This window comes from Paralichthys olivaceus, chromosome 2 (assembly GCF_024713975.1).
Source record: "Paralichthys olivaceus isolate ysfri-2021 chromosome 2, ASM2471397v2, whole genome shotgun sequence".
Taxonomy (NCBI): Eukaryota; Metazoa; Chordata; class Actinopteri; order Pleuronectiformes; family Paralichthyidae; genus Paralichthys; species Paralichthys olivaceus.
Window position 1 is genome coordinate 10289104 of NC_091094.1, and position 53341 is coordinate 10342444.

The 53341-nt window shown below is 39.1% G+C and overlaps 3 protein-coding genes across 4 annotated transcripts; all 3 read left to right on the top strand.

Moving 5' to 3' along the window:
- Positions 1-1426: 1426 nt before the first annotated feature.
- rpl29 (ribosomal protein L29) lies at positions 1427-4955 on the top strand. 2 transcript variants are annotated; one of them, XM_020096690.2, is made up of 4 exons: positions 1427-1527; positions 1960-2014; positions 2574-2638; positions 4803-4955. In XM_020096690.2, the coding sequence occupies exons 2-4, from the start codon at positions 1978-1980 to the stop codon at positions 4902-4904; spliced, it is 204 nt and encodes a 67-aa protein (XP_019952249.1). In that variant the 5' UTR covers positions 1427-1527; positions 1960-1977; the 3' UTR covers positions 4905-4955. The 2 variants fall into 2 exon arrangements, with proteins under 2 accessions (XP_019952249.1, XP_019952250.2); XM_020096691.2 differs by having other exon boundaries at positions 1519-1650.
- Positions 4956-6903: 1948 nt separating this feature from the next.
- On the top strand, positions 6904-51412 carry iars1 (isoleucyl-tRNA synthetase 1). Its single transcript, XM_069535157.1, has 34 exons — positions 6904-7034; positions 8428-8555; positions 9107-9263; positions 9362-9481; positions 9888-9970; positions 10443-10560; positions 10735-10882; positions 14242-14329; positions 14613-14673; positions 14879-14974; positions 16282-16404; positions 20722-20813; positions 21972-22070; positions 25075-25201; positions 27784-27857; positions 29016-29210; positions 29519-29605; positions 30510-30593; positions 32346-32490; positions 33128-33248; positions 33447-33538; positions 33962-34039; positions 34568-34689; positions 37766-37868; positions 38181-38264; positions 40448-40622; positions 42209-42321; positions 44274-44369; positions 46709-46885; positions 47063-47183; positions 47474-47599; positions 48014-48160; positions 48444-48596; positions 50315-51412. The coding sequence occupies exons 2-34, from the start codon at positions 8437-8439 to the stop codon at positions 50395-50397; spliced, it is 3807 nt and encodes a 1268-aa protein (XP_069391258.1). The 5' UTR covers positions 6904-7034; positions 8428-8436; the 3' UTR covers positions 50398-51412.
- On the top strand, positions 16455-19354 carry LOC109635498 (vimentin-like). Its single transcript, XM_020096689.2, has one exon. It carries the CDS (start codon positions 17228-17230, stop codon positions 18362-18364), a length of 1137 nt encoding a protein of 378 aa, XP_019952248.1. The 5' UTR covers positions 16455-17227; the 3' UTR covers positions 18365-19354.
- Positions 51413-53341: the final 1929 nt, after the last annotated feature.

The following is a 53341-nucleotide window of genomic DNA, read 5'->3' on the forward strand; positions in this document are numbered from 1 at the left end:
AAGAGCTCTTGGTGATAATTTTCTGGGCAATTTCTGAAATATTTTCCAGAGTTCGTGTCGGAAAACAGCTTAAGTTAGAATTTGGGGACAAAAAGTCTGAATCTTTTCTCACCACGTTATATAATATCAGACAGTAAGTACAGGAATTCAAAAGATTACTCTAATAATTTAAACATTTCACATTTTGAGTTATTATCTCACAGTTCTGACTTTTATAATTGTTACATCAAGAGTTTAAAAATCGGCTCTAACTAAATACCCACTGCTCCATTCAGGTGCCACCGTCTAATTAGACCCTTGTGTCTCATAATTTTCTGTTCATTTTGAGAATCTGTTGGAAACAGTTGGTCCCGCTGCTGCACGTTTTTTTCTTCTCAGCGTGTCCTGAAATCACCTCATTTGCAATCACCCTCACACCTCACTCAAATGTCAAGTATCCATCTCTGCTGGCTCAGAGAGACACTGTGGTGATGAAGATAGAGCTCTCAGTGGCTGAAACTGGATTTAAGTGGAAACGTTGAGATTTAGAGAAGAAAAAAAAAAAGAATTCACCAATCACCACATTTCATGCAATCAGCTGAAGTTGCTATGAGGAGTATTTCATAGAGGAACATGTGAAAGATTTGTATGATCACTGTGTGTAAAACCACCACCCTTTCATAAACACAAGAAGGAAATTGAAAGGTATAAAAAAATAATAAGAAATGTCCAATATGTGTACATGTGGTAATTTATAATAATCTATATAACACTTCTTTCTGATGATCTACATCATCGCAGACATTTTCATTTCATTTCATTTAGCTGACGCTTTTTGGTAGTTGAAGGTTAAGAACAGAGGATGTCGCACCTTGTTAAGCCCTATGAGACCAATTGTGATTTGTGAATACAGGCTATGTAAGTAAAATTTGATTTGATTGATTGATGAGGATCACAAACCAAAAAAAGGTTGGAATTCACAAGTCTAACCAAAACTTTAACCTTGACCATAGCCGCCGCCTTCTTCTTCTTCTTTGTTCCATTTATTATTGCATTGCCGCCATTCCACTGCATCTGCCTCTTCTTCCTCTTCTTCTTCTTCCTCTTCTGCCTCTTCTTCCTCTTCTTCTTCTTCCTCTTCTTCTGCCTCTTCTTCTTCCTCTTCTTCCCTGACCATGACCGATGCACACCTGACCTCAGTTATGCCTCCTTCAGACAGAGAAAACATCCAGTGGAGGAGAGAGAACATTTGACCCCTGTGCTTCCAGACAGAGGAAGTTCACATCAGTCACGTGATGCTGCTGAACTGTCTTGTGTTGCAGAAAGGTCCATGAGACATTTCTTTGAGGGTGGGGGGGGTCACATAGGCAGAGAGCGACACCCAGTGGTCAACTGTGGATCCTCACATGCCGTTCCAGAATCCACCGACAGGGGGCGGTGTCATTAAATCCCTCTCACAGACTCCATCGCCTTGACTCGTTTCTTCTTCTTCTCCTCCGGGATCTGCGCGTTTCTCTCTCTTCCGGTTGTCGTCTGTTCGTGTGGCAGGTATCTTCATGTCCTACTTCACTGAGTCTTAACATCTTCGTTCATCCTCGTGTGTTTTCCATGTCCGCACAGAAGCAGCTGCCGGTTTTGATAAAGCACTTCACAGGCTACGTGTTAACATCTGTATGGTTTACATGCGCCGCTCGATTAAAGAGGAAATAGCACTTAGTAGTAATGCTAACGCTTAGCAGAGCATTAGCTTCACGTTAGCTAGCAAACAGACTGTGGGTTTACTTATGGAGAAATAGTGTTTTTAGTTTGAAATACACTTTGATATCGTCAGTGTACAGCTGCTGGTTTATTTCGAGTAATATCTGTCAAACGTAGATGTGTGTATTGTTTTAAGAGAAGGAATATGAATCAATCCAAACAAGCGACAAGTAAATACCAGTGATGCTAACTGAGATGCTCTGTTTGTCTTCCTGTCTTCAGAAAAAAACTGTTGTCGAAATGGCCAAGTCAAAGAACCACACAACTCACAACCAGTGTAAGTAGAGCCACAGTGAAGCTCAAGCACATGGACGTTTATTTCTCATGTATCACTGAAAGAATCAAGATTTATCACATGTACAAGTTTTATTTTGTAATAAAGTCTTCACCCTGCAGTCGCCCTACATGCCACAACATGAGACAGTAGAAATGACTTAACGTTTTTGCAAAGTGAAATGAAGATAATACAAAGTTACATGCATGTTCATGTTCGTGGCAGCTCACCAGTAATACAAGTTCTGATCAGTGCAGTGTATTCAGGTATCTTTCTGAATGTTTTAGTGAACATGTCATGAGCTCTGAAAAATCCAAGCATCCCCAGAGTAATGGTCAAAGATCATAGTCAATGCTCTAACAGGAAGTCAGTTTCAGCCTTTATTTGCATGCACGTCACTATATCCAATCAAAGTATCTTATTTGGTGTGTAATGGTAAAAGAATGGGTTTATGGATACTTTACGAATCCCAAAGGAAATTTAGGGTTATATATATGTATATATATATGTGTATATTTAGGGATATACTTTGAGACTCTAATTTCTCCTTTGCTCTTCACAGCTCGCAAAGCCCACAGGAATGGCATCAAGAAGCCCACATCCCAGCGCTATGAGTCACTGAAGGGGGTATGTACTGTCAAAGATCTGTTTTTAACATGGAAAGAAGCCTTAAACATTTGTTTGCAGGTCTGTAGTCTTGCTGCTCACAGATCATAGGTGAGGAAGGTGAATAAAAAGAGTTGTGGCAGTAGTGGCTGTCTAACGTTGATGTTAAGACAGTGGTATGATTAGACTTGGTTCTTGTGTATTAGCAGTTTATCCCAGTATCAGTTAAACGTGCAGAGTAACATTGAACAGATGATGGCAGACATGAGGCAGCTGTGTCTGCCTTGTTTTCCAGCCAAGTACTTTAGGTAGACACTTGAAGTAAGATCTTGATTTGAACTTTAGTCATTCAAATTTGGAAGTTCACATAATGCTGTCATGAAGTCATAATTATAATACTTTTATTGTGATATAACTGGTATCGGAAGTCTTGTCTTCACCCACTTGTAATTATTCAAGGTCCTCCATGCTGGGGTTTTGTTGGAGCGTTGGGATGGATGCACATTGATAGAACAGGCTTGGTTGTGTGCACAAGCTTTAGAAGCTTAAAGTCTTTCAATTTCAGTCGAACAATTCTTCAAATAAAGGACTGTAAGCACCGCTGTATTGAATTCAACCTACTCATCGTGTCGTAATAAGTAAATGGACATTGCCTTAAAATTTTCAGACTCAGTTTTCAGAGTTTATGATTCATCATTTGGAAATTAATCCTTTTTTTTTTGATGAAGAGACCAAACCTAATCGCTTCATGTTTTCCGCTACATTCATTGTTTTAGCAATGTCCTGCCGCTGCATGATTATATCCACCCCTGCTTCAGGGTCAGGACAGACGCACAGTAAAGGTCAGGTTGTCTTTTACCATGTCAGTATCCTGTCTGAGTGTCCTCCCTCCACTCTTACAGTGACCTGCACTCACTTTTACAATAATCTAATCAGAAGTAAAGTTTTTAACTTTGCTGCAGAAGAATCGACGTCCTGTTTATCCTAGAACATAAATATTGATTCAGCAGGCTCTTATAAAGATCATCTCTAAGTGTGAGGGATTAGAGAAGAGCAGAGGAGCTCTGGTCAGACGGGGCCACGCTGATACAGTAAAGAATAAAGATGAAGCACAAGTCTGAACTGACTGAATGTCAAATCAGTGTGGAGAGCTCGAACCACTGTCATATAGTCAACAGACTATTTTGTAAATTACAACTCACTTGTAACAACAGTAGCAGTCTAAAATACTTTTTTAAAGCACAAATCATGAGGCTTGTGAAAATGCATTGTTTAGTCTCAAAGTGATAAAGAATGAATCAACTATAGAAATAAAATTCTTTGATGCATTGATAATCGTTTTACCATCAAGTTGTTGACATTGAAAATGAATCATGAAGTGCCCACAGATTCCTTCCCCCTGTTTTCTTAAGGCTAGAGAATGTCATGGTACTTCGGCAGTCTGAATTTTAAAATTCCGAATGTATCATTGGATCTGGTCCTGTTGTCAGTTGCTGTTTATGTTGAACCAGCAGATTTAGAAGGTGCAACTAGTCGTCAGAGCTTGGTGAAATGCAGATTTTCTTGTCAGTATCAAAGGATGAAGCTAAGTTTTGCTCAACACCCACTGTACTTTTACGCCACAGGACACTTTCTTTATCATGCAAACAATAGTTCACCCTGCCCTTCTCTCACAAGTACCCAGATAATAATTCTACTTTTATGGTCAGAGTTGTCAGTGTTGACGCCACTTTTTAGCTTTAGACAAACTTCTTTGAGGGTATATTGTGGTTTGGTGAATCCTACTGGCATACATTGCATCAGCTATTTTACACACATGATGAAATCACTAGATTTCACAGTTTTTTAATAAGCAATACTCTGTTTTTCCTCTTATGATTTTTGATTAGTTTTCATTGTCATTTCAGCCACTTCCGATTTGTATAAGTCAAGTAAACAAGTTCTGTTACAATCACATACTTTTTGAATGAAACCAGAACCGTATACATCTAATCTAAATACTACTGTAAATAAGTTTGATTTGCATTTTCATCTCCATCTCCTTGACCCTACATGTCTTTCTTTATTTCATTGGAAGTTTATGTCAGAATAAAAAAAAAGCCTTGTGACTGCACAGCTTTCAGATGTGTGACCCTCATGCTCACCAGGCCTGCTCACTCATTTCAATTTTTTTTATTTGTTGCAGGTGGACCCTAAGTTCCTGAAGAACATGCGCTTTGCCAAGAAACACAACAAGAAGGGCATGAAGGCGGCAAGGAAAGCAGCAGCAGCAGCCCAGCAGAAATAAGCCGCTATGTTTCCACCATCACAATAAAGCTATGCTTTGTTAACAAACCAACATCTAATGTTGTTTCTGTTGTGTCTCCTGCTTCTCTGAACACATTGAACAACATGATAATGTAGAGTTGTTGAGTGACCTACTTACACTGCAGCCGAAAAAAATGAAAACAGTGAAGTTGAACGCTGTTTTAAAATCTGCAAATTTTGCAATTTATGCCATACCAATCTACTGATAAAATATAGGCACTCCACCATTGAACTCCCAGTCTGTCTACATTGTTACTCTATGGGTTTCAATTCCTGCTTTTATTATCTTGGCTCTTTGGTCCTCGAGCAGGCCTTCTCTTCAGCTTTGTTAGCCACCTGAAGGGAAGGCAAAATGCCTTGAAAACAAAGTGGCTAAATTAATGTTTGTAATGTATTGGGAAGAGATTATTTCATTGGTAAACAATATGATTCACAAACTTTTATATTCAGTGAAATAGAAATTAAAATTATGAGCAAAAATACTGCCAGGTTCCTCATTTGAGGAGATTGTATTGAAGCTTTGTTTCCCGTATTCCTCTGGAGTTTCCATTTAATTAATCTTGCTGGGACATAATTAACATACCTAAAAAAATACTGTCAGTGAGATTTAATAAGTTTATATTTAATAAGTTAAAATTAAACAGCCATAACCCTAGACAGCTACAATGCAGCCACAATACTAACAAAGTAATGCAATCCATAAAAAAACCTCTTTATATTCATAATGTTAACTTTTAGATGACATTGATAAAGTGTATTTAATTATATCGTTTTTATTTAAAGCTAGTATAGTCGAATGGTCTACCTTATATTTAGAGGTATTGGCATTTTCCTTACATTTTCACACATAAGTGGTGCAGAATATTCAGAAGACTTTTTATATAATGCAATATCTTAATCACAATTGAACTCAAGGCTAAAATAATTAGATATAAATCTCCATAACAATAATTAAAAAATATATATATTTTATGCTATGGGCTGAGACAGGTGCACTACATAAGGATTCATTGAGTACTAACAGTATAATTACTATGCAGATGACATGACATTTATAAAGGAGTCATTTTCTAACAACTACTCTATTTTCTATGTCACATAATTTTGTATAGCATTTTAGTTTTTTATAGTAAGCTCTTTCTACTTTGCTTAATCTTAATTTAACTATCACACTGCTGAGCTAATCGATTTCTTCTTGCCCTACATCTTTCGTGGCACTGTTGTCCCTGTGATAACTTGCATATGACTAATAAAAAACTAAAAACTGAAATGTGACAGTCCCACCCCCTGCAGGACACCTTCACAGCACTGGGCATCTCCTTCAGCAACAGAATGATTCAGTCCAAGTGTCTGAAGGTGATCATTCTTTCCTGCAGCAGTAACACTGTAAAACCAGCTCTGCTCCTATCAAACATTACGTGCACCACCTTTATGGACTGCATCCACTACAACCAGTTGAGGCAGATGACTGTCCACACTGACTCTGGTTCTGCTAGAGGTTTCACATTGCCTTGGATTTTTTGTGTGAAGCACTTTGTAACCTTATTTAGATAAGTGCAAATAAAGTTATCATTATTTTAACATTTAACTTTTATATATTAACTGTGCTAGAATTACCTGTCTGTGGAATATCAACGGTTCATGTGCAATCCATTCAATGTACCTATTCTCACACTGTACATATATTTCCTGTCTTTACACTGTATTAGTTTAATGACATTCATATTTTTCTAAATCTCTCTATTTTAAAAGAAAACATTCCATACACTTAAGTTATTGCATGTAACTCATTACTTGCTGATGCCTATTTTGACTCTTCCTGCTGTAATTCTGCAAATTTCCCCATCATGAGAATAATAAATGAATAAAGGATCATCTTATCTTGATGTTGTTTTTTGCACAAGATAAATAGATTATTTTCAAATTGCCATAGTATGAGAAGTTGTGTGTAGAACATGCACACTTGGTTTAAATGTTACAAGAGAACAGGTGGCGGTTCGGTTTATTTTATTTTGACGGAGGACATCAGTGAGCGTATAGTCGTCACTTCCGCCCCGGCTCTGACTCCAGCTTGCATCATTTCCCGTGTCTCGGCGGTGGCAGACAACATGTGAGTGTTTCCATTCACTGTGAATTCTCTCGTTACTGCATGGATGTTTTTAAATAACAGCCTCACTTCACACTCCTCTGGTTTCTTATGTATCGTATATGTGTACAGGTGACGCCTTTAACTAACTTTTGCTCGTTTAGCAACAAGCTAACTCTAACTGAACCGCTGACCGGCTAGCTTAGCCTGCTAGCTAACAACAAGGAGGCGTCATCCCTGTGATCGAACCCGAAAAAAGTCACTTTCCTGGAGTTAAATAACCAGTTTGGGCAAAGTTTTAACATTTGGAAATTCGACGTGGAGATAATAAATCTGACAGGACTGACTTTAGTGCACAAAATGCTAATGGTGACTGTGTTTTACTGTCAAACTACTAAGCACTGACAAGTTGTGACAGTCTGGTTTGAATGAGATAAAAAAAAAAGAATCAGTGGAAGCCCTTATCAACAAAGACCAATACTTTCTATTCATGTCATCTGATTTTAGGTTTAATGTAACTAACGTGACTTAAACCTTATGTTCGTTTAAAACAATGTAAATATCTCATGCAATGCAAGTGAATTCCTGTTTCTCTGTCACATTGGCATAAAATAACACAAGGATTTGCTGAAATCTGCCAGTGGTGATGAGCTTAGGGGTGAACATTTCATATCATGATTGTAGTGACAAATATCACAGTTAGCAGTATTATTAAAGGATTGTTAAAATGTTCTGGAAGTACAGTTAAAGCAATTCAAGTAGTTTCACAGTGTATTATATTTAGATAATACATTTTTGATCAATATAAATAACAATATAGCCAACACCATATCAAATGAACAATATTAACATTAAGGAAAGAAGGCTTTTGTTTCTTAAGAAGCTTCCTTTTTTACAGTGAAAACATCCTGTAATGGATGTTTGAATTAAACCTATTTGATGGTTTTTAAATATAATTAAATGCATTTCAATACAAACCCCGGCCTTATTGTATTAAGTAGTCATAACATTTTAAGACTTTTCAAGACTTCAAGATTCCCTGTTTGTTGCATTGTGGGACAGTGAATGTGTGGTCAAAGTGCGATTTAATCATTTGTTTAAATCAGGCTTTTGTCCCAGTGTCAACATTAACGATGGCTCTATTCAGTTCAAGTGTCCCAGTATGACAGTGCAGCGGCGAGTCAGCATGTAAAGACCACGATCCTGAAGCTGAAGCACCTAAATGGAATTCAGCCATCATTCATTTTATAATATTATTATAATTTATAATGAACCTACTGTGACATAGCAACATATCTGATGCAAAATTGTCTATTGGGCTAATAATGAGTATTTTATTGGCTATTAACATTGTAGAAGATTCATCAAGTGTTCCTCCTTCACAAGCCTGTTAAGTTATGTCTGTTCTCCTTTTCAGACGGACACCATGGTGGAGCCAGTCCCTGTGTCCATCAGCTTTCCTGCAGAGGAGGAGAAGATCCTGAAGTTTTGGCAAGACAAAGACTGCTTCCAGGAATGCCTCAAGCAGTCCAAGAACAGGCCCAAGTAAATCCAACTGTTTTGATTTGTAATTATGAGCTTACTAAGCAGAAAATATTCCCATTGGAAGCTCTTAAAGCACTTTACTGTGAATACTTTGTGGTTTAGAATGGCAACATACTCATCTCATTGAATCTTGTTTACAGTGAATGCCATTTCAGCTGTTTCACTTCCATGTTGAGAAGTTGCATTTCCTGGTTAACCAGTTTTTCTTAGACTCCATTGCATCATTTCTGAATTCAATCATAGTGAATGTCAGTGTATAAAAAAGCAAAGCAAGAAATGCATGGCCTATTATAACCAGTTAAATTGATTAATAAGCATAGTTATGTTTTTAAAGTCACTATCAGAATCACAATCAGATTTATACATTGATCACCTTTTCAAAATGATTTTCATTTATAGCAAACAAAAGACTAAATTTCCTGATGACATACTGTGTAGCAAACAGAGCAGAAGTGAATTACCAAAGAGAAACTTTGGTCCCATATCGGCCATCACTAATACTAATAGACTTGTTATGGAATAGAACCAATACCTGCCTATCCCCCAAACAGATACACCTTCTATGACGGCCCTCCCTTTGCCACGGGTCTCCCCCACTATGGTCATATCCTAGCTGGCACCATCAAGGACATTGTTACTCGCTTTGCCCACCAGAGCGGCTTCCATGTGGACCGGCGCTTTGGCTGGGATTGCCATGGCCTGCCTGTGGTAAGAGTTTGTCTTTCCTAAATATCGGTTCATTTTGAAGAGAGTTGTGTAAAGATATGCAGATCTATTTATGTCCAATGTCCTGTGTGTTTTTGTAGGAGTATGAGATTGATAAGACTTTGGGGATCAAAGGGCCTGAAGATGTGGCCAAGATGGGCATCGCCGAGTACAACAAGCAATGCAGGAACATTGTCATGAGATACTCCAACGAGTGGGAGGTGAGCACACACACCGCACTTGTGAAACCAGTTTGGTTGTTACGTGCCAGTTAAATTACACGTCTTAAACTTAAAACAGGGCACTGAACTCGTTCTTAAACAGAATGCGGCTAAGTGTATCTCATCTCTGCAACATAAAGTCCCCTCGAAAACGAATCAAATAAAAAGCTAAACTCTCACTTATTCTACTGAAACCCAAATGTCTTCAGGTTACAAGAACAACAAATGAAGTGGCCTTGTGCTTCCAATAGTGTGAGGAGACCTTTGGTGTTTTATATATAAGTTAAGTTATATATAAATAAGTTAATATCTCATAAGGTCTGACCTACAAATAATAGTGTATAATGAGTTGTCCTACAGAATTGTGACATATGACCATTATACTGTTTTGATTTTATTATCCCAGACTTCAGTGAGGAGGATGGGCAGGTGGATTGACTTCAAAAATGACTACAAGACTCTCTACCCGTGGTTCATGGAGACTGTCTGGTAAGCATGTCAGAGAATGTGCCATTTTATATTTTTTGAATATGCATTATTTGTATTATATTTTATTACGTGTAATTTAATTTAGAGGCTATTTGATTTAAGTTATTATTAAAGTTGAGAATCCATCCAAAACTTTGGTTGCTGGTTGCTGCTCTGAAGAGGAGTCAATGCCGTCCCACTATTAAAGCAGCATTTAAATTGACACATCGTTGTTCTCTCTCAAATGTGTCCAGTGAATAAACCTCAGTTTTGGTAGTCAGATTCTCTTGGCACCACAGTTGAGTTCCTTCTTTACATTACTTCATGATTTTTTCAATCATTATCAAGGAAAAGTGTTTGTGGAGGGACTTTTACCTTTCGACAGTAGCTTTTGTTAGTTCTTCAGTACAATAAGCAGTCCAAAGGAATTTTGTTTTGCAGTCAGCAAACACTGTCAGTGCCTTCTTTTAATTGTTTCATTTCACTCATTCAGGTGGGTGTTTAAGCAGTTGTATGACAAGGGTCTGGTGTACCGAGGTGTCAAAGTCATGCCATTCTCCACTGCCTGCAACACCCCTCTCTCCAACTTCGAGTCCCACCAGAACTACAAGGTTGGCAGAAATGATATCCTCTCACAGCTGCAACATAGCAGCTTGTTTAATGTAGCACAGCAGAATCCACTGTCATTTTCCTCCAGAGAAGGTGACGAGATCAGAGAGAGTCGATAACCTGCCTGTAAAATATTGGAATTTACCAAATTTCTGTTCCTTCTTTTTTATCTGCAGGATGTTCAGGATCCATCTGTGATCGTCAACTTCCCGCTGGTTGAGTCTCCAGACGTTTCTATGATCGCCTGGACTACCACACCCTGGACACTGCCGAGCAACCTGGCTCTCTGTGTCAACCCAGAGTTCATATATGTTAAAGTCAAAGGTGAGAGACAGAACTTTACACAAGTGTTATGTCTTGTTCTCTTCATACAACAAACTTACTATATGCAGCATATTACATATAGTATCTTAATAATAATATATTTAATATATATATATATCTATATATAATATGATGTAGTAACTGGCTCCAACCCTGCTGCAACCCTTTAAGGATGAGAGGTATAGAATATGGATGGATGAATAATGTAATATTGGCTATTGCTTTCTCAGTTATTATATGAGACATCAGCTTACTCCTATACTAACTTGAGCTGACATACACTGATGCGTGTCTATCAAACTGAATTTCCGACTAATGCTACTGTTAATTATATTTAGAATTAAATGTTGGAAAAAGGCTTTTGCTGTCTCTTATTTGTTGTTTTCTGAGGTTTTCCTGGATCTTTTTCCCCTTCATCCACAATTATGTGTGAATTTCAATAGTTGATGCATTTCCTTTGTACATTGTAGTTCCCATCTGCTCTATCGTCAAGTCATCGGGAAAAAGAATAGAACTTGCTCACCCCTGCTGATAAACATGTTTGTGGTGAGGTTTACTTGAATTACCAGGATTGGTTGTTTTGTAGAACGATGTTGTTCAAATGCTTTAGCCTGAGGACAAAGTTTCCTGACTCGAAATCTTGTTTCCCTGCGGGCTCAGCGTTGTGGACCTCAGTATCAGCTGATTGGTGTTTTTATTCAGAAAGAACAAACAAGAACAAATTAGCAGAGGAGGAGTGCTGCCTTGGCAAATTGTGCCCAGAGGAAAGGATTTCTCTCCCATATGTTGGTGGACTTTCAAGCTTTTGGCTTTGTGGGCTGATGAAATAAGACTTGGGTTTGTTTTTTGCGTTGTTTTTAATCTGTAACCATGCAGACTCTCAACATACCTCATGACTAATCTGATGCTAAGATATAAATAACGTAAGCACAAGTTAATCAAAAACCTTATCTGTCCTCCAAATCGATTTAGACTCACTCACCTGAAATGACCTGGCAGATTTTAACAGAAGACCATAAAATAACCTGTGTATCAACCATGCTGATAGTCTCTATATGTAAGTTGCACTAAGAAGTGCTTTTTCAATTTGAAGAGACAAGTACATTGTCTATAATCTTTATTACCAAGATTGTCCGTACAACAACCAAATACAATTTTAAAGCAAATGTAAAATATTAAGCTGCAGCAAATGTAAATTATATATTTAAGAGAATTTATACATTTAAGGGTCAAGAACTAATTCTAACTCCCACCTGCATGAAGGTTGTAAAATTCAATTTGTGATAAAACTGTTTGAGATTTTTGTTGACTTCATTAATAGAAAATTGATGGAAACCAACTTTTTTTATAATCTATTAATCAGCAAGAGGGCCAATCATTTTCTCAAATCAATGATACATTATTTTACCCACACAAATAGTTATTCAAAATGAACCAGCTAATGAAATCGGTTCCATTACATTTATTACTGAAACCTATTTTTCTTACTGTGACACTTGTTATAACCTGATCTGATAATATGGTGCTCGTCATGTGCATTTGTGTGTATTTCAGAACTGGGAAATGTGGAAGAAGCTCAAATCAGGTCACTAAAAAAGTGTTGTCCATGTTTAAATATAAAAGAAACACTCTAGAGAGGTGGCTACTGTTTTTCCTGTCGCCCTCCTGTTGTAGCTTTTGGTTCCCTATGAGAAAAACTGGTGGGTTGACCTAGATTCATAAAAGTTCGTCCTATCCTCTCTGATCCTGAAGGGGGCACTGTTGAAGCATAGTCGTTAATTCTAAGAGCACCCTCCGCTCTGTGCTGCATGGGAGACCGCCTTAGAATACCAATGAATTTTTTTCTGTATCATCTCAGTCTCTTTTTATCTCCCGTCCCCTCTCACTCCATCTTCATCCTAATTTTTCGCTCATTTTCTTATCGCTCTCTTTGCCTCCACATTCACCTGTTTTTGTCCTTCGCTGCTCTTATTTTCCCTCTCTCTCTTTCTCTCTATCTGTGTCTTTTGTGTCTTTTCCTCGCTCGCTGCCTTTGTCGCTGTTTGAGTTTGGGGCTGTCAGCAGCGGCGGCTCTGAGCTGTGCAGTCATTTGTTACACCATGGAGGGGAAGAAACATCTTTCATTGAAGCTGCCTCCCTCGCTCTCTTTTTGTGTCTCACTGGCTCAGGCCATTTGTTTTTTTTCTTGCCCTCTTCACAACTGTCGTTCCTGCTCTTCTCAACCTCTCCTCTGTTTGTCCTAAAATCCCCATTCCTTAATTTTTCCCGGAAGGCTTAGTTTGACAGTTATTATCCTATATGAGGTGGCATCTTTTTAACAGCACTGCATTTATTTAGCCCAGCTTCAGTCGAGCGCTTGTAGCTGCATGATAGGCTGCTACTACCTGACCTTGACTGACTGTCTTATTATGAAGCAACACATTCAGGTCTGATGAGCTGCTGTTTATCATACATGAAATTCAGCTCAATAAACATAATTCACTCTGCAGGGGTTATTTGGGTAACCTACTTTAAAAAATGACCAGGGTGCAAAAATCAATTCACATCATATCGATCATCAGTATCTTTGCTCCCACTCCACTATGCACAGTGTGAGGTTTGGAAATTGCACCAAAAAGAAAAAGGGAGAAAAATAGAAACAGCTCCTGAGAGTTTTGTGTTAATCTCTTGACCTTCTTCTATATTTATCTGCCAGTTATATCTGTTATATATATATATAGATATATATATATAAAAGGTCTATTTTGGTATTGAAATGTTCCCTTTGTGCCATTTAGTAAAAATGTTTTATGTACTTTCACCATTACTATGCCCTGATTCCCTTTGGCCTCAAATCTGTGAATGTACTGTAAGATCAATAATTCAGCATATTTTAAAGAGGGCAAATGAAAGCTTATTTTAACTGGTGTGGTACAGTATTTGATATAAGGAGACTTGGATTGATAATAAGTCCAGATAGATGCTAAATGATATTTTTATGTAAGCTGACACTGATGACATTTCAATTTTAGTTCTGTTGGATCTTTGCTCAGCGTTTGATACAGTCGATCATCAGATCCTTACTGACAGACACTGTCTGGGTCTATGATGGTTCAGATATTGTATATCTAACAGAAAATATTCAGTGCTGATCAGTTTTTTTTTTTGCATGTTTCCAGAGCTTGACTTAAAATGAATGGAGATATTTCTTGTCTTTGCACATACATGTAGGAATACTTGACATTTAAGAAGAAATCATCCAACCCAATTAGAATTTTTTAAGACTTCTCAAGACCCAATTTGTATTCCATCACATTTTGTAAGTTCATATGAAGGCTTTGCAAAATACATGAATATCTTTGTTACTGTTCATCCCACAGATAACACCACAGACAAGACCTACATCATGATGGAGGCCAGGCTCGGAGCTCTGTTTAAGTCAGAGAGCGAGTACACGCTGCTGGACAAGTGAGTAAATAGGACACTATAGATACCTTTCATCAAATCTTTTGAGCAACCTTATTTGGGATTGACAAAATACTACAGTTACTGTTAACTGAACCTAAATCGACTCTGTAAATATGCAATAACGGCAAAGCTTATTAATTTCCAGTTGTACGACAGGATCTGCCAAACATGTTTTGTATCTGTGTTGGTTGGTGTCAGTTCGCAAGTTTGTCAGTGTGTGGAAGGTGGGAAAATGTATGAATATTGAAACAAACATTTTCAATGTGTTTTGTGTGTTTTTCAGATTTCCTGGCAAGACTCTTAAAGGGAAAAAATACAAGCCTCTCTTCCAGTACTTTGCCAAGGTTTGTCGTGTCTGTGTTTTATGTTTGTCGCATAAACCTGTCCACATTTGTCAAATGAAGCCAAACCGTGTCCTACTTTATTAATCTGTCTGTTCACACATCGACATCTCTGTTCACATTTCCCAAACCTTAATCTGCTGCTGTTCCTTATTGGCGTCTTCACCACTTGCCCACTTTCATCCGATTCTCTTCATCGTCACTTCAGTGTGGGGAGAAGGGAGCGTTCCAGGTGGTGACCGATAACTACGTCAAGGAGGAGGAGGGTACAGGAGTGGTACACCAGGCACCTTACTTTGGAGCTGTGAGTGTTCTTGTTTTTAAACTGTTTTTTTCCTTTTGTTGCAAATACAGAAAACGTTGTGTTACATAATGTTATGTATTGTCTATAACTACTGTACTGCAATTACCTTTTGACAAATTAATTAATCATAAAAATGTCCATCACAGTTCTCAAGGTAAACCAAAGAAAACTAAAGATATTCAATTTACAATCATAGGAAACTGAAAAAAAAAAAAAGGAAATTCTCCCATCACCAGAGCATGAACCAGAGTATTTCTTGCATTTTTTGTAACTCACAAGATTTATCACAACAATAACTGTATTGTTCCAAAAAGGGCACAAAGCAGTGAATTAGCACATCCTAACATGTCTTTTCCAAGTATTTCTGTTATTGTTGTTGATGATAAAATTCTAGTTGCTAATGAATAATTGATGTACTTTGACAGTTTCTCAGGATTTTGGGCATAAGCCTTGTAATCAGGATTTCTAATCAAGACCAAGACCCAAAAACCCAAAATATGATTTGTTCAGGATCGTAACATTGAACAGTCATTAAATATTGTGTTGATTCAAAACTGAAGGTGAAAGTTGAGACATGTTCATATATATATATATTTTTCATCTTTTTATATTTGGAGAATCTTGTGTCTCATATTTTACAATTTAAACCTCTGGTTGCTGTGATTCTTTGTGTACTCAATTTTTTTTAGTTTACTCTAGATTACGCTGATTAATGTGTATTTTATGAAATATTTTATATTGATCTGTACCACTTTGGTGTTTATTGTCGAGTCTGTTATTTAGTGATCGCACAAATGCATTTGCATGTGCTCTAAAGAGAGTGAGAAGAAATGCACCGAACTGAAATTCATTGAACTACACATTGTTATGAATAGATGTCTAATGACCCTGTGAACGATCCATCTTAGATCTCTGACAGGGTGTTTGAATACGAAATACATTTACAGCTGGACAGTACTTAGATCTTTCATGCAGAGCTGTCACATACCAGTGGTAGTTGTTTCAACACTGCAAAAAGAGTCCAGCTCAACAAGGAATTCAGTGTGTTTACATATCTTTTAACTAGTTGGAGCAAATTATGTTTTATATTTGCTTATCCTCCATTTAATGTCATCATTTGGAGAATCTTATGTAAATAAATGGAAATACTTTGAAATGTACCGGTAGTATCAAATTCAAAATTAGATGATACATTCTGTAGAATGCAATTCATCCACAGTACATAGATTGTTGCAGTTGAGTTTGTATTGAATTATCCTTTAACGTTCATCAAACTCTATCTAAATGATGTGTTATTGTCTCTGTAGGATGATTACAGGGTGTGCACTGAATACAACATCATCCAGAGGGACCAGGCTCCTATCTGCCCTGTGGATGCCTCGGGCTGCTTCACGTCAGAGGTCACTGACTTTGCGGGACAGTATGTCAAAGTGAGTGACACACAAGACATGCATGTAGATTAGGGAGGAAGACATTTCAGGCATTCTACTCCTAGAAACCACTGGTACGATATGCAGGATGAATTCCTAAGCAGTATTGGAAGCTGGTGTAATTCACCATTTAATTTTCCGCATTCTAGGTACTCGCTCTCCGATTCCTCCCCATTTCCTCTGTTTATATCTGGCAAGTGCATCTTTTTAAAATGAGTCTGTCACTCTGCACAGAAATGTGCCCTTTCTTTCTGCTTTTTAGAATTAGGTTTTTGAGTAACTGAAATGAGAATGTGAAATATTTATTATGATTTTCCAAATGTAATCTAATATAATTCCTTAGCTGCTCGACTTGGTGATCCTGAGGGAGTTCAGGGAAACCACTTCAGATCAGCTTCACAACACTGTGCAGGAAAACTTGCTTCCAAAGCATATTGTCACTGTTTACTGGTGCACTGGGTGCTTGTCACACCCAAATTCATGACCCTTCTAAGTGGATAGTGAGTGAAATATAGCAGCCATACATGATCTGATCACTATTTCACATCCTGGTACAAAGGCCAGGGAGTGGACTCAACCCGCCTGCCCACTAACAGTACAGCGTCAGCTAATAAAGAGTGTGCTGCCACAGTTCATCTAAAGTCTGTCATAATCCACTTTTGAAATATGTTAAAACCAAGCGTGAATTTCAAGGCTGTCTGAGACATTCCTATTTGCCGCATAAAACCCAGAGTTGATCTGAGGGATCGTCAGTTGCAACGTGGGCTACGCAAAGAGAAGCGGAGAGAGCAGTTAACTGGAAACAAAACAATATTTACACAAAATGAGAGCCGCATCGTACACCCAGAAGAGCCTGCAAGTTAGCGGCTCTGGCAGCAGAGTAAGGGTTCAGAGCCCTTCGCCATCCCGGTGCCGTGGATCCTCGTACGACAGTCGTGGACGCTCAGGATATCGTGGCACTGCCATCGAGTTGGGTACAGAGATACACCAGCAGCATGCCAATGAGAAAGAGGAGATGCAGGAACTCAACGTCAAGTTTGCAGGATACATCGAAAAGGTCCAGGCACTTGAGCAGAGAAATGCTGCTCTCCACGCTGAGCTGGCGTCCCTGCAGAACCGCTACAAAGGAGGCCCCACAGGCATCGGGGAAGAATATGAGCTCAAGTTTAAAGAGGTGCGAGAGCTGATTGAGTCCCTGACTAATGAGAAGGGAGCCGCTGATATTGAGAGAGGCTACATTGAAGAAGAGGTTGAAGTATGGAGACTAAAGCTGGAGGAGGAGCTGGCACTTAAAGAAGAGGCCGAAATGATTCTTAGGGAGTTTCGCCAGGACGTTGACAACGCAACACTGCAGAAGGCTGAGCTGGAGAGGCGCATCGAACAACTGGTGGCTGAGATAGAGTTTCTCAAGAAGCTGCACGATGAAGAGGTGGCTGACCTCATGAAGCAAATAGAGGACGCAAAGATCACTGCTGAACTCGATGGCGATCGTCCTGACCTGGCAGCCTACCTGCGCAACATGCGTGCAGAGATCGAGTCCGTCGCTGCCCGCAATGTCCAGGAAGCTGAGAAATGGTACAAGAGCAAGTTTGACACCCTCAAGGAGCACGCTGGCAAACATGAAGACCAGATGAAGACCATGAAAGACGAGATCTCAGTTTTCCACAACCAAGTGACAGACCTGCAGAACCAGATCGATGGGCTGAGGGCTCGCAACGCTGCTCTGGAGCAACAGCTTGAGGATATGGAGATGGCCCACATCGATAAAGTGGGAGGCCTAGAGGTTATCATCGCTCAATTGGAGGCCCAGCTCTGCGAAACCAAGCTAGAGATGACCAAGTATCTCCAAGATTATCAAGAACTGCTGCACATTAAGCTCAAGCTGGATGCAGAGATCGCCACATACAGGAAGCTGCTGGAAGGCGAGGAGCAGAGGCTCGGGATTGCCAAAGATGTCTGAATGTCCAGGGTAAGAGGAGCAGGAGGTCTGAAGCAGCGGCAGAGCATCGTGGAGTGAAGAGATTCTCTCTCAGTTTAGTCAAAGACTCTAAATTCTTTCCTTTCTTAGCCATTCTGTCCCTGTCTCACTGTCCTCATGAGGATGGCTGGGTATTATTTAAAACCTTTCACTACCACTGCTGACATCTAAGTTTCAGAATGGCTACTAAAATGGTGCTTATCTTAAAATTTTATCCAAATTTCAACAAATAAAGCCAACACTAGACATTAAACATGTCATATTTTCCTAATTGTCTAAAATTGGCAGAAATAACCCCCAATAAAAACTGAGGGAAATATCAGATATAATTTGCAATGTGTTCCCAAGATTTTGATCAGGATTGATCGGAAAAAAGAGGCAAAATAACAAAAACGATAAGATAATTAATCTCAGCAGAAACTTGATGCCACCTTACTGTACTTGACATTTCTGGATATTCTGGTGTCAAAGGCACATTTCTCTCAATACCAGAAATGTTTTGAGGTTTAATACCCAGGCCTCCTTAACCCAATCATTTACTTTCCCACACCCTGACCCCATTGTTTTTAAGCATCTACGCGTTCGCCTGCATTCCAGTCCTTGGTACTGCAATTTTTTTCCTCCATTCACTGCCTCTCACTCAAATGTTTCGGGCCTCTCTTCTTCATTCTACTTATTTTCTTTACTCCTGCTCCTATTCCTGCCCACGCACACCCCTGTTTTGTCACCACCCTTTGCTGAAGTTTTTCAATTTATTGCCATCAGTGCTTCTTGTGATCAACGTTTTGATCTCACCACCCTCACAATGAAATACTCCTGTTCTGCCTGGATGTGTCACAATCTCAGCCCAAACACAGCAGGACAAATAGCCCCAGATAATTTCAAATGTTTTAAAGACACAACTATTGATCATTTACACTAATGTTGACCAACTGGTTCCTAATAAAGATTGAAGTGAGTGCATACAAATAATGAAGTGTTTTTCTTTTTTCCTGTGTGACTTTCTTTATCTTATTACTTGTCTCTTCCTGTGATTACTTATATTTTCCACCTGTTCTCTATATTATCTCTCTAACAATTTTACTGTCATCTGAAACTGCAAAAACATAAAACCAGTTTTTTTAGTAGTTTGCTTTTTGCTTTATCATGTAAGTAAAATAATTAAAGTGAATTTGCCACTAAGATATAGAATAGTCACATAAATCCAGCCTTAGTTTTCTATATGATAATTATATTTATATAATCATGCAAGCTGGATTTGGTAATGTAGCTGGGGTAGTAGAAATGACTAAATATGAGTAAATTGGATGTTTTGGAATCAGTAACTCTGCTGATTAATTATTCCTGATGACAAACAGATTCAAAATCTTTCCTAAATACATGTGAGTAATTTGGTGACGTATCAAGTAACCCTAAATTGGCCAGATGGTGAAAGAGGGTTATGCTGTCAGTGGGATGCAGGTGAAGTTCAAATGAGTGTATTTTCATGTTTTAATGAGCTTGGCTCAGGACACAACAACATTTGTTCAGCCTGAAAAAGTTTAACACTTCTCTACATAGAGGTCATAACCAACAGTTTGCCCAGCACCAGGCAGGAAAGTCATATTTATGAGCTTCTTTGAATGGCATTGTGGGCTTGGTTGGAGGGAGATGAAAGAGTGTGTGATAAGTCTGGACTGATTGCATTTTAGATTGTATGCCATAAACAGCATAGAGATATTTATCATAGCTGTAGAAACAGAGCGTGACCTTGAAATTTCTTCAAGAGAGCATAGCCATTGTTTGTTCAGAGGCTTTCAGAGGTATAGAAGGATAAATGTTGAGTGTTAACCATGTAATTTTCATTTTTCTCCTTAAAGAGAGGACAAAAAACAAGAAATGAATATGCAGATATGCAAAAGACATGCTTTGATTTAGTTTCAGATCAGATATAACAGCCAATTAAAACACAGCTGCAAATACATAACTTTTATTATTTCAGTTTTTTTGTTTAGATTGTCTTAATGTTTTTTTGTATTCAATTCACCTTTCATAATTTGTTTTCAGTTTGGCATTAAAAATACATAAATAAGAACATTTAAATGTTTCTAAAGACCAATTGAGCAGCTGCTGAAAATCTTGATTTTGCTGACGGCCGGCGATTTAAAATTACACCGTGCTTCAGTGATGTACAGGTGAACCTGTGGGTGACACAACATTTGGGTGTGGTTACTGGTGCAACGTGGCACATTTTAGGACCTCGCAATGGACAGTAAAACACAAAGTCATGAAGTCACTCTTAGAACCTGCATTTTGCAAAGAGTATTTACATCTTCTGGGTTTTTTTTTTTTTTTACTAGGACGCTGACAAGAACATCATCAAGTGGCTGAAGGAGGAGGGCCGTCTCGTCAATGCCAGCAATTTCAAGCATAGTTACCCCTTCTGCTGGAGGTGAGACAAACAGAGAATTTCATAAAGATTTAAGCAAATATTTTCATCTTAATTACCTCGTGGTCTTCCTCATGACTTATTAGCTCTTACTTTTACCAATGTATTTTCAGCACCAAATGATGTATACAGCAGTGTTAATTGATCAAGTTGCTGAGAATCCAGTTGTAACCAACCGACATTTGCCCATACATACACCATCTGGTTTAGCTTTTTTCACATTCAACTCTTCTGACCACCCCACTGGGATTCAGTTTTCCCCACCTGGTCTAGCAAAGGTCAGCTTACTATCATTGACATTTACATAAATGTTAGTGTATTTGTCTTGTTTACAGATTTGGCAGCCAATTTCAACCTCTCCAGGTCCCACTTTAGCTTATGGTAACTACCAGGGACCAGCAGACCAGAACTGACACAAATGTACTATTCAGTCGACTAATTCACTCTCCTTCTTTGAGCTGCAGCAGGCTGACCTGAGACGGATTAATTAACCTCAGTAAGAATGCAGAGATATGCTCCCTTAGCCACTAGCAGACCTATAGTGTAATCAGAAATTATTCAGACACCTTTACTTGTCACATGTTGTTATGCTGAAGTCTTGTGCTAAAGTATTGGTCCACAAAATTATGTATGTAAAATCATCTTTTACATACTTACTTTACATACATACTTCTTTTACATACTTTCCACCCCCTTTTAACTCGGGAGAGGAGCTTTCACAAAAACTGAAATCTCTCATGTAAGCACCAAAACCACTGGTAGAGCCTTGTGTGTTGTTGAAGTACCCTGATTTTCAAAGTAAAACAAGAACAGTTTGAATGAAGCAGATTGGAAAAAAAGGTTTTCAAGGACCACAGCTCATGGTTGAGATGGAAAAACTTTGAGCAGTCAACCAAGTGAATATAATTGCAAAAAAAAAAAATCACTTTATCACAATTATTTTCACTTAGTATGTGAACGTGCACTGTATTTCAATCCCTCTTGGACCATTTTCCCTCTGAATCCACTTTCTTATGATGCATATTATCCCAAAAAAGAATAGCTTGAGTTATTAGTTCAAATTTCAATCACAAATGCAAAATATTGCAATATTGTTTTTTACCAGTTAAAGTCTTTGTGTTGCATCCTTATATGTTATTAAATGTGTTTTTGTACTTCCAGGTCTGACACCCCCCTGATCTACAAAGCCGTCCCCAGCTGGTTTGTCCGGGTGGAGCACATGGTGGACAAACTCCTCGACAACAATGGAAAATGCTACTGGTGAGCTGTTCTCTGAAAGCTGTGGTAACCAGCAGTACTGACAGTAGTCAAGTGGGAGCCATGAGCTACTTGCTAAACAAGTGGTGTAAAATATCAGTGAAGACAGACAGAAGTCACAGTCCCAAAACAATTACAGTCTCGACTCTGTGCTACTACATCAAGTTGTTTGTCTCAGTCATGGTCCTCTGTCTGCAGGGCATCCACTCCTGGGTATAATCATTTTAAATGACAAGATTAGATTTAAAATAAGACTTGTTGAAGTGACTTCTCTTCATTTCTCATCAAGCCTGGCATTATTATAATGCACATGGGACTGGTATTATATAGAAAACTTTAGCATAATTCTAATTGTAATGGCAGAGTGGAGGGAAAGTAAGTGTCAGCATGATGGCTTTTGCTAAGTGGTATTACCCCTGGTGTTCCCAGTGCTCTTTTTCTCAGCCACAGTAGCTGCCTCTGGTAATGGGACTGTCAACCTGAGATGAATGACTAGCCGCTAGGAAGGTGAAGACGCACAGACACACATGTACATGGAAAGCGACACAAACACACACACTACTTTAAAGGCTAAATTCCTGATATAAGGGGTAGTTGTGTTATATACACTCAGTTGCATCTAGCTCAAACTAATGCAGTCCAATACAGCAGTCCGGCACCAGAAGCTACCTCAAGATTTTATTATTCTTCAAGAAAAACTATGGTTAGAATGTAATTTGTGAAAAGCTGAACAGCACCATTAAAATAAATGGACCATCCAGTTGAATTTCAGCTTTAGCAAAGGGCACCTAATACACTGGGAATTGAGTCTATTATTTAGGACAACCACGTCCATATGTATGTTTGTGCCTTAGGGGACAATTAAGAAGTTGGATGGCATGTGAGAAGTCTCTTAGTATGGACACCCCAGTTTAAGGTCTGGGATGCAGAAACATTCCAGTTTCCACTCTCAGATTTATTTCCTGTTGCCCATGAACCGTTAATGGCAGCCAGGACATCTGGAGTCACTTCCTGTATTTGTTCCTAAGTGAAACAAATAACATTTACAGAAGGTCATCCGTTTCCTCACAAACTGCTTTCATAGAAGATAATTAGAAAGACAAATCTTTTTATTATATGTGTCTAAAGAATCTCTGTCAATTCATTGTAATGTTCTGTAACATGTAGCTGCTATATACACATTTCCCTCTTGTGATGCTCCTATGCAGCTTTTTATTAGGCTTAGATTTAAAAGATTATTTTTCTCTTTTTGATGAGATCCCAGCTTCACTCTTGAGTTTTACTCCCAAGAAAATTCAGTCTTTCAGCGAGAGTTGCCAACTCATCAGCATCTTCATAAAAGTATAATCCTTGCAGAGTTCAGCACCTCTGTACGAGGTTCATTTTAACTGATGAGAGACGTATAAGAGCCCCTTCAGTAAGCAAAGTGCTAGTTATCATATTCTCAGTGATTTGTTCATTTTATCTCTTTATACTCAGTTGGTGCAGTGGCTACACTCGTATCCACTGACTGATTTCTCCAGATGTCTGTAGCTCTGTCTGAATAAATTAATGAACGGATTAATGAAAGGGGAGCTGGTCTCTTTTGAGGTGTAAGATGCAGGAAGGTAGCCACAGTTGTGTTCAGCACGTAGTTTCTCGGCCATTAGAGAGAAGAAAATGCAGAGTTAATTAACTGGTCTGAAAATGACTCAGGTTGCACTGTTGCTTCTTTTCATTGCTTTTTAAACCCAGTTGACTGTTCACTTAGACCACTTCACCGAGTTACTATTTCTACACCTTTAAAACTTTCTATACTTTGCATATGCACTTTATAATGAAAACAGCGACAGAGTTACAATTCCAATTCTTTAGTAAAGTTGGAAACAGGGTCCCTCATGTCGGGCAGAAAGAAACAAAGGAGCTTCTTTTATCTCGGCATCTACTAAAGCTTAGCACTCACTTCACCACAGTCAAAGCTCGACACTCCCGCCATGACTTGTTGCTGTTGCTCAGCTGTGATTGGACAATCACTATTCATTTTAGAGAAAGGTCAGTTGGCTAATTGTTTGCACCTTGACCTTAAACATTGTAAATGTTCCTTACTTATTTCCCATCATGCACCCTTTCAATCCTTCTCCTTCCTGACAGCAACTTCTGTCCCTCTGACATACTGTATAAGAGAAGCCTCTCTGTGGTAAACGACTCTTCTGTGCGTCTTCAGCACAAGACTTTAAATTTTACATTTAGCCTAAACGAGGGAGAGAGAGAAAGGGAGGGTGAGGGGTGGAGGAGTGGTTAGGCGGTACTGACGGAGAGCAGCAGCAGCAAAAGAAGAAAAAAAAAATCATTAAATTGATATATTAGGGTCCTAAATAGAAATGCCTCCTATAAATGGGAATTGATGAACTTGTTGCTTAGCGCGTGGATCCTGACAACGATTAATTCCCCCCTCCTCCTCCATTCTTCTGAGCACATGGCCTGGCACGGTAAGAGAGGGGGAGAGGGGAAAAAAGAGGAAGAGATAGTGAGATAGTGGATTAAAGCAAGAAATCGGTTGTGGAAAAATAGACGGCAAGAGCAAGAAAAGGGGTACAGAGAAGGATTGTGCCTTGGAGGGAGTGTTAACCTTTGCGGTTAAGCTGCATAAAGAGACTAGTGCAGTTTATTTTTAGGGCTAAAAATGAAGAGGAGGAAAAGAATCCAATAAAGGAATAATCTTGGACATTATAATCATGCTTGCTGTTGGTGTGGAAAATACATTGCATATTAAATTAATCATGATATCTCCAGGTCTTGACAAGGGAATAAATGAATTAGAGTTACAAAAGTCTATTATATTTTCTCTTGTTATACAGTTCATCACATTGAGTGTTGCGATATAAATATGAATATTGTGACATTAATATACCTATTGTGTCATTTAGGAAGGAATCCTTCTTCTCATTATTCCTGTTGTTGTGATCATGTTTTATAGTTTAAAGTAATACAAAACAGCTTTATATGACGGTGTCTCTTGTCTCCTTAGGGTTCCAGACTTTGTCCGTGAGAAGCGTTTTGGGAACTGGCTGAGAGACGCACGTGACTGGGCCATCTCAAGAAACCGTTACTGGGGCACACCTATCCCGCTCTGGGTCAGCGATGACTTTGAGGAGGTCAGAAAAACACATAACAGGCACTTAAATGCTTCTAATGTGTCTTTGTACTTTTCAGAACTCACACAATTTGTCTGTGTCATGACCAAATACCAAGACAGTTATTCTTTTCTAAGGGAGCTAATCACAGCGTTGGCAGCACTCACAAATTAATCTGAGCTAAGCATGAGATGGCATAATTGAAAAGTTGAACTCTCAGTCACTGACTTTTATTTACCATAGAAATGAGTTAAGGGGAAAATGTGTCTCCAAAGGAAGATTTGTCTGCTGTGAGGGAGCAGAAATGCAGCTCCTCATAAACTGACAGGGTGAAATGTATTTTTCTCCCTGACCTCTTTTTGACACTTGCATCTTTTTGCATATCGGGCCTTCTCGTGTTTGTGGAGGCATGTGTAGGAGAGACTCTGGCGTGGTTGAGCGAGGTGACCATGGTGTCAAACCAGAGAGTGTAGCGTGCCTCTGTACCGCAGTCAGAGTCAGCTCCCCTCAGGCTCTGTTACCGAGTGCTTCCATAAACTCAACGCATGAATGATTCATTATTGTAAACAGCAAATAAACATGAACCAAAATGTGTTTGGTTTGTCTTCATGCCAGTTAAGGCGACTTCAAAGGTCTTCGAGACAAACAGCAAACGGTGGTGAGAGAAGAGACAGAAAATAGGGTGGTGGAGGAGGAGGGGTCAGAATAAATTAACCAGTGAAGAAATTATTCAGGGGGAAAGAAGGAAGAGAAGAGGGTAAAATGAAAGATGAATGCAGCGAGAGGACAATTGATTAAAGAGGCAGTGTAGAAGAGTGCTAAAATATAAATGTTTGTCCTGTTTTCAGCCCGGGCATTTTCTGGAGTTTGCCTTTCACATATAAAGAACACTGCAGAAGACTCTCTTAGTCAGACATGTTCACAATAACAGGAACATGTCCGGAACATTCAGAGGAGGGGTGGCATCTTGGTAGAGCATGCTTGAGGCTGGATATAACATATAAATTCTCCTGCGGACACAACCTCTTTGTTTGTGTCGACTATATATATGGCTCCTGTTTTTCATCCTGAGATATTTGTATTCTTATTGTTTTTTTCAGTTTTGCTTGGTTTGGTAAAGTCATTAACACGCCCACTCGCTCGTGGTAGATCTGCTGTATTCTCACATGGACTCACTCTGGCTTTCCAGGAAAAACTCAGATGGAGAATGTTTAAAACATCTGACTCTGACATTTACATTGTCATAAACAGCCCCTCTGGATAATTTCAGGAGATTATCTGAAGTTGTCTGACAGCAGCTTGTTTGTTGCCAGATCCCATGAGCTGACAATGTGAAGCAGACTGAACTGTATAGAAAAGTCAGAATTAGGTTGTCTGAGTGTTTCGGAAACGTTGGTCCCTTGGCTGAAAGAGGGACAGCTAGCGACCTGTTTGCTGGAAATAGCATTGTGACCATTTCCAGAACACTCCAGAACGCTCCCTGACTGATTCCCTCACACACCACTCAGCGGCAAATCACACACCTAAAGCTCAAACCTCAAGTGCGTGTGTGTCTTTGTGCGTTTGTCTCCATGTGTCAGTATGATTGCTGTCTCTCAGTATCTTTTCTTTTTGTTCTTTCTCTCTATCTCTCTGTCCCTGTCTTCTCGAGTTTCTTTTACCCTTGTCTTCTTTTATGTCTGGTGGTGTTGTGTCAGGCTGAATCTGGGCCATGATACCTGCTGCTATGTTAAAACTAGAGCACAGCCTACAGGTTAATTCTCTGAGGAGACCACATAACACACTTAACCACAATTTCTCAGGTAAAGTTACTCAGGAAGTTTGTTGAAGTAGGTCTACTTCACACAGTGTTTCCTTTTGTAATAATCTAATAAAACATGTAGACAAATTAATTAGGATTATGAGGTTTAGCACTAATATTCCTTTGCAGGCTTTAAATAAATAACCCAAATCCTAAGAAATACAACTAGTTTCAACTCCTGTGGGTTTAAAGAATTAGTTTGACATTATTGGTAAAATGCTCCTTTGTTTAAAGACTGTGCCTACCAGCTCCTCTAAAGCTCACAAATCAAAATGAAACAACGACTAACCACTTTGAACCAAACACGTTACTTTTACTAAACTAAAATATAAAAACAACAGGCAGAGCAGTGTCATGTCATCTAACTGGGCAAGAAGCAAAAGAAAGCTTCTTCTCCAAAATGTCAAACTTTGAATTTAAATAGAAGGAATTGTGGAAAAAGGAGTGATTCAATTCCTTATTACACAGGCTGGTAAAAAGGTACAATTTAATTTGTCCAGTGCGTTTTAAAACTTCCAAGCACTGCATTACACAAATCAACATGTCTTACTTGCTCATTTTACAGTTAACTGAACTCAACTAGTCTTTTGTTCTGTGTCCGAGAAGAAAACAAATATTCCATTTACAGTAAAGAAGCTTAGAGACAAAAAAAATGAAATCTCACATTATAAACGGTGCAACCAGAGAATGTTAGATATTTCTGCTCAATACATAAATTCCTGTCAACGGGCTTATTCATTAATCATCTTATTGTTTTAGCACTAATGGGTGTTATTGTTGTGATGTGTGTGTTATTCATCAGGTGGTGTGTGTGGGGTCCATGGCCGAACTGGAGGAACTGTCCGGAGTCAAAGTAACTGATCTGCATCGGGAGAGGTGAGTCACTTATCAGCCGCCGAGATTATCAGCCAAACACCTGAACATGTACTCAGTCATATTTCTGTCTGCCCTGACAGAGCGGTGCTATCAATTTCACATGCTCTGTGTGTGGACAGGGGAGGTTATGTGATATGAGGATTGTGCTTTTCTGCGTCTGTCTGCTGCATCTTAGATCCACCCTGTGTCCCTCTAATGTGACCTGAAGTGTTGTGGAACACAGATCACTTTCTTCTCTTGCTTGTCATCAGCTAATTGCCTCTCATTTTCACTAACAGCTAAATGGATAGACTGTAATCAGCCCAGATTATAATATGTGACGTGGCCAGCTACTGAAGATAATGGCTCTGCCTGTATTGCATTTTAGGAAAGTGAATGTTTTACACAAATCTTAAATTTGACTACCTTCAAAAAATCCCATATTAAACTCCATCAGATGTACCCAGCGATGTCCTTCTCTTTGTAAATGTCCGGTTTATAACTCTCCTGTACTGTCTCTTAAGAGCAGTACAGGACATTAATGGAGTATTTTATAGGCCTGAATACGTACAACTCTATTATTGTGAAGCAGGTTGTTGCTGGAGGGGAGAAGAAAGTAAATGTGCTTAACTGTCTGTATACATGTATTTATTGGATCTCTTGGTGTGTTTGTTTGCTCAGAATAGGGTATTTGATCTGGGTTTAATGGGTATTTCACTCAGACTGACATACCGTAACTACTGCCGAAACAAGGTTCATCAGTTTTGTTCAGCTTAGGTAACTTCTCTGTAGAAAACAATGACTTTGTCCACAGGCTAAATCCCAGCAAGTCTGTATTTAGAGTAAATTAATCCATATCCTCATGTCTGAAAAGTATAACCCAAAGCAATAACCGACCTTATTGTACTGCGCTTCAGCACAACATGAGCACCGCTGTTCTTAAAGCTCGTTCCCAGTAGTGAAAGATTATAAAATCATTGCTCTGGACTGCAGCCAGAAAAGCCTATAGACCCATGGATCTATACAGTGTACAAATGTGTAAATAGTTCCCTATGGCGCTCCTAAAACCTGAAATAAAACTGTACTTGTCAAATTGTTATTGCCTCCATCTGTCTCAACAATCGCTCTTCCTTTCTCTTTCTTTCCTTCCTTCCTTCTGTCCACTCTTTCTCTGCCCAGCATTGACAGTATTACCATCCCGTCACGTTGTGGTAAAGGCACGCTGCGGAGGATCCTAGAGGTGTTTGACTGCTGGTTTGAGAGCGGCAGCATGCCGTACGCCCAGGTCCACTACCCCTTTGAAAACAGGAAGGAGTTTGAGGACACTTTCCCTGCTGATTTCATCGCCGAAGGCATTGACCAGACGAGGGGATGGTAAGCTGTGGATGAATAGGGTGTTGGATGGAGAGAACTAATGAAGGGATAGATGGAAAGAGAGTGACAGATGAGGGGTAGAGACACACTTCCCTGCTGAGGTCATTGAGGGAATTGATGAGCAGGATAGACATCAGTTTGACATTTCTTTTCATGAAACTATTCAATGTAATGGATTAATATTAGATGTAAAATGCAAATGGTTGAATCAGAAATGAAGAAATCTAATTGGAACACTGTTTGAATTATAACATTCAGTCAAGCGTGTTACATTGACCTTTCATACTGTCTTTTGTTCCCTTCTGCAGGTTCTACACCCTGTTGGTGCTCTCCACAGCCCTGTTTGGCAAACCACCCTTCAAGAACGTCATAGTTAATGGCTTGGTACTTGCCAGGTCAGTCAAATTGACTCCTTAGCAAATTCTTCCCTTTATCAATTCCGAAATAATCAGTAAAGGTTAAGGCTGATATAATTTTGTATTTTCTGTCTTTCACAATATTATACAACTTTCCTTTCAATTTTGAGACTCACAGCCTCAAGCTCATTGGTTTCTACTGCAGACATTAGTTTATAGATTTTTATGAAGTGTAAAACATAATTTAATCACTTAAACCCAAGAAAATGGGTCATTTGTTTGGCACAATCTTCAGCTTTAGATCTGGTGTCATAATGAGGAATTACAGCAGTTGGATTTGTATGTGCATTGAGTCATAATGAACTGCTGTGTCAATGGTAATGAAGGAATGTATAGCAATACACCTACATACCCACATACTTTCAAGAGTGTATTGTCCACCAGTGTTGGTCTGAGGCACAGAGAATTTAGCTACATCAATTTTTGGCTATATTCAGGTTCAAGAGGTACATTAGTATAGGACCAGCTCATTGTTAGTTCTGGTCTTTGATAACAATAACAACAGATAGACAAGATTTTTTTCCAGACATTTACCCTTTTAGTTTTCGTACTTACCTATACTTTCCTCCTTCTTTCAACCATCATTTTGATATTTTCTTTCTCCCTCTTTATTCACCTGCCCATTCATCCCCTCTTAATCTTTCTGCTGTTTCTCAAGATCAGTGTGGTATGTGTGCTGTAACATTGAGCCCTGAGAGCTGCTCTACAATAGGGCTGCTTGTCCTCAGCCCTGGGGTCTAAACGCAGCACTGTGCTCACAGGCCTGCTGACCTGGAAGGACTTTGACTAATTTGAATACCAAGTGCATGGTTTCTAACATGCACTTTTGTGCATGCATGCGTGTGTCTGCACATTAATGCCTGTGCTTGTCTCATTCCTGCAGCGATGGACAGAAGATGAGCAAACGTAAGAAGAACTACCCCGATCCGGGACTGATAGTGCAGAACTATGGAGCCGATGCCCTCAGGTCAGCTGTGTGCCTGAATGTGAGCGAGTGTGTTTCTGAAGCTGTGTGCCTGTGGCTGGGTTGAGTGTGTTAACCTACCTTATGTTTATAGCAGGCAGAGTTTTAAAGGTTTTAATCACTGTCTACACTTAACTAGAAACTGCCCCACTCTTACATACAGTAGAAACGCTCATGCATACTGTACATACTCACTGTTCCTCGTCATACATTCTCTGCTTTGCCCTGAGCAGTGAGGGTGCCATTGCCATATGGCCTAATGAATAAAGCACTATGCAGTTGCACCATATGCTCACATATACACTGAAGAAGAGTGAGCTGCAGAGATAAAAATACAAGGGCGACGGTCTGTTTTCATTCAATGCTCCCATTTTCTCTTTTCTGGTTTGAAACTTTACTCACATTGAAGCCATCATGGTATCAGCTTTTCACAGTAAAAACTCACAAATGGAAAGTCAAAAAAGTTACAGACAGTGAGATGTTTGTTTTGTTAAAGTATTTCGAGTCAAACTCGGTGAAGAGATTCAGTCTTTCTTCATGTGTGCTCAATTTAAGACACTTAGATGTATTTTTCCAGTTACCAGTTGTGTCTATTTTGCATTTTATTGCCAATCTATCTTGGATTGGCTGCTATTAAAATCCCTCGTGGCCTATTGCATGACATTGCATCATGTCAGCTTGCATTCAGAATTATCTTATATTTCCTAAGCAAAACCAACCAAAAGTGTCAGCATATTGCTGCAATGGAGGGAAGAGATTAATTTTCTCTGGGGTGCTTGCAGTTGGTAAATATAGGTTTTGGCCCAAATTTTCTGCAGAACATGTTCAAGCTGGACATTTTGCTTAATTGGGTCAAGCTAATCAAATTAAGATATTTTTGACAGCTGAAAAGCTTTGCATTAATCATATTTACTTTAAAAAATGATAATAATGATCTCCCTACAGTGTTTTCTTAGTTTCCGTAGAGAGTAGAGTTTTGCGTGTGACTGAAGTTTTAACATTTCTCTTTATCCTTTGGATGAGGAAATTACTAAAACCCAACAGCAGCGATTAAGAAGCACTTTGCATCAGAAAAATGTTGAATAGATCAACGCAAAGTGTTTTTAAATCCAAAGCAGCTCACCTTGTTTCATTTGCCGGTGTATACTGTCAGCTGCATCTTGTGAGAGGTTAGATACAGCTTCAATTATTGATGTGGTTCACTCAAACACCGTGTTAAGAAATGGTTTAAATTTTTAACAGGGTTCTGTTAGGCTGCCTTATCTATACATCAAGAAGGTTACAATCTAAAAGTTATTCACTGACATTTACTCGATCTCACTTTAAAAAAGGTATACCTTACCCTCCCACATACTGAATTTGTACAGTGGCTTGAGACAGAGATAAAGTTAATTCATTATCACCAGATAATTTATGAATTAAAATCTCTCTCATGTAGACATGTATACCACTACCTGACTGGAAACTGTTATGATGCACACAGACTAATAACATGCAGTACTAACTGATATTGAGGTATTTACTGCATGTTGGTGTATAGATGAGTTTATCTTAACAATTAAATTTGCAAAGAGACAACAATGTTTCTGTGCCCCCTTCAACATGAGCGTATGGGGCCACTCATGCATACAGCTATTTAAGGATTCATCCATCAAAGATTAATTTACTCTCTTATTTGCTCTCATTCATAATCAGTCCTGCTGCACACTTGCATTCTTACCAACTCCTTCACTGTCTCTCTCTCTTTCTCTGTAGACTTTACCTCATCAACTCTCCTGTCGTGAGAGCAGAGAACCTGCGTTTCAAAGAGGAGGGTGTGCGGGACGTGTTGAAAGATGTCTTCCTCCCATGGTATAATGCCTATCGTTTTCTGGTGCAGAACGTTCAAAGGCTACAGATGGTATGTGAACACCACAGATTGAACACAATGTTGATGAATTTTACTTTCCTATAATTTTATTTAGCGATTCCTCCACAAAAATACCATATGTGAAACCTCTTAGTCAGTGCTCCCAGTTACATCTGTAAACCTGCTAGGAAATACAAACCGCTGTGAAGAGCTGCAGATGCAGACCTATCGGTGCTGCCACCTACAGACAAGTAAAATAATTTCAGCTGCACTTTGAGGTACAGACTACGTGTATCACAGCTACAGTTGAAAACTTAAATTGCTGTAAAAACCCAGACATTTAGTATTTGAAACATGTTTCACTAATTTCTCTTTTGAAACAGTTATGACCAGGGTTTACATTAAGGTTTTTCAGACCCTTTGTCCAAAGGGGGCGCAAACATTCAAATAAGCTGCAATTGCTTTTCTTGCCTGTAGATGGTACGTGTGAGTATTTCTATATGTTCAGGTCCAAACTGCTTCTCTATTTTCTTGCTCATATTTGCGACTGGGATCAGGCTCTGTTAAGCTGTTTTACACCAGTGATGTAATGTGTTATGTTCTGTCAATCAGGAAATAAAATGGTTACTAGTGTTTATGCTTTCTCAATGTATATGTCTTTTATGTGTGCTCATCTTTCTCCCGTCAGGAGGATGAGATTCAGTTTCTGTACAACAAGAACACGGCAAAGCAGAGTGATAACATCATGGACAAATGGATTCAGTCCTTCACACAGTCGCTTATTCAGTTCTTCAAGGCTGAGATGGATGGTGAGACACACACACACACAAAATATTTTCTTCCATTAACCCACTTGATGTGGACAGTGACCAAGAAGATAACTGATATCCTAAAATCCATCCCTGTTGCTGTGCTATGTCTCTCCAACAAATGGGATCTTGATGTCAATGTGACTACTTGTTAAATAAAGGTTATATAAATCAACTGAGAGTAATTTCTTTTTCCAGCTTACCGCCTCTACACTGTCGTGCCTCGCCTGGTCAAGTTTGTGGACATGCTCACCAACTGGTACGTCAGAACCAACAGACGCCGCCTGAAGGTGAGAAATTAGCTTTTACTTTGTGCTTCTTTTAGTGTTGGTGTTGTTTTTATGTAATAAGCATGGGAAGTGCAAATTTTAGACAGTTATGGTCATCACAAGTAGTGTTAGCAGTATCTGATGGGTCAAAGTATAGCTTTATGCAGAAATAAATAGTTTATTTCCTGTATGTTTTTAGGATTTCTTCGGCACATAATTTACAGTATTTATTATTTAAATGGAAACAGTACTACCAGCAAATCTTTTCATCCTCTGTTCATCTGTGCACATGTTGCATCAGTCAGTTTGTAGCCCTCCGAGTCAACATTTGGCTGACTTGGATCGTGGATACACGTCCTGCTTTCCGCCAGAGCACTTTTATCTATTCACTGTTCTAAGAGGATGAAATATGTAGATATTTGTGTGTGTGTGTGAACTTTGTAGGGAGAGAGTGGCACTGAGGACTGCCTGTGGGCGCTGGAAACCCTCTTCAGTGTTCTGTTCTCCATGTGCAGGCTGATGGTGAGTCATACTGTTCCTGTGTGTTTGACTGAGAGAGAGAAAAGAGAATGTATGGGGGAAATGTCTTATGGTGAGATTCTGCTTTTGTGTGTTCAAGACAAAGATATGATTCTGGTATGGAAGAGGTGTGTGCATGTGTTGGCATGGCTATGAATAGTGCATGAGCAGTAGGAGTTTTTATTTATAACACATTGAAGATGTTTGCATGTGAGGCCAGAGGCACGCTAAGAGCCAGTTAGCGTAACCCAGATCAATACAGACCAGCTGTGAGCTATACAAGCTGTGGTTGAAATGGAGGAGAATTGCTTTAGAAGTAACCTCACTCACAGTCTGGCAAAATTCAATTTGAACCTTTGAACTATCTGAGAAAAAAGGCTTCACTAACAAGGTGTAAACTGATTTCACTGTTCCCTCTGACGTTTGGACCTTTCTGTCAGAAAATGTTAATTAACTAAACTACAGAGGATCTTGCTTACTTCTACTTTCTTACTTTCTCTCATGTCTACTTTCTTTCCTCCTGTACCCCAGGCTCCATTCACACCCTTCATCACGGAGATGATGTACCAAAATCTGCGTCACCTCATCGACCCTGCCTCTGTCGACGACAAGGACACCAGCAGTATTCACTATCTCATGATGCCCCAAGTCAGGTAGAAAAAAAAAAAAAGTTCATTAAAGCTTCAGTTTAAGGGACATGGCTCTTTCAAGGTGTTAAAAGTAAAGAGGACATTTAATGACAGGTCCAAAAACCCATGACCACTCGGGGAAAGTGTTGTTGATGTCCATGCTAAGAGAAGTGACTTATGGTCAGTGTGTCATGTCCATACTTACCCCAACCTAGCTCCCACTCCCCATACTGTGTTTCTATTTATGCCTCTGCACCTGCAACAGCCAATATTTTCGAGATAAAGTCCATTCCATTGTGAACATAACATCTCATGAATGCCTTGAAGGGATTTCTTCAAATTTGGTACAAACATTCACTTTGACTCAAGAATAAACTGATTAAATGTTGGTGGTCAAAGGTCCAGGTCACTGTGACTTTACAAAGTTGTTTTTTTGTCTTGTGAAATCCTGTAAATTAAGAATGCATCAAGAGAAATCTTTTAAATTTGGCACAAATGTTCACTTAGACCCATAGATTAACTGATTAGATTTTAAGTGTTCAAAGGCCAAAAGTCGCAGTGACCTCATATGGTTGCGAATGCAATGTATCAGGAACAGCAGGGGTGACTGAAACTGCACTGGAACACAGAAAAAAAAGAAAATGGTCGGCAACACCACGTCTGCTGAATTTTAAAAGAAAAATCATATATGGTCGTAAACGTTCATATTTAGGCAGGCCAATAAATCAGTGTTTTTGAAAACCTTGGTAAGAAGCAGAACTCTATGCTGACATTAGTTTGATAATCATAAGCTAGAAGTGCAGTTTACCCAGCAGAGTTGGAGAACTCAGCACTTACAACCTCCACTAATACATTCTGAAAGAAACCTTCTTTTATTAATAATAATAGTTTTCATTTAAATTTTTTCATTCTGTGATAGAGCAGCACCCCTGGATCCAGTATGATGTGTTAAGTACACTTCATCAGAGCAGACGCTTACTTCCACAGGGTTTTAACCAAGTGAACGTGACTAGGGTTTAAATTTGGTTTAAAAACTGCTGCGCTTACCTCGTAGTCGGCCTGCAGCTCACACAGCGAAACCCTCCCTGTGTTCGCTCTCTTTTCTCAAAGAATATCCACTGCTGATCCAGAGCCTGATCAGGTTCAGCAAGAGACTGTGGCCTTACTTTACCCCAACGTATCACACTCCGAACTCCTCCCTACAGAAGTGTTTTGAAGCAGAGTCCACAGCAGTTTCTAGATGAGTGTCAGGCTTCACAGCAGCTGTTGTCTTTGAGCCTTTACTCAATCATCTCTTTTTACTCCTGCTGTTCATCTGCTTCATCTTCCTCTGTGTTTTTTTTTTGTCTTTCACTTACCCCTTCATTTGTACTTTAGCCAATGATTTTCATAATTATATTTTAATAGATTTACTGGATCCTCTAGATAAAAGTTTGTCACTGCACACTTTCTGAGCAGATTTTCTTTGTCTGCTCATGTGTCAAATGCAATGCATGGCTCATTGTTTCTGCATAATGGGAGGGATTCCAAAATTAGTCAGTTCTGACCAACAACCAGGTCCTTTGAAATGGAGGAAGTGACAGAAATCCTTGCGCACAGCCTCCTTCAACCTCAGGGGTATCGTGCCCTCAAACAAGTCACCCTAATGTTGTTTGTATTTTTAGTAAAAACTTTTGATATCACTTTTATAGAGGTACAAGAGCGTTTCCTCAGAGACCTCAAAATATAGAAATCAGAATTAGAACAAGGGCTTGCCTTGATTGTCAGGCCTGTAAATGGATGCTGCTTAGAAAACATCATCATTTCATCCCCTTCACTTCAATTACTTCAGTTAAGTGTATGCCTCGGTGGCAGATCAGTTTTGTTAATGCCTGGGAGAGTTTTTTAATTACCTAAACTTAATTGCATCATCTTTAACACAAAAAAAAGTTCTGACATAATTAAATACCCACTTGATTTAGCAGAAGGAAAACTGTTTGTGTAATGGTTCATATAATCTCCTCTGTCACTTTGGCAGCTCTCACTGCTGCGGTGTTATTAGCCGCTCGTCCCTTGTGTTGTCAAATGGGACTACTTCACCCTCCTCCCAAAGGTCAGCCACCAATCAGGCAGTGGGAGCAGCTGCTCTTCAATCAGCTCATTAAATGATTGGCTGTCCCTGGCGTCCTCTCCTCTGTCATTTTACTCCAATTTTGTATGCACACGGGGGACACACACTGCAGGAATAGATGAACAAGCATTGTGCATGTGAACACACACAGCTTATACTTCTGCAGACATTTAGGGTTAACAGCGCTGCGCATGATTATCAGTAGCTGTGCGGCTCTAATTTGAATTCGGAGGTGGAAGTCTCAGTCTACCCTGTTAGTGAATGTTACAGATTCGGCGCTGATGGTTGTGAACTGTGTCTACATTTGGATTTGTGCTGCTAACCTTGTCACATGCTATTATTATTTTTTCTCAACCGAAGACCCAGTAGGGATTTCTAAATCACCATTATCCATAGTTGAGAGATCTGAGTCGCTGTATAAAGCACCTCTGTCCTTGAATTGTGGCCTGATATTGGGCAAAATTTCACAGAAAATAGAATAATTATCCCAAGAAGATAAATTGTTATTTTAAGAAGAGGAAAGGTCATATAACACCATCGCAAAAGGCTCAAATTAAAAAAGTTCACTCATGGCAATTAAATCTCTCTTTTCCTCCCTGAAGTTGCTTTCAGACATTTTCCTGACATTTCCCAGAGGGGCTGTTTGTGAGAATGCAGATGTCCGAGACATTGCTCCAAACATTTTCTGGAACTTTCTATGCCAGCACTCTTGTAATATATCCAGAAAATGTCTAGTGGAAATATGAATGGGGAAAAAAAAAAGTCAACAAGATTGCTGAGCCTTTGGTGAAAAGGGCTGATGTGCTGTGAAGAAAAACACGTCTTTTCTACAGCGGAATTTGTACGTCATCTTCTGCTTGCTCTACCCAGACACCATTCTTCATCTGGACATTGCAGACGCTTTCTTGTGAACGTGTTCATATGTGAAAGGCAAATGTACAGATCCACAACTCATGATGGGATGACACTACCTTTGCATCTGTTTTTCAGCGAGAGTTTGATCGACAAGCGCATTGAGAGCGCCGTCTCTCAGATGCAGTCTGTGATTGAGCTGGGCAGAGTGATCAGAGACAGGAAGACCCTGCCCGTCAAGGTAAATCTTCAGTTTACTTAATTCACTCAGACACTGCAATGTTAATCAAAAATACATGTTTGACAGGTTCAATTCTATTATTTTCAAACTTAGGTATATATATTATGCATTTTGATAGGGATTGTAGAGTTAAGGATATATGATATCATAGAAATATGTAATTGCAAATCCAAAAGTGTGATTTATGTAGCTGTGATGTGTCTCTTGTTTGAAAGATAAGAGCAACAGGTCTAGTTTGGTGTAGGTTTGTTGGTCAAGTTGATTGTAACGGCTCTGTTTTGCTCTTTGTTGAACATCTGATGTGTATTTCAGTACCCACTGAAGGAGGTGGTGGTTATTTACCAGGACTCAGAGGCTCTGAAAGACATCCAGTCACTGCAGAAATACATCCTGGAAGTAAGTTAACTATCTTATGTATTTTATGAATTGATTTTATTCCCCCTAAAAAACACAAAACAATTGTTGCACTTACATGTAGCACTTGTAGTTTGGCCTTTTTTGATGCAAATTCTACTTACTTGATTCTTGTTGTTCTGGGTTTGTACCCTTATGATTGAATGCACTTATTGTAAGTCGATTTGGATAAACCCATCAGCTAAATGTAATGTGATTCCAAGAAAATCATTTTCTTGTGTTGGGTCAATTGTAAACTTTGTTCAGTCTGTTGTCGTGGTAAAGTATAATTTTTTAACCATTTTCAAGTCAAGAGGAGCATGTTTTTCTCATCTTCCCTTCAAAATGTTTCCCCGTCATCTATTTTTGTAGGTCTACTGTGCTTTGATCAGTAATATAAAATTAGTAGAGATCCTTTTTGCCGCTTCTGTTTGTCGACTTGGTTGAAGGGATGAATATCAGAGGGAGAACATCTCATGCTCATGCTGTAATTAAAATTTCTGGTTCATTTAAAAAGGAGGTGGAGCAGTTGACTTGGAAAATGATGCTCAGAAACACTTGAGCGTAATTTTTTTTCAGTCTGTCATTGGAAACATTTAATTACCGTTCATCTGTTTGTCTACTGTAATATCATTAGAGTTCATCATCTCTTTTTCGCTTTCACACATGCAGCTTGAAAAATTACTGAGTTCAGTTTCCAGATTATCTAGATATGAAAAAATCAGCAGAGTGCTACTATCGATGTACAGGTGAAATTTGGTGTGGAATACATGTGCTGAATATGTGATGTGGTGATAAAGTGGCCAATCAGCCCTCGGAGGTATTTTTCATTACTCTGGCTGATTAGACCTGGTCATTCCAGGAAACACGTGGAATTATGCTGGGAATTTATAACATTGCACAACTCCAAGTCTCACTAAGAATGAATTCACTGCGATCAAGTGTGTGCCATAACATCAGGTCAAATGTTTTGTCCACTTAGCGGAGATGTCCCGAGAAAAGATCTGATCAGAAAACACCCGTAGGTGTGGAAAGGTTCTCAAGATGCTTGTGTGTATTAAATGGAAAATTAATTCCATGATGCTGACCAGGAAAATTGAGTGAACATTTACAGATCAAGGTTCACATGGGAAACCTTTATCTTAGTTCAAGCCCCTTCTTATCTCTCACTCCGTTTCATTCCTGGTGGGAGAACCGTTTAACCTCACTGGCTTCAATCGTCCCCCCAATAAACAAGGTTCATTGGATCACAATTGAGAACAGTTAGGATCCTGCAGACCTGAGAAAATCCCTGAGCTTCTGTTAATGTGCCTGATGTAGCTTTAGTAGATTAATTCTTGATTCAGATTTTTACCATTATGTCTTATGTTTTTTGTTAGTAATTCTGGCAATACTGGCATATTTCAAGGTTTAAACCATTTCCTGACGTTGTGCTCAGCAGACAAAAATCTTAAATTGCAAAAACACGAAAACAGAAATTTAGCATTTTCTATAAAAGTGTACAATTTTTATTTGGCTGTCCAACACATAAGAGAGAAAACCCAAAGATCATCTTCTGAGCACTTAAAAATAACCAAGCTCATCTGAAATTGAGCTGCTTCCATCAACCCCACGCTGCCCTTTTTTTCTACTCGTCTACTCACCACTACAGCAGCTCTGTTGCTCTCTGTGCAGGTCAACTATTCCAGAGTTCGGTCTCAATCTCAAGCCTCAACTTTTCAGTGTGATTGACTGAAAGAAGCGTTTCTGCTGCTTCACCAGATATGACTGGATCACAGATTTCTCTCCATTAAGATTGAAGGATAAAACATTTTTTTATTGAAAGGCAGAAAGATAGTGACTGAAAAGGATGAATAGCTTATATGAGATTTAAAGACTGACTGGTTGATTTCATGGCTGAGTTACTCTCTGAGGGTTTGATTCTATGATCAACTTTTAAATTTGACCTTTACAGCACATGCCTTGGGCAAGAGGCTTTTTTTCTTCTTACAATTTTCGACGGGAACTATATTTTCAGTTTGAGTTTCGAGAACATTGCATTCATATACATACATGTATTTTTTATCATTTGTTTTAGTTCTTGTCTCATTTAAAGTTTGTTTTTGTCCCTTTGTACTTATGTATATTCTCCCTACAGGAAAATACAAGACAGTGACTTTACCTTTTCTACATTTTTCATCCTCCAGGAGCTAAATGTGCGACAGTTGACCCTGTCAACAGACAAGGACAAGTACGGCATCAGTCTGAGAGCTGAGCCGGACCACATGGTGCTGGGGAAGAGACTAAAGGGGGCCTTCAAATCCGTCATCGGTTCTATCAAGGAGCTCACCAGCGAACAGCTAGAAGCCTTCCAGAAGACAGGTATGGTTCTGTGTGTGCAAAACAAGCAAACAATTCATTATCACAAATCCTAAAATCACGGTCGGGGTGAATTTTTATCTACACAATTTTTGATCTGTTCATATTTTAACAAAATATTTTTCCACAATTACCAAAGAGTGAATGTTGATGTGTGAGTGATGTTGTTTACCGTGTAATAAATGTGTGAAAAGCAGTTGGTTAGTATGAGGACTTGTAACACTATTGTACAGTTGTTTACTGTGTAAAATGAATCAGTTTTTTGAACAGTAGGCTAAACATAAATCCTTGTAATGAAACCTGCTGCACACAGACGGCCGGTTTATCCTCAGAATATAAAACCCTAACCCTTGTGAAACTATAATCAGAGCTGGAGTACGGATCAAAGCAGTGCAAGGTATCTTGTCTCTCCAATTATAGAAAGACGAGGAGAGCTCCCAGAGTCTCTGGGGAGGGAAGCAGTGGAGGTCAGCTTGGCTGTGGGAACTGAACATTTCCAATCACTTGTATGTTTGAAGTCCAGCCAATTGGAAGGGGAAAAATGAAAGGATGGAAGGACAGAGCTAGACGTGGAAGAGGATGGTGGAAAATGATGGAGGGGAAATTCGGATGAAAATGTGTACAGCAGCATCGAGTTACAGTTTAATAAATTGAGATCAAAAGACCCATTTTCAAAGTGCTTAAGTGCCGTATAATGCAGCATCTATTTTAATGCCTCCACGCCGGCGACAGCCAGTGGCTGGAGGCATTATGTGTTTAGGGTTGTCTGTAGTCCCATTCTTTAGTACAAACGTTCACTTGGATTCAAGGAAGAACTGATTTTGGTACTCAAAGGTGAGGTTCACGGTGGACTAACTCTGGTAATTCTTGTTGTTTTTAGTCAACAAGATTTTGAGTAAGAACAGAAACGGTGGACAAGATGAACATCTGGTAGTTGATAGTGATCAGTTAGTTGAAGCTACTGACTGAAGCAGTGTCCGTGTCTATGGAAGCGCTGACACTGCTTTTTAAACTTTGCGAGCAACTCCTTACCGCAGAGTCCAAAAAAGTTGTTCCAATTTAGACTAGAAGGGCTGCGAGTTGGCTTGAAACTGATTGTGGGTTCATGCCTATTGGTTTTATTAGTCATTACTCCATACCTGTGCCTTTTGATCCCATCATATTGATTGGGTGCAAGAAAATGGGTTCAGAGAGAGGCTGGAAAAGAGCAGAGGAGAAGGGAGGGACACAGGAAATCAAAGTGTGGAAATCTAGGATAAGAGGGGATGGGAGTGTCTGTTTTCACCCAGCCTCTGGGTGTGGAGAAGAGCAGAGCACCGGTCATGGTTTTTAGTCAGAACACAGACGTGGGTAATTGCTGCCACTGGCAAAATGGAAATATAAACCTGACTAGATTGAGTTTCCTGTATTGTTAAAAGCTCTGATCTCTGTGGAAGTGGCTGAAGAGACTGCGATGTAAGGGATGTTAAAACGCCAGTAAATACCAGCCAGACCACAGATATTCATAGGGATTCATAAATGTTCTTAAATATCTTTGTGTTCATGATAATTTTCAATGTTGCCCTATAATTGTTGTTTATAATCTAAAGGTACCATCGTGGTGGACGGCCATGAGCTTCATGAAGAGGACCTGAGGCTGATGTACACCTTCAACCAGAGCTCAGACTCCGCTGCACAGTATGAAGCCCACTCTGATGCACAGGTACATGTCTGCTATACATTTAAACCCTGTTCAGATTAGACACATCAATGAAACACATTAACTTTGCATACAAAGTCTACACCATGATGAACAAAGAACGGCCCCTTTGGGAAAGTAAGAATCAAAAAATAATCTGCAGTTTTAAATACGTATTTAATAAAGCATCTAAGTGCCAACTTCGATGTTTATTTTTTCTCTTTCCAAGTGTAAGATCAAAACATCTATACCATTCTCATATGTCGGCATGGTATCTCAGGAATATTGATGTGTGTATATATATAATATATTCAAAACTTGCACAGTTCATGTACTTTTCATTACACAAAGGCTTTTTAATGAGATGCATAATTACTGTCCCTTCTAAAAACAGATCTAAAGGTATAAGTCCACACGCACGCACGCACGCACGCACGGACACCCCGACCGACCTCTCACTTTATCACATTACTGACTGTTGTTTTGTAAACTGAGCTACGAAGTGAATCGTATCTGGATCTGAAAAAGGTAAATGCTGCTCTGCTGCAGCGCCCGCACCGAGCTGCCATATACTGTAAACGCATTTATGTGTCTTTACTGTGAGTGTGATGTATGAAATAATTTCACGGCTAAGCGGAATCCAGCATGTATGCGTTTCCCACAGGCCCTCTCTAATCAGTGCTCCTCCAACCGTACACACAACACACGGCTGCACCTTAATACCAGTTTACTGAGCTGGCTTTTTAATTCTCTGTCCCTCTCGCTTGCTTGCACCGACTCTCCAGCTCCCATCTGTCTGTTTCTCTGTTCTCTCTCTCTCACTCTCTCTCCTCTTATTCTTTTTTCTCTTCCTTTTTAGTACTATTCTCTGTAATGCTGTCATCTTGTTCCCTCCTCCTTCCCATGGCAAAGTGTTCAGCAGCTCTGTCCTGCACAACATGACACTAATTTTACTTTAGTGACTTACACAGAATGCAATATTCTCATTATTGCTGTTTTTTTTTGGTTTTTTTAAATGTTTGAACTATATACAGGGCTTGACGCACAAAAATGATTAAATGTCACGTTTGTCCTTAAAGGGATTTGAGGAGACATTTACAATCAAGATGCTTTAATGTATTTTCATTACACTGTTTCAAATACGATATTCAGTCAGTACCTGTATGCAATCATTTATACTATAAAACTATAAAAACTAAATGATATTGATCACATAAACACATTTTTACACCTCATTCTTAAATAAAAAGAAAAACCTCCTCAGTCCACTGGTCCTGGAGCTTTAGTGAAGCCGTCGTCTGGTCCGCTCTGAGCTCAGCCAGCGGTCCACAGCTGGACACAGATCTTTGAGCTAATGAGTGATTGAGTTTCTCACAATTTTCACTCGTCATTGATTGATGATTGATTTTTTTCCAACAGAAAACACTGTTTCAGTGAAGCGGCTGAAATTTTTGTCATTGTTGTTGTGTTATCAACCTTCACATTTAAAAGAGAAAATACAGGCTGACTTGATTTGTTTTATTTTATATATGTGTGCGCACCCACATGCTCCCAAATTCATTTTACAGTTTACACACATCCATTTTTAGTCAGCTATCACTGTTGAGGCCTGATATACTTTACATTTCTGTAAAAAATGCTCCCATTATCTCTGAATGTTAAACTGAATCTAAAATGAATTTTGTGTATCAGTGAGCCGAAGCAGTCATAGGATAAACTCTATCATAATATCTTCCTGTCACATGAAATCCATTTTTTAACTCGTCATTGGTGGGAACCCAAATTTGATTAGTAACACTCTTTTGAAATGTACTCATCGATAATAATCGACTTGGGTTGTAGATTACAATATCAAACATGATTAAATGGAGGGTTTTAATATCAGGCAGTCTTTTTTCAAAATTAGCAGATCTGTTTATCAGCAAATTGTCTGACCAGTTATATCTTTCATCTTAATCTGTCATACTTGTCTTTAGGTCCTTGTGCTGTTGGATGTCTCTCCTGACCAGTCCATGGTGGATGAAGGCGTTGCCCGAGAAGTCATCAACCGAATTCAGAAACTACGCAAGAAGGTGGGGCGAGTATTTCAGGAGCTCCATTAGCTCTGGGCTAGAGTGACACATAACACACCACCACTGAATTTTACAAACCCGTGTCTAATGAATGCAATCTGACATAATTGAAACTGTTGCCAATATTTGTAGTCAGGGCCGAGCCACAGTGAGCAAACCACTTCACTGTGCACGGACACTTGAGATGTGGTTGAAGATAAAATATTTTCCAAGGCTGTTGCTTACATAGTGAATAATGAATGTATGACAGCGTGACAGAGAAGAATCATGACACAGAAGATGATGTGGTATTTTAAAGACTGATGTCAACCTGCACATCCACTCCTGGTTGGTTTTTCTGACACTGCATGCATCTAAAATAAGAAATAATACTGTCTCTCCAGTAGGAAACACTTCATGTGTTTGAGGCTTCCCTTGTTTGGCATCTGTTAACAACACTATTTTTGCCTTCTTAAACTTTTAACACCCTCATCCTGGCAGTACAGCAGCACAGTTTACTTCCCACACTCACTGCCCTAACATGGTTTTATATAGAAACAGTCATCGTAGCTCTATGAGATGGTTAATCAGTGAGACGAGCAACAGATCATTTAAATAATTTATTAAGCAAAAATATTCATCTTAGTCTACAGCTTCTCAAATGTGACACCACAATGTATTTATATTATCAGGATTAGGGAAATGTAAAGACAAAAATTAAATTGAGAAAACAAAACAAATATATGATTAAAAAATCTGCCAAAACCAAAAAAAAAGAAGAAAAATAATGATTTGGAAAAAACTTAACTCTTAAACTCCCATTGAAGTCATTTCAATTACACTATTATGAATTGATTGACGTCATTAATTTGTTTACCGAACAGATCACCTCATATTATATTTTGTGTTAAAATTGTTGTTCTTTGGGGAAGTGTGAAAACCATTTAACGCTTGATATTACAATATCTTCTTTATTTTACAATAAAGCAATAGGGTAATCATAATGCAAGTAGTTGTTACATACAGCCATACAATTTAGATTTTACTTTTCTGTTGTTGTATTTATACTTCCCACCTTCCTCCCTGTTATCCCCCCTTCCTCTTTATGTCCCATGCTAATTTTGTCGGGGCACTTTTTTAAATCTTTCCACTGCAGCGTCACAGTAAGAAGTTTCTCCATCATAAGGCAGGCTTAATGGAAGCTTAATTACAGTCTGGCCCCTTTCAGATTCTAATGTTGGAGCTTTGAAGTGGTCTGGGGAGTAAAGACGGATTAGCCAACAGCCCCTTGTTTTCACAAGCAACAAACAGCTTTTTCCGTCCCCCTATAGCAGTGGTGTGCACTGGCTGCCGGCCAAGCTAAATTCCTCCAGTTATTTCAAACTGAGATCTATGAGGAATTTTCCACCCCGGGGATGGGAATTAATATTTTCTTTGACGTGTTTGGTAGTAGTTGATGCATTTGTGTCTTTAACAATGTTTACGTGGGTGTTAGTGTTTTGTTTGTGAGCATATGCACAGTGGAGAAACAGGGGTCAGCATTTTCTTTTTTTATTGGATTGCTCATGATCTGGAGTTCTCAGTAGTTCTATTTGAGGTGTGTATACACACACACACACACACACACACACACACACACACACACACACACACACATACACACTGTACTAGTCCCCTTCAGGGGAGGGTCAGTACCTTGACTTGGCAGGAAAAGCCTATAAACCTTGCTCATTGATTGACTGCTCCTCTGTATCTAGCTAACTTTATTCCTCTGCCCTTGAGCCATATACTGCATTGGCGTGTGTGTGTGCGTGCGTGTTTGTTCGACACAAAATGTGTGTGGCTGCGCACACATGTGCACGGCTGCACACTGTAGATTAGGGTGAGATCAATGTGTTTGAATGTGTCAAGGTTAGAGGAAGCTGGCAGTACACAAAGCCAAAATAGATGGGCTTTCATCCAATAAAAATTCTCCCCTTGTTCCATTCTTCTTTTATTTGTTCTTCCACTGTCTGTTTTCTGCATTTTAATCCCAACCCGCTCCTCCTATGTTCACCCTTCTATTTTCTTCATCCCATACAGGGGGTAGATTACTTACTCCAGTAATTGTTTCCTCCAGATTTCATTTTCTTACAAAGGACAAAGAAAACCTTAGAATAGAATTACTACATTATGATTTGTCTTGTCTGTGGAAATCATTAGTTTTAATCTGAAAACAGATTTTCTAAAACCCAATGGCAGATTGTTGTGTTGTTTGAAAAGACAAATCAAACATATTTACTCATTTTTGACTCGTCATCCCAGGGGTTGCAAAAATAGACATCTTCGCTTAACTGGTCTGTCTTATTCTCTTCCTATAGGGTCATTTGGTGCCATCAGATGAGATAGCTGTGTACTACCGCTGCCAGCCAGAGGGGGAGCACTTGGACTCTGTCATCCAGGCTCACACTGACTTCATCCTGGCGACCACCAAGGCTCCGCTCATGCCCTTCCCTGTTCCCAACACTGCCAGTGTCATCATAGAGGAAAAGACTCAGGTATGAAATGAGTCCTAAAGGGAAGCAGGATTATTGTTTCCTCTGCGGTGATACGCGTTACATTTTATTTAAGCATTTCTTTTGCCTTGAAATGATCTAAGTGTATATCAAGTGTGTCAGGATGTGCTATTTCTGTCATTCCCTCGTTCATGCTCTTTTCTTCCCCCTGTGTTGCAGCTGAAGGGTGCAGACTTGGAGTTGGTCATTGTGAAGGGATCCTCAGGCCCTCGGGTCTCACTAAATGGACCAGCTTGCACCTATGTGAACCTCAGGGTGAAGGTCAGCAGCAAAGAACAAGGTATCACATTGGGGGGCTGAAAAGGAAAACTGCATTTCCAGCCTAAAAATAACTAATCAAGAATGTGTGTAACTGTTATTTTACATTTAGTAGAAAACTGAATATCGTCTGGTTGTTGAGATAATAAAATGTGACCAGCTTGTTTTTCCCACTATTTTAAAAAGTAACTCCAAAGATCTGCAAGGCCGTGCATGTACAGGATCATTTCAGTCACCTTTGCTTTTCTATAAATGTACCCTATGAGCTGTTTCACTGACTTATTAATTCACTGTGACTGTTTACTTGTTCAGAGGGAGTGGTGCTGCTGGAGAACCCCAAAGGAGACAACAGAGTAGACCTGCAGAAGCTGAAGAAAGTGTCCAGCAGCATCTTTGGAACAAACAACACCCAGCTCAGATTCTTCAACAGTGGAACTGGTGAGAACTGATCTGACTCAGAAACACATTAATCTAACTCCCTCCCATCTATTGTGTGAGACCAACAGATTATATTACTGTTACAGCAGGAACTTGTATCACTTAAGTGACTGCATACATAGAATAAATGAAATAAAGACAATGTTTCCCAAAAGAATTCAGAGCTGGAAACATTTTCTGAAACCTAACATTTTTCCTCCATATTTCCTGTTTGCCAAATGCATGCATGATAATGTGATGAGCATGCTTTTCCACAGTGTGTGGGGAACCTGCGTGAGCAAGTATTTAACTGGACCATTAAACTGGACCTTGTCTTATAGTTTTGTCAGTTTGAGGGGCTCAGGAGTTATGCAGCCGAAATGATAGATTCCTTTTGAATTCTAACCCATGTATGTACGTGTGTGTTCATGACAGAGTTGACCAGCAAAACGGACCTCCAGTCTTTGAGTGGTAAAACTTTGACAGTAACTTCAGGCTCTTCGTCCCCCGGCCCCATCCCCACCACCGACGCCCTCCTGTGTCCTTACGTGAATCTGCTGCTCTGCAATGCACAGCCGGCTGGTGAGAATCTGAATCTCAGTAACACAGTATATGGTAAAATAAAAGTACATAAAGACACGTACCAAAACCAACTATGATGGTTGAACTTAGAAAAGCCTGTCCAAGCCTTAGCAGAGATGGCTGCCCTTCAAGAGATTGATAATAGAGTCCATATTGTTGTCATGGCTCAGCTTTGGCTTCCTCACATACTTTCTCAGGACTTGTAAACAAACCTCACCAATCATTTATACAGGAGGTAAAGTCTGTCTGGTTCACGTCTCCTTGACTCTCATCCTCTCTCTAGAATGCCAGACAGGAGAGGTGGGCACCCTCCTGCTGGTGAACCCAGTGGGACAGAATGGGCTCGACTACTCAGGCCTCCTGTCTGAAACTGCCAAGGTGTTTGGCCTTCGCAGCAGATGGCTCAAACTCTACCTGGACCAGGACCTCACTCAGGGTAAGATGAAACAACTGATGAATATCATATAAACCCCGGCATCCATGCAGAAGACTCCATTTGGATGGAAACGACATTAATGTGGGAGGTGGGGAATCAAATTTGTTATGTTCCCTGTAGTTCCTGGTTACACACTGTTGTGGACTTGACAACATTACAGGATTTGGTCTCTAATAGACAAAAAGAGAAAGTAAACAAACACAAATATGTGTCAATGAATGAAGTTAGAGATCAGAAACAAAACCAAGATTCATCATGGTTTTATATTTCCTTCAGTTTCAAAGTTATAATTGAGCGTACATGCACTGATGCGTTACAAACATAAATGGCTAATAGCTAATTTGGCACCAATTTGACAATAAATAAACAAATGTTCCCAAAAGGTTCCCCTCTGTTCTGGCAAAAACAGTTACACAGAAAAACATATAATTCACACACAACTACAAAATGCAGAAGAAAAAAAGCTATTATGTGATAAGATTTAAATGACTGGAGGACCAGTGTGTTGGCGTCAACACAGTAGATAATTTAAACTTACATACATATGGTCTAGACTGGATTCAATTCCCATTAAAATCACCCCAACTCCTCCACACAAGTAAATCCCATCCCACTGCGGCTTTAAACTGATTTAAGACCAGAAATGCAGGGCTGATATACACTGACAGGAAAATTAGATTGATAGCTTTTACCTTCATCATCTAACGTCACTGATAAGAAAAGTAGTTTCCAGAAAAGGTTATGAATTCAATGAACTATGTTCTAAAATGTCATATCTCAGCCTGGGTATTTAGGGATTTAGACGTTCAGACATTTTCAGATCAAAGAACAAGTGATTCGTTGTTTTGTTTACTTCTACACTTTAATTAGTTGAAGCAAATAAAGAGGAAAGTCAGGAGCAGATCAGCAGAGACTCACTCAGGTTTACCAGCCATTTGTACCCAATCACTGAAGTACAGAAAGTGATACTACGCTTTAAAATACTCTGTAAGAATTAAATGTACTTCTTCTAAAGTTATATTTCATTTATATTGTGAAAGTATCAAAGGTGAAGAGAAACAACCCTTTTGGCTTTGATATTGTTGTTATTAATGTGATTGATGTGTTAATGCATGTGTAATTAGGAGTTAGAAAATATCTCCCTTCATTGTATTGGAGTATAAAGTGGCATGAAATGAAACTGCTTCCATTTCTTTACATTTCACTGCTGCTTAAAATAGATTAAGAAACAGAAATGCACGGCTGTCAATTCAAAAATCTACAACAAACAGGATGAACATTTTAGGATGCACTTCACAAAATGGCCGCACACAAAACATGCCAGTGATCGTTTCTTTTTCGCTGCATTTTGTTGTCAGGTACAATTTGTTCTTTCTTTTCTTTTACCCATCATGCATTTTACTTTATGTCCCTGTGACCTGAAACATGTGTTACATTTTTACTAAGAGATTATTTTTATGGGGTTTATTATCGTCTGTGGATGTGTACGGTTTGTGGTATGTGTAGGTGATTATTAATTAAACTAATTAACTCACAATTAAGATGCCTCAGTTGAAAGATGTCCAGCCTTCTCCTCAATGAAACTACGTGAATTCTTAGATTATTTTAAACAAAACTAAAATCATTTTCTTGGCGTTAAGGTTTTTGATATTTCAATTATTTATGATCACTTAATATCAATCAAGCAAGCTACTCAACTCTTGGTTTCTGTTTTTCAGAGCTGCCAGCTGATTCATCAGTTAAATCTCTCAACACCAAGACTCTGTTTGTGAAAGTTCTTCCTACAACAGCCGAAGCATAAATCCTGAGAAGCCATCCGAGGATCTTTCCATCAACATTAGTCTCAGATATATCACAGGTTCCTGGAAAGTTTTTTTGTACCTACTATAATCCCAGTACTCTCATCTACTGATGTACTGTGGATTTATGACAACATAATGCGTGCCATGTGTTTAAATGGTTATTTGGACATGCTGATGTAAAGCAGGTTCTGTTACCTATAGCGTCACTATCACACATGTCCTGAAATATCCTCTTCCTGCAGAAAATTAGCATGACTAAAGATGCCTTGAGAGATTTATCTGTTGAAACACAATTTGAGACGTGAAAATTACTGTTCTCCCTGATGAAGTTTGTTTCTTTCTCTCTCTCTCTCTCTCTCATCTGGTCACTGGTTCAAAGACGTGACAATTTTCTAAGAAAGCACAATGTGCCGGTGAGCTATATTTATTCTGGACAGAGATTTACACCGTTAACTACAAGTGGGTGCACTTCAACAATAGAGGGACTGTTCATACGCTGAGCGGCTGGACAGGTGTGTGAAAGTGTGAAGTTGTCGGTCATGGGAAACTGGGGATTGTGTGATGGAGAGAAAAACAGACATTAACCCCCCACTAAAGAAAAAATAATGTTTTTTTTTCAGTCAGTAACTTGGAAATGAAGATTCCAGGGAATAATCAATATTTCCAATGGACATTCTTCTTTAGAAAGCTAATTATAAAAATTATGCAAGCTACTCTCCAGGCTGATTTGAGGTGAGCTTAGTCCAGAGTAATTATAGCTGTGGCCCATAAGTGGGAAACCAATTTGGCCTATTGTGCTTCTACACCATTTTGAATTGAAAAGATAAAACTATTCTCCTCATTGCATTGGGAATCCGTTGACAATTGAAAAGGCATTTATATGATGAAATGGATTTTCAGGGTTCTGTACCTTAGGGACTAAAGGGTTCTGTAATAAAAAAAAAAGCAACAAATGGATAATGTACTATTTTAAGTGACAAATGGAATAAATCAAAGGTGACTTAAGAATCAAAATGCTTGTTTTTCCCTTTTGTGATTATTGAAACCCAGTATGACGAGAAAACATGACTGACTTTGCTGCAAATAGTGTTGAAAAATGTGTTTGTCCAATAAAAGCAAGACAGAAAGTGAAGAAGATAGAGAGAAAGGAATAAAACAAGTAGTGTGGGGGTTGGTCTTGTGGTAAGAGCTGATTTTTCTGATACGTTTGTTTTAATTAATTATTTAATTCTATAAAAATTGTTTGAAACGTTGTGATTGACAGTTGAAACGGACTTGACTCGGGACATTGACCCTGGGGCTCCATCTCCCGATCGCTACAGTGCAAACTCTGGCTCTAAATGCACAAAATACAATATTTAAGCTTCATGTCTGAATAGTGAGAGTGGAGATATGTCATCCATCTTTATACACAGTCTATGGTTTATTGTATCAGCTCCATCACAGTGATATTTCCCTAAAATACCTTGAGCACATTCATTTTGGTTTGTCTTCCATTGTTATCCACTGTGAAGGACAGGGGGGAAATGGTAGCAGGGGGGATGTAGAACATAAATGTTTTACAGATGGGGAATATTTTTACCTTCAGTGTTCCTCATTGAACCAATCTGGATTAAAGTGGTATTTAAGAAAAAGGTGAACCTCAAGATATGAGTATTATGGTACTTGACACGGGTTTTCTCCACCTATGAATTCCAGCATCTCTATAATCAGTGTCACTTGAGTGTGATGATTTGATACTGGCTCCTCCTGGGGCGGAGCAACATGCTGCTCCACTAGTTAAATATTAAGTACACAGCTCTGTCTCATCCTCCTTTCATCCATCTGACTCCCATCTGCTCCTGCTGCTCGGTTTGGGCCTCTGCACACCCCGGCCCGGGTAAGAGAGCAGGTCAGCAACGCATCTGCTGACAGACATCACAGTCTGCAGTGAACATGGCCCCTGTCATCTTCCTCTAATGATGGACAACACAACTCATTACAGTGTGCTACAGTGAGAAGTAAAAAAGTTTTATCAGACTTATGATAGGTGGGATTTCTAAAACACATCGACCAATAAGAGCTATTTCCAACCAGCCCACCCTGGCAGCATGTGCACTGCTTCATGGAAAAATCTAAATCTCTGCCAGTAAATCAATTTTCAGCACCCGGCATGTTACCCACTGCAGAATGACGACAGCAAAAACAACCTCTAACTAACTGCTAGGATACGAGGATGAATAACAGGAGGCAGGACTGTTGTTTTGACTGTGAAGGGTGTGTGACCCAGCAGCAGCATAAGAAATAATTTAATAATATATATCATTTATACCAAGGGGATAGTGGCAGGAAACCAAAACAATTCCTGGGTTATAAAGCTTTTCATTCTGTGACGTGGCTGAAAATCTAAAACTATAGTTGTCAAAGTGAAGTTCAGAGGATCTATTAGGCCTTGATTACCCCCCTTGTAATGACTCCTCTATGTCATTATACCAACTCTATTTTAAATTATTATTTTTCCTTACTTGATCAATTCCAAGCTCTAGTTTGCCCTATCCATCTCTGTTCAAAAAGGTAATCATCAACATTCGTATTTTATGTTTCATATTCCATATTTTTCTGTTGTTGCTAATCACTCAGTCTTTGTGATATTGTGCTATGAGTCGTTATAATTAGGACGTGCATAATAATATATATATATATATATATCAGAGACGAACCTTCACCTGGAGTGAGAGTTAGGGCGCCAGTACAACATTCACTTCCTGTAAATGATACATATTGTATCTGATCCTACCTAAAACTAAAGAAGTAACATTTAAAATGACCAATGACATTGATCCAACCAATAATTTCCTACATGAAAGATTTAATTGGAATGAGTTTGGTCAGAGTAGGCTCCAATCCAAATAAAAAGGAAATCAAATGGCAACATTTCAGTTTAATATTCTACTTTTACAAGTA

Bases quoted from the DNA above. Each gene is read 5' to 3' on its own strand.
- iars1 (XM_069535157.1), top strand. From the start codon at position 8,437: ATGGTGGAGCCAGTCCCTGTGTCCATCAGCTTTCCTGCAGAGGAGGAG. The intron at 40,623-42,208 runs GTATGGTTCTGT...TATAATCTAAAG, and splicing joins AGAAGCCTTCCAGAAGACAG to GTACCATCGTGGTGGACGGC. The intron at 47,184-47,473 runs GTATCACATTGG...TTACTTGTTCAG, and splicing joins GGTCAGCAGCAAAGAACAAG to AGGGAGTGGTGCTGCTGGAG.
- rpl29 (XM_020096691.2), top strand. From the start codon at position 1,588: ATGTCCGCACAGAAGCAGCTGCCGGTTTTGATAAAGCACTTCACAGGC. The intron at 2,015-2,573 runs GTAAGTAGAGCC...TGCTCTTCACAG, and splicing joins CCACACAACTCACAACCAGT to CTCGCAAAGCCCACAGGAAT. The intron at 2,639-4,802 runs GTATGTACTGTC...TATTTGTTGCAG, and splicing joins GCTATGAGTCACTGAAGGGG to GTGGACCCTAAGTTCCTGAA.
- LOC109635498 (XM_020096689.2), top strand. From the start codon at position 17,228: ATGAGAGCCGCATCGTACACCCAGAAGAGCCTGCAAGTTAGCGGCTCT.